Source organism: Trematosphaeria pertusa, assembly GCF_010094035.1.
Source record: "Trematosphaeria pertusa strain CBS 122368 unplaced genomic scaffold BU26scaffold_23, whole genome shotgun sequence".
In the NCBI taxonomy this organism is placed as follows: Eukaryota; Fungi; Ascomycota; class Dothideomycetes; order Pleosporales; family Trematosphaeriaceae; genus Trematosphaeria; species Trematosphaeria pertusa.
In genome coordinates this window covers 46833-114130 of record NW_022987234.1, presented here as the reverse complement: position 1 = coordinate 114130, position 67298 = coordinate 46833, and the positions used below count along the sequence as shown (strand labels likewise).

Here is a 67298-nt window from a genome sequence, read left to right as displayed (position 1 = left end):
CGCCTGTCGTGCGCTAAGGTCTTTACTAAGTTAGACGTAAGGTAAGCTTTCTACTAGATCTAGCTTAATAAGTTAGTAGAGAACCTAACGTCTTTCTATACGCAGTATAGTAACTATAAGTATTAAGTTCTACTCTTTAGCCTCTATAATAGCTCTACTACCTTTTAGTAATATATTAACAAGGTATTATATAGCTTACTAGATAATTTCTATATAGTATATATTAATAATATTCTTATTTACTTAGAGAATCTACTTAAGTATAAAGCCTATATTACCTAGGTACTTAATTAATTATATAAAGCTAGGTTATAAGTAGATATTAAGAAATCTAAATTTACTATTAAAAGCACTAAGTTTCTAGAATTAATTATAAGTACTAATAGAATCTAGAAGAACTCTAAGAAGGTTACTACTATCTAGAATTAGCCTATACCTACAACTCTTAAGAGCCTTTAATTGTTTCTAGGTTTCTACAATTTCTACTAAGCCTTCTTAAAGAATTATAGCTAGATTGTTCGCTCTCTTACTAAGCTACTAAAACAGAAAGTATAGTATGTCTTTAGAGAAATTAAGCTTATAGCATTTTAGTAGGTTAAGAATCTTATACTATCTAATACTATACTAGCTTACTACTCTCTCTATTACTATACAAGAGTAGAAACAAACGCCTTAAATAGCGTAGTTGCTAGAGTTCTTTTACAGCTTTAAGAAGACAGTATCTAGAGACTAGTAGCTTTCTTTAGCAAGACGATAAACACTATCTAGATAAACTATAGTATTTATAATAAAGAAATACTAGCAGTTATCCTTAGCGTATAGAAGTAGAGAAGCTAGTTAATTAGCTTGTAAGATCTAGAGCCTTTTACAGTATTAACTAACTACTAAGCCTTAGAGTACTTTACTACTAAGCGGGAACTTACCGCTAGGTAGGTCTACTAGGCGAACAATATTACTAACTATAACCTTAAGCTTACCTATTAACTAGGTTTAGCTAATATAGCAGCAAACGCGTTATTATAAAAGTAGAAAAAGCTTAAGACCTAAAAGAAGAAGAATTACGCCGCCTATACAAGGGCTTTCCTAAGCAAGAAGTAAATTAGCCTCTTAGCTATTAAGCGATTATTAGGTAAGTTATTAGTTCTAGCTACCTAGAAATTAGCTAGCAGTACTACGGAAATCGCCGCCGCTAATACGTTTATAGAGGTACTCTTTACTAAGAATCTATATACTATAATTAATTAGGTTATTATAGCTAACTAATTAGATAACTCTCTATAGCTAGCTTAAGAAAAAGCTACTATATTAGGCTCCGCCTAGAAAATAGAAGACAGTTTATTAACCTATTAGAATTAATTAATAGTTCTTGCTATTAACTACCTATAAACGTATTTAATACGCGCCGTGTATACTACTTAGGTAACTACCTACCTAGAATAAAGAAAAACTACCTAGTTACTATAAGATTAATATTACTAGCTAGGTATATAAGAGAACGTTAATACGTACGTAGTAGTGTACAAGGCTTACTACTAGAGCTATACTTTATAGAATAAGACGCTAGGTCTTCTAAAGCCTCTACCTATCTCTAAGAGAGTATAGCAGGACGTCTCTATAGATTTTAAGAGCTTTCTCTTTAATAAGAAAGAATTTAACTACGTGTACGTTATTATAGACTAGCTAAGTAAGTAGAGCTTCTCTCTACTCTACTATAAGAAAATTATAGCTTAGCGTATAGCAGAGCTATATTACTAATATATCTAGCGTATATATAGTTCTTCTAGGTCTATTATGTTAGATTGCGGTCTATAGTTTATCTCTACCTTTATAGATAAGCTCTATTAGCTTATAGAAATTAAGTAGAAGCTCTCTACTACGTACTACTCGCAAACTAATAGAAATATAGAGATTATTAATTAATATCTTAATTAGCGTCTACGTCTATTTGTTAACTACTACTAGAATAATTAGTTAGACCTTCTACCTTATATAGATTAGGTATAAGCTACGTTACTATATAAAACTATAGAACTAATAGCGTATAAAGTTAAATTTAGATATTAGCTAGTATACTACTAGAATTAGAAGAAGTGTATAATAAAAGTCTCTACTTTACATAAGCGTCTCTTACGCTAGAAAGCTTAGAATTTCGCTAAGAAGTAGTATAACGCCGTAAAAAAAGCTACTAAAATCGCACAAGGTAATATTACAAAAGCGTAAGCTAGGCAGACGCTCTAAGTAAACAAAAAACGCTAAGAATCTAATTTTATAGTAGGCAACCTTGTCTACGTTAAACCTTATAGCTTTTTAACAAATTAGCCTAGTGTAAAGCTTAATTAATAGATGTATAGCTCTTACCTAATTATTACTATAAAGAGTTACTTCTTCTAACTCTAGCTACCTGCGTATATACGTATATATAACGTCTTTTACGCTAATTAGCTATAGAAAGTCTTAGAGCTATTACTAGAGTAGGTAGAGCCTAAGTAGCTACCTATTAAAGTAGATAGTAATCTAGAATAGCCTGTATATAAAATTCTAGATAGCTATCTTTATTAAAATTGCCTTTAATACCGCGCTATATAGGTTACTTATAACTCTAACTCTACCTAGTATAATGCTATAGGCTTTATTAACGCTCTCTATAAAGTAAGAGACTTTTACGTAGTATACCTAGATAAGCTAGAGCTACTATTATAATTAGATGCTTAAATTAAGGCGTACAAAAAAGAGAAGACTCTAGAGAAGATAGTAGAGAATTTAAAACCTATAAGAGTAGAAGACGCAACAGTAACGCAAAGGCGCCGCTAAGCGATTTAGGACCCTGCTAAGCTTAGAGCGTTGTTTAAGAAGAGAGCCTACGATAAAGCCGCCCTACAGACGTAAAAATAAGCCTTCTAGCTTAAATCTCTATAAAGAATAAAGCGACTAGAAGGAAGGTAGTAGCTATAAAAGCGCTTCTAGTTCGAAACTAACACGAATAAGCTTACTACAAGCTAAAAGAGACGGTTAAGAGCATAACGCGAGAGTTTTAGAAGAAGAGGGACCTAGAAGGCGTATTTTAGAGCTTAGAGACGAGCTCTCTCTATAAGAGAGAGTAATATAATAGTCTAGTTTAGAATTTACCTTAGGTTACATAACCTTAGGTTATATAACCTTAGGTTACGTAATTCTATTACGTAACCTAGCCTAGCGCCTTAGCGCTTAGCACCTCTATATATAGAGTCTCTTAGAGCCTTTCTTCTACTTCTTACCTTTAGATAGCTAAATTTAATCTAACCTACTCTGCTAGCACCTCTTATTCTTATAGCTTGTAGAGACAGTGCTGCCTATAGCTAACTTACCTAGCTAGGTGTTTAGGGACGCTTATAGTAGTAGAGACCGCGAACCTAGCCCTTATAATATAGCTAGATTATTAATATATATATATAATTAGAGAATAAAACTCTAGAATAACTTTTTCTAACTTCTATCTCTTATTACGCTATACCTAGAAGAGCTAGCGCTATAGAAGTTTTCTAGAACTCTTTATTAAGTTATATACACTATATACTATAAGTTTTATAGATTATTATAAAGATATAATACTACTAACTAGAAGTAAACTAGATTTTTTCTTAAAAGTTAGTTAAATACGTATAGCTTTTTAATTACGTAATATATCTTAGTGCAACTTTAGTGTAAGGTGTAATATACTATAAAGAATATATATATAAATTTTTATAGAATAATATTAAGGTTTCGCTTAGTTATTTAAGAAAAACGGGTTAATTTTCGTTGATTTTCCTTGCCAAGAAATCGTGGGGCGTTCGGTGGTGTAAGGCGTTTGGTGGTAAAGTACGTTAGTTATTTAAGAAAAACCTTTTAATTTTTCTAGCTTAGCATTTTTAGAGCGTTTATTTGTATAGAGTATTTGTTTATAAAGTACGTTATTATATTATATTTATAAAAGTAGAGCTCTTAAGAGAGTTTTCTTCTTAGTTGGTAGTTAATAACCTTGGCTGTCCTGTTAGGGAATAGCGTCGGGCTAGCGTCGGGCCGTTGTTGTGCCAACACACGGACCCAGCCTCAATGTCAACGTCGACGCATCCGCACCATTTCCAAATCATCACCACCAACCTCCACCGACCACGTCCACGCCAGCCTCCAACGCACCATGGCTGATATTCTGCAGCCGCGTTCGCCCTATCCAGCGCCTTCGCATCCCGACGGTGGAAAGCACATCTCATCGCAACAGCCCGGTGTCCGGCTTCGCCATCCGGGCTACCCAACAACGTCGAACCTCCTGCTGCTCCTTGCAGCCCTCGATAGCCCCGACGGCGGCATTCATCACGAGACAGTGCGCATTTCATGCGCCATCGTCGCCGGCAATCGATGGGACGGCTTCCTCAGCGAGTCGCGCGATGGGCAAGCTGTCCAAGTGCCTGCTGACGGCATCCTGCACGGCGACGACTACTTCTTCCGGGTGCCGGGCGACGGTGAGGTGACCGAGAACCTGCGGCAATGGAGACGCTAACGCAATCGTGCGCAGACAAGTATCCCGTCGTTCCCTCGTTCAGCCACTGGTCCTTCCCCCATGGCAAACTACCCCCTTCGTGGGTCCGCTGCGCGCCTCCCTTGACGGCCTCCGACCGAGCGCTGCCACGCACCGCATCCCTCACCGATGCCACACTTGTTCGCGACGTTTCTTGTCGCATCACGAATCATATTGAGGGCACTGAACATGCCCATTTGGTCCCTCGCGGCGAGGCCGCCTGGTTCCGTCAGAACAGCATGTTCCAATACGCGAGCCCGCCGCGCCCCGGCACAGATCCGCTCGACGATTCCCGCAACGCCCTTCTCCTCCGCTCCGACGTCCATACTCTCTTCGATCAGAGACGATTCGTCTTCGTGCCGAAGTCCTCAGTCTTCGTCGTCCACATACTGCCGCCGGGCTCCTCGTCGGAGCTAGCCGCCATGTACCACAACGTGCAGTTACAGCCGCTGGCTGCCGTGGCTGTGGAGTTTCTCTTGGCGCGGTTTGCATGGGCGATATTCACTCAGCTCGAGAGCTTCGTCTCCCAGGGTGTTTCTCGCCAAGTGGTCGTTGACGCCGGGGATGGGTCTATACAGGCGAAGGAGTGGTCTGGTCAGAGATGCATGAACGCCCTTTCGACGCCTAAGTCGCGTAGCCAGAGCCCAAAGAAGCGGCCTCGAGACGAAGCCCCGCCGCAAGAGGAAAATGACAAGCTTGATGACGAGGAGGCAGCTCGTGGGCGCAAGAGGCATCGTAGCTTCAATCTTAAACTAGCCCAGAAGGCGGAACGGCGATCGCGGTCTGTCTCCGATTCGTCGCTCACCGACTTTGGCAGCAACAGCAGCAACAATGGCAACAATTTGGAAGCTAGCTTAATTCATGGGCTCTAGTAGCACGTCTCTGGCACATATTAGCTAGCGGGGGTTGAGCCTGGAGGCATTGGGGACTTTTACATTTCAGACCTGGAGACACCCCTCTTGCACCATTCCAACCTCATCGTCGTCAAGGGGAGCGCCCAGGGCATTTGGCTGAACGGAGCCTGGATACGGATTGCGAGGTTGAAGAGCAGGATAGTTTGCGTATAGGAGGAGCTGGAGGATGTGTTCCAGGGCGCAAGCGGTCTTAAAAATAGTCTGGTAAGTCGCCTTGCCTCGCACCCGCTGTTCCCACCAACGTTGGCTGAGATAAACGCAATAACATCAGACAGCTCTCGGCGCCTACCGCCACCACTGCTCATCACCTTCTTTCCCGCAGACGGTGATAGGGGCCGCTCCGTCACGCCACGATCGCATACAATGTCAATACATAGGCATGCGCAATCCTAATCCAACGCCAGCATCGTGGCTTCTCCTACGTCGGCCCCAACGCTCTACCCCCCTTTGGCGCAACTCGCAGCGCTTGAGCACTATCACGGAGGACAATACCAGGGCAGAGGAGGACAGGAATGAGAGGATGATACCCGGCCAGAGGAACGGGAATAAGAGGATAATACTAGGTAGAGGATTATGGGAATGGGAGGACGAACGAGAAGACAGGCTGAGTAGGCATATCCTTCAAGACTCTGTCGCGATTGCTTGGGAACGCGGTTGTTCGTTTCTCAATCGCTGTTCTTACACCTCGTAATCTCTGGGTGATCCCAGGCAGTTTCATAGTGACCCGTAGCAATTCTTAGGCAATAGTACATTGGACAACCTTTTCTCTTTTAGGTCTATTAGTTTTAGGATGATGCCATAGGCTAATGTCATGTATCTAGTCTATTCCCATGTCAATAATACACGTCCATCTCTCTCATATTCAATCTGGCAATGTGTTCAGCCATTCCTGAGTTGCCAAAGAGAAGGCTGGAGATTCGGAAAGGCAAGAAGCTAGCGAGGGAAGATGATGAAGATGGCAACTCATTGTCCATCACATCAGACTAACGAACACAGAGCATCTACAAGAGATGGCCATGTTTGAGACTGGCCTTCCAGGGCCATAGAGTCTCACGATTCGCCCATGCGTGGAAGATGGCACTGCTCCTCATCTGCCGCCTAACACAGTTACGCTTCCACGAAACTCAGTTATAGAGTTAGGGAGAGGAGAGAGGAGGTACTCAGTGCAGGGGTGTACGACTTACCCCAGGATTTAGATAGTGGAGCAGATGCAGGCTGTCCAATTCCAGTCTCAGCTCCACAATACCACGTCAGGACTTTTTCATTCTCAGTCGAAGTGCTAACTTCTCTCTCTCCAAGACTGCCCTCGTCGTTCCGTACGTGAACGCCATTGGGGTCTTCCCTTATATCAAGGTTAGCCAGGGTCGTCTGTCCCGTACGTCTTAACAAGGTTGTCCCCATCGCCCCCCACGCGAGCGATGTCCTCGTGATTAAATATGCTACCTTCTTCCGAGAGAAGGGCGTTGTCTCCAGTGTAAGACATGCGTTCAGCCGTGAGGAGCGCCATGTGCCTCACGCGTGCTCGAACGACGTTCTGAGTTGCTTGGGGATCGCGATCAGGGTAGAGGACGCGCTTGCGGACGGGGGCCGGTGTTTGCGTTTACCCTCGGGGGTCTAAGGCTCGAGTGACTGAGACTGGCCTGGCTCAGGGTAGCGAGAGTCGAAGAAGACCCAAAGGTCACGCATCTGGACCTTGCGCGTGCTAAGCTGTTGTAATGCGAGGTTGAGCTTCGAGCATCGCCGGGCAGTCAGAGACTCGGGGAGGAAGGCCTTGGGCCGCAAGGCAAGCCGCCGGCAAGAGGTCGAAGAAGTGGTGAATGTCCAAGTATCCTGGCAGATGTTTAGGATCTCTCGACGAGCTTGGTTGTGGCTGGCGCCAGCGAGCGTCGTTCACGATGCTGTCAAAGGCCGACTAGATCGAGTCCATCGCGCCATCGTGGCGGGCAAATTCGGCAATGCCAGCGTCGATGCCAGCACTTGTGAGAATCATGCATGGTGGGGTTATGGTTGGTGAGTGAGGAGAGGAGAGGAGTTCTCTGCGGCCGGTGGATTGCGCTGTGATGAGCAAATATTACGTCACCACCGAACATCATGACCACTTTGAAATACTGCCCTTAGTCTCACCAGTCACCCCCTAACCCTTGTCTCCTATAGTCTAATCATCTACATCCGCGATCACATGAAACGGACGCCGCCGTTTGAGATTCGCGACTATGCGGAAGCGCTCTTCGCCCGCCTCGTACGTATTCAGCGCCACGTGCTCGTGCAGCTGCTCAGCGTCGATGAGGGGCGCACTCGCGAGAGCATAGCATGCATCAGCTGAAGGACTGGAATACGATGGAGTTGCAGTCGCAGAATTGGAATGTGCAGTGGAAGAGGGCTTCTCAGAGGTGTTATGGGATGTTGAGGAGGCTACTGCGCGCTTCGGAATGCGTCGACGCCATGTTTCCTGCATCGCTAGCCAGCACCCACAACCACGAATAGAAATTCTATACGGCATCTCTATTGATTACATCGCAAATCTATCAGTGAAATGTTGGCACATGCCTGTGAGGAAGGATGAAGAGATGCCGGCTCTGTGCTGGAGAACCATCCATAAAACTTTGACTAGAAAAAACTGGGTACATGCATATCACGACAACCGGGCCTAGCGTTCCACCTCGCCATCCGCTTTCTCTACCTCACTCTACACCCATCCACGCCTCCTCCACTGTATCTAGCAGCCGTCGTTGGCATCTCCATCATCACGCTGCCATCTGTACGCATACTCTGCGAAGAGTGTCCATTTACAGTGCGTGCAACCCCAAGACGAGGGCGGAGCAAGAGCAAAGAATTTCGATGCAGAGGGCTACGATTAGCTGATTGAGGGATTGCGCCGCCGCGCTACGAGGTCCTCGTTGGGCGGATCTTTGTTGGAGGAAGGTGTCTCTTTATCAGAGGGTGAGTCAAGACAGGGTTTCTTGTAGGAAATGAGGAGCCAGGGGGAGTTGGGGGTTCCTGCCACTGCCGTGACCACGGCTGCTCGAACCCACGCTGGAGGTGGTCACGTCGATATGAAAGGGGGCGCGAAGATTCGAGTGCTGGAGCAAGCTTGGAATCAAGTGAAGAGTTGATAGAGTATAGGGAAACGCTGGCCTGGTGAGCAATACTTAAGCGGGGGAACTTTTAGAAAGAGTTTGGATTGTTCAGCATGACAGGTTTCGTTCAACGAGAGTGAAACCAGATATCAAGTCAAAGAAAGCTTAGAGGCTAAGCCCAATGTAATCAAATGCCCTGCAGCCTGGAGCAGACGCATGGCAAACCCTAATCAAATTTGGTTGCTTGGATGGAGGTCCAACTGCAAATAACGAACGTCGGCGCTTCTGCGGAGATGATCATGAAGGCACGCCAGCACCTGAACCTCATTACGCAGTCAGACTATCATGGCATGGCTACCATCTCCCAGGCATACGAGGTGCACCTGAGCAATTCCAGATGGATCCTATAACCGCAACCTGCAGCAACGAGGACAACGAGAACGGCATTTCAAGAGTGCCTCGTACTCTAGGAAAGGTCGCCACGTTCTTCTCATTGTTTACCACCCATTCATCCCTGCATCCTCGCGAAAATCATCCTCTAGAAAAGGTCGCCACATCCTTCTCATTATTTGTCGCTTCATTCATCTCCACATCCCCACCAGCATCATTATCATCCACAACCGCTCCGCGGCGGCAACCTATGCTGCAGCTTCTCCACGCCCGCGCTCAGATATTGGGCAGTAGCCTGAGCCAGCAGATCCGCGCCAATTTGCACTAGCACGTTCTTAGATGAGCGATCTCATGGGCACAGTGAGCCGCGCTCTGGTTTGCAGAATGCCTAGGTTGGTGAGTTGGGTCGATTATCCGCCGGGGACGCCTGCGTTCCGTCTGGATGCGTGACATCTCAGTCTCCACGACGGCGATGCGGATGTTGGTGCTGCAAATCGGGCCTCATGCTTGGAGTGGTACGCCAGAATCAATTCCGCGCTTCTAGTGATTTGTTGTGCACCTGGAGTGAATGTTGGGCTTGCTGGTGCTCATCTTCATTAATTTGGATGACCTGTTGGTGCTCACTCTTCAGCAGGCTTGACGGTAGATACATATCTATGTGTTAGTGGCTTCCTGGACGTATCACTAGGTCTCGGCGCCTTGAGTGCACCGTTGTTGGGCACGCGTCTCCACTTCTCGAGCATACCATTGCTTCTCCTCTCGAGCGTGTAATTCTGCACTTGGGCTTCCTGCAGGCGTCGCTGGGCCTCTGCGATTCTGGCTCTCGGCTTCGTGTAGACGTCGGTTTGCCTCGCACTGCTCCTGTAGCTATACCGTACATCCAATCAGGCTGCCAAGGCCCTATGTTTCGTTGCGAAGGTGTTGCAGCTCGCCGGCCTGGCAGTCGAATAGGTGTGCTGCACCCATGCCTATGTGGGGGAATGTGTTCGTAGAAGCTATCAGCGGCGCTCCTTTACCTCCTCCTCAAGCAGCCCCATCTCCTCGGTTTCCCTACGCAGCCCAGTCTCCTCAACTCCCTCAACTCCCTTAACTTCTGGAACTTCCCCAGCTTCTGCAAGCACCTCACCCCCCTGAAGTACCTGCCCCCTCAACTAACGCTGCCACAACGGGAGCAGTACGAGCTCCCCGCTGGGATTCAATACCATTTCCGCCAGCGTAAACTCATCTGTAATCAGTTCGACGAGGATTCGGATGGTTTGCACAAAGTGGACGTGCTGATTTCTCAATTTGCGAATGAATGACGGCAGCTCTGGAAAGCCATAGCTCAGTCGGGACGCTTCTCCTCTGACCTGAGCGCCGACCCCATCCTCTCTACCCAAACGCACACAACCTCCGCCACCAAGGATGAAGTTAAGGATGGAGCCGCAGCTGCCAGGAGGCGCGGTTGAGATTGTTATTCTGATTCTCACTTGGACGGCAATCGTTGTCCTGATCCTAATCTAGATACTGGTTCTACTTCTAATTCGGAATCAGACCCCACTGAGCTGGAGGGGGCGGAGTGAGCGGTTCTAGTGGTGGTGGAGGAGGTGTGTGTGGGGAGTGTTGGTGCGTGTAGTTCGTAACGGCGACTCTCAATCCTATATAGCACGCGGCCGTATATCGACGTCACTTTACCAATAGCCAGTCCACATAGAGCTCTTTGCGCTCCAGCAACGTCCTGCCCTTGTTTCGCCTAAAGACTAGTCAAGACTAGTCAGTACTCGCGCGCACCCTGTATTGGCGGAAATGAAGCCGGATCAGAACGACTGCTGCTTGTCGCAGCAGAAGAAGGGTCGTGACTGGGACTGCGGCTGAGGCTGGGCCTCCTTGAGCGAGAAGAAGTGACCGAACGTGACGGAGGCTTGTACAAAGAGCCAGAGCTTGATAAGGAAGAGACTGAGCTTGCGGTGGATGAGGATAGTCCAGATGGAGCTGGAGGCGGCATGGACGCTCACGTCGGGCACTGCGACGCAGCTGCATCGAATGGTTCCCTCGCTGCCGCTACATAACTGCTGCATGCACGAAACTGTCTGCAAGCCTGCGATGACCAAGATAAAGATGATGGGGGTGCAGCTTTGTACATAGTGCGCCGGACTATGCCTCTTTTAGCATCGAACATCGAGCGAACGCTTAGTTGATGCTTAACCACCTCTTTCTTACTCCAATCTTCTTCATTTCCCCTTTCCTTTAATCGCTCGTTGCCTGCTATTCTTTTGGACCAAGTGCTCTTCCTTCTATCGCTCGTTGTTCGTCGTTTCCGTTGATTGTTCTTCGTCCCTCCTGTGTTTACGCAGCCATCCGAAGTCAAACGGACTGGTATGAGAGGTGTGGGCTTCAGTGGACAACATCGGTATCAGTGTCGAAGTATCGGAGAAGGACCTGGCGTTGAGATCTCCAACAGAGGGAGAGGGGGCCAAGAGAGTTTCGTGAAAAGGGGAAAGGAATGGGGGACAGAAGGAGGCGTTGAGAGGATCTCATGTGGCATCAGCGAGGGCTGCGGTCCAGACTAACTGGGAAAGTAGTCGAACGATGTGATGTGGTTGACATTAAAAGACTGTGGAAGGCTGAGATTGCGGTGGACAATTCCCGCTGCTGGATGTCGTGAGTGGTAGGGTTAGCAGAAGGCTCCTGAGGTTCAAGCTGTAGTGCTGAAGTATCAGGTTGGCGATATTGTCAGCGACGTGTTGCTTAATATCTTTAAGCATGGCCGAACAGAGAAAGTCAGGAGCAGATGTAGCGGGTAAGGCTAGAGTTGAAAGCTGTGGACGAGATGCTGTTATCAAGGGCAGTAATATACTGGAGAATTCGAGGTGCGAGCTGTCAGGCAAGCTGGTGCTGAAGTTAGAGTCGCGACCACCATAGACTACTCTAGCGAATCCGCTAGGGCAAGGTACTTGCTCTTGGATGGGCTGGATGAGCTTGCATTAACCCGTTTTGGCTTGGCAACCCCGAGGCCAAGATCCAGCCCAGAGGGATTGGTACCATAGATCGCATGCAGCGGGCCATCAGCCCAGCATTTACCGGTGTGACGGGTTCCACCACGTCCCACTGGATAGGAGCTCCGTCACTCTAGCTTGTCTGCCACTAATGCGCTGCCACCTGCCCTGCTGTCTTCGGCACAACCGCCATCCAGAATACCTTTGCAACCACTTGCGTTCCTACAGGACCCGCTAATAAGTATACACCCTGGATTCAACTCTGGGTAAGATACCAACGAGGTAGATGCAGCCGCGATGTTCAATGTTTGGCCCCAGCCTTGTCCATCGCTGCCCCAGATCCATGGCAATGGGGCCAAACGGATGGGCAGACCCAAGACCCCACCGGAACCAGCCAACGAAACGCTTCTCAGAGCCTCTCATTCTGGAAACAGGCATGGCCAGGGAGACGCTCGAACTCATCCATGATGTGGTACTAACTTCCATCAGCTCACAGTCGCTCTGGAGTAACAACACTAATTCAGGCTGCAACAATTCCCCCCTTATTGCTCCAATGAACCCCCAGCCAACAATGGCCATCAGACCCCTCCGACCCTGTGTTACCGATTTCTACCTTCGCCGACGTCGAGCCCTACAACGCGCCGCAACCGTAGGAGGTTCTTAACATCTGCTCCTCCCCTTTCTTAAGCCATCAAAATAGTTAATGAAACGGTTCGACGGGTTTTGGATTGGACCCCTGCCGTAGTCTTTCTTGAGAGATCACTACTCACCTCTATCATCATCATCATCACCGCCACCATGCGCGTAACTCCTGCTGGCTTTCGCTCATGCTAATTCCCATGCCTCAGCATGAAACTTTGCAGATAAGAATGGCAAATAGAACCTCTGTAGTCTGAATTAATTATTTACTACGACGTTACAAAGACCCTACGGATTACTACTCTCGACCTCGGTGCAGGCCCGCGAATCTTACCAGATACCTCCTAGCCTCTCGAATCCCAACGCCAACTTATTCTCCTTCCTGGATGTCTTCAACATGATGGCCTTTCTTTCGAAATCCTTTCAAAGAGGAGAAGGACGAAGAGAAGAGCTAGCTCAGCGATCGCCACTCTACCTTTTTGCATTGCTCTACCACAACCTATCCTCCTGTTACAAGCACAACCATCTCTAATATCTTGACCTTCGAAGACTCCAGCTCTCGCTTTTTACTCTGCGGCTTTCCACCGCGTTTGTGTCCGAACCTCGATTACGTAGACGCATGGGGAGGGTTCAGAACACAATCACGCTGAGGGGTATTAGGGCAGTGATAGAGCGGAATAGGGTAGCGAGAAACTGAGAGCAGAGTAGGCATAGAAAAAAGTAGAAAGGATTTTCTTACAGAAGGGGAACTAAGGGACGAGCTCGCGGTATTTACACAGGCGGAAGAAATTGCGCGCCATCTCAGATTTTCGACGTTTGTGGTGGGCGATACCAGACATGAGATGGCGGGGAAGAGGGCTATCTATTTATTCGACAAATCCGCAGTTTTTCGTGGCTGGCAGACAACGCCGATGCCTTGCTCCGCGATCGCCATTCAGTATCAAAGAACTGCAACCAAGCGCTAAGATCCACTGCCGCCTATTCGCTTCAAGTTATTACCTCGGCGCCATAATCTTACCTGATCAGACATGGCCCACGCCACCAACGCATCTATGGATCTTGCACCCCTTGAGCTTGGGCGGATGCAGTAGAGCAATACAGAACACGATCAAGGAACTGGGTTTGACCATACGAGCCATGCGGTCGCTAATTCCTTCAATCTCGTCAGGAAGAAGATGCTGCCTTCCTATGTCTTCCACCTCTGCCGCTGCATGACGCGCAACACATCGACCGTGGGATATCCAGTGGCGTCTCTGTGCGCTCCCTTTTTCGTCTATGCCCTCCTAGGTTTTGTCCTCATCCAAATGTTGAGCATCAGCCTTCCACCTGACTTCAGCCTCAATTCTCAGATGAGACGAATCAATGCGGCTACAAAGGAGACGGCGTATACCGTATCGCAACCATCTCCGTTGAGAGTGAGAAACAGAAGAGGGCCTTGGGATCCCAGATCGCGGTGGGCAACTACGAGCTGCGAAGCCTAATTAAAATAGCCTGGTCTTTCGAGCTCCATCGGCCAATCCACAGAGTATCCATCTGACCAGACTATATTGTCTATCCTGAAGCCTTTCGTACCGTGCTTCGGCCTTCAAGCCGCAGTGCCAATACCTAAGCCCGAAAGAGCAGTCTGCTGCGCGCTACCTGCTAGCTAATTCAGGGTCCATAATCAGCTGGTTACGGGCTCCTCGATTTCAAGGTTCAAGTAAGCGTAATGTGGATTAGACGAGGTATTTCCGCCTCCAACACACAGCCAAGTACTCCAAAAGATATTACGACACTCATCAGGACTTCCTACCAACGCTGTACGAGAGAACGGCTGTAAGAGAGCCGTCTGCTGCCGCACGCGGCGGAGGTCTTTAAGACCTTCTCTTCTCCCACTGACTATATATTACAGATGTGACGTCCGCGTCCTCAGCCACCCGTCCTTCGCTTCTCGCCATGACTAATGTCTGGAAACTCTCCTTATCACCTTCCGCATGGTATCCTCGAGAGCTAGCGCTGGCTGTCCATCGTTTCCAACAACAATGGATACAGTGAGCCTTTGAAGCGGCATGATCGAGGGTCGGGCCGTCTCAGTGAATAGCATGACATGATGCAATTGCGCTGGGGGGGACCCAGATTCAGGTGAGAAAGAAAATCCGGAAGCTATGAATAGATTTCGTGCTCAAGGTAGAGGTTCAGGTTGTTTACTACTCCTGAGTTACCATTCTAAGCTGTACGTCGACGCTGATGTTAACCTGTTTCAACACCGATGTTAATGCATTCCCACGGCGAATGTAGACAGGGCATAGAGTTGAGAGCCATTGGTACTCCGACAATACCGGTGGGTTTCTCCATCATGCTCAACCCTGCAGCAAAATTCCGAGAAGTTACTTTGGACCATTCTGGTGCCTCTAGCAGCATTTGAGTCGCGTTCTCCCATAATCTGATAACAACTATGAGCAAAGAGATCACGCAACATTTTTCCATTCCAACAGTGACCTCCTTCTCAGAACCAACGTTGGAAACCAACCTCAATAGCCACACACTGCTACTCGCCTTTCTGCTGAGGGGGTGCGCGAAGAGAAGCGCCTGGAGGAGATCTGAGGTATAGATGGAGCTCTGCGTCACGTTCCGCACCGGTTCTTTGAGAAGGGTTGCAGATAGGGACAAAGCTGATGTGCTTGGAACGACAACCTTGCCATCTTACCCTCTGTCGGCTCCCCTGTCCCTGCACTCTTCAGCACCCACATCTACGCCATGCCGTTGTACCCTAGCGGCCCATATGCAAAACTGAGCGAATGTCGGCGTAGCTGCTGGCAGGGACAGGAGTGGAGGCGGTGGAGATGGAGGTGCTATAGTATTCTAGGTCTGCTGGATCTACGCTGGTGTACGGTCCACGAAATCCTCGGGAATGGCATTTGGACCGCGAGATACGTACAGGGCTGAGCTCACAGCACCCCCCGCAGTCTTCCGAAGGGCACGCTCTGCCGCCGACGCCTCCCCACCTAGCGTCCTCGTTCTATCATCCTTTTCCGCATGATACTATAAGTGCTTGGATTATCGAGAGGGGGCCAGAGAACGACCAAAAAAGGTTGATATGATGAAGCATCCAGGATACACGTTTCTGGGCGATATCAACGAGTTCTCTATTTTCGACGGGAGACTTTATTCGAAGCTGCGAGAATTGACGAAGCGGACGCCGTTTGGCGGTAGCTCCATGACCAAAAGCACACGACATCGTTGCATGGTTATCGATGAAATCGCTTGGAAGATGCGGGCTTTGGTGGAGGGAGCAAGCTTCCGCGGCTATTCCAGGATTGAAAGGCCAATGAACTGGAGTCCATGGGATAGACTTGTACGCTCGGCTGGATCCGAAATCTCTCTGGGTCGATGGAATAACCTCGAGACCCAGCATCGCCGTATCACGTCACTGAAACAGGGACGAGGAGCACTTTATTATCCAGCACCTGCAGCAGTTTCGTCGGGATATGCAGTGGACGACGTCGTTTGCGCGTCCCCGCAGAGTCGCAGACAAACGTAGGTTCAGGCACTTAGGATGATGAGGCTGTGGTGCGAGAAGATATTCATCGTTGAGGTTGACGGAAGAACAGTTGCAATGGCCCCTGAGGTATCCCGTTTGCGAACTGCTTGAAACGAAGAGAGAAGGGTTAGAAGCAAAGGTACATGGGAACTGGAAGGCAAGAGGGTGATGTTACGTTGGAGCGGAGATGAGTTACCAAGTATCTGGGGTTCAATACATATACTGGATATACCTCTGTCAGCGCGGCACGTCACGGGCAATCAGAATCGAAGGCAACGAACTCCATCATCCTCTCCTTTAAACCGAGTCAAGCGCAGAGGACTCCAGGATCAATGCCACAATGGAATGATGACTAGTCATGGGATTAGCTAAAAAGCCCTCAAGTAGCTCCTTCATAAATACACCCAAAGCTTGTTCCTGCTCCACCACCAACCTATTCCGTTATCCTTGTCGCCCTCAGACATGGCCCCATAGAAAAGAAAGAGCTTGCTCAAGTACGCTTGCCACCCTCAAGACTAATAACCTCGACAACCTCAACCTCGTCACGCAACTCCCATTCCCGCGCTGCACACTCTGCAAGGTTTATCCCAAGATAATATACACCCCGCTTGTTAGGTTCCCAGGCCTCGAGACATAGATAGTCGTCAACAAGAGTATGCCCCCTCGGACCATCCACTGGAATAGCAAAGATACCCTCCACTCTCCCAGCGCTTATTATTGAAACGGCGGCATATGGCGTCTCCGTAGAAATAGTGGCTTGAGTGATAGGGTCCGCTCCAGGATCCGCAACGAAGGCTTCAATCTTTCCAATGTGGATCATTTTCGTTGTGAATCGTTTGCGTAAGGCAGCGAGAAGCTCTGGGCTCAAGTCCATGGCGGGTGCCGCTGCTGGTATTACCTCCGGGGCCGTCGCGCTGGGGCAGTGCGTAGTACTCGGGTTCGAGTCCTCTGCGGGAGCTGCCGAATCCCCAGCCTCATCCTCGGCCTCGAAGATGGGAGAACTGTTCTTGGTGGATTCTGATGCGGGCTTTGAGGGTGCTGCTACAGTTACTGCGGGCGCCGAAACACGTATTTGGTAAGAGCTGTACAGAACAGGACCGTAGGCTTGTGCTAGGTTGAATCTCGGCTCAAATCCCTCGAGTATAATCTGCGGAACATAATAAGGGGTGCACATAACTGGAGTGACGACGAGTCGGGTCTTCGTTCCGCTTGAACTTCCTAGTCCCCAGGTGCGGGGATACGTAATGGCCTTGAGCGCACATCTCATGTCCTTTTCCTTCTCAGGACTCCAATCTCCCTCGAGCAGCTGGTCAACGTTAACGTTAGAGCCATACCAGTCGAGCCATTTGTAGTATCCAAAAAGGACTTCTTCGGTGGCCTCTGATGATTGGGGCTGGAAGTAATTGCGTAGTTGTTGCTCGACTGGAGTACCTGGGGATGCTGGGGCCCGTTGCTGCTCGAAAGCGGCATAGTCGTACTGGTTAGACATGGCGGTTGTGCGAAATATTGGTGGTGGACTGGGTATGGGTTATTCATTGTGAAGAGTTGCGATTGGGCTTTTAATTGTTGGAGTACAATCGCCAAGCTTCCTAATCGGGCACTAGCACCACTGGCGCCACAGAGATTTCTTCCATTTCTCGGAGCTATATACACTCAATACAATACACTCACCACCCAATATGTTGTATTCCTCAATTTCCTACTTCAACATTGATTTCGAGAACTCTTGGCGATCTGCCTCGGTTCCGAGGCGCACGGCCCTCAGAGCTTCTGCTTATCCAAACTTAGAGATAGATATAGCTCTTATACCTCTCACGCACGCTAATTGGGGACAACCAGGAGGGCAGGATGTGGTTGAGCAACTTGACTGTATTTATCAGCAACCTATATCGATTCCTCGACCAAAGCCTAACCATCACAACGACCTCGAGAAAGTTCCATTAGTTACCACCTGCACACCTCCACAGAATCGGCGAGAGCCCCCATGGCAAACCCAGTCCTAGGCATCCAAGATTCGCTCTTATACACTTCCAGAGTTTACCTTCTGGAATTCCTCCCACATAGAACTGGCCAGGAAATAGCCGATGGTAGCCATGGCCGCTTCCGCACATGCCCAGGCTCGTCGGCTGCTCAAATATCCGTTCCAGCTGTCTTTGTCGTTGTTCCGCTTATGGCCCTTAGGGAAGTCGTACGTATCTGAGCAATACCCGCATGGATTCCAATAGTTGAACCAGCCTCTCCATGCTATTCCGATCCCATCGAATCCCCCAAAGATAGGCGCCTGTTGGTATCCATCCACATCGCGAAGCGCTTCCGACCGTTTCTTTTTAGGCTTAGATTGTCTAGTCTGGTTTGCCTTGTCAAAGAAGGGTTTAAGGTGATCCTCATAGAAGGGGGCCAATTTGATAAAGTCGTCCCGGCGCTCAGCAAGACGCTTGACTTGCTCATCCATTATTGCTTTGACCTCGTCGTCTATAAGGGGTGGTTTCCAGTGTGGAGCTATTCCGCGAACGAACCACATGCTATTGCAGGAAGGGTTGGGCGCAGGTCGGTATGCAAAGAGTGTGAGGCGCTCTATGCGAATATCCTGTTCGTTGGTGACTTCGTAGGCCTGCTGGAGTTTGATGACTGCAGTACTAATGATTAGCGAGACGGACCCCGCGCAAGAGGGGACTTAGACTTACGGAGGTCGCGCATTTGTTCTTCGTTCTTGGGTACCTCTACATCATGATGGTATTTTTCTAGGAGGTATTGGGGTACGAGTTCGGGCGGCATTAACCTGGAGACTTCCGCGACAGGGGTAAACTTCCAGCCTTCAGGAAGCTTTGCCGCAAGCTTCTCGTGAGTTTCCCGGAAGCTAGCCCTCATGCGATCTACCTTCACCGAGTGGAAGCGCTCCTTCTGGGGAAGTAGACAAGTCTCCAGCTGGTCCGTCACCTCCAAAATATCGAGCATATAGGGCGCCGCCTCCAGTGGGAGCTTTCCGTCGTCTAGCAGCATCTCCTCTGCGAACACCAACCAGTTGCGCAATAGCTCAAGCAGTTGCTCTATGCACAAGACTTTCGAGTCGGTCTCACGCCCCCAATCCGTTGGAATTCCGATTGGCGCCGAGAACCGAAGCGGCCGAAATCCCTCTGGTAGACGGAACTGCCGTTTGCACTTGAAACACCGAGATTGCGCATGAATCTGATCCAATCGTTCGCGATGGACCGTTCCGCATTGGCCGCAGGTTGGGCGGCCAGTTGGATGTAGGGAGACTGCTATTTCTGCCATTTTCGTGGGCACGGGTTGATTTCGCGGCGAGGGAGTGCGGGAGTACTAGGTTGTGGGCTTGCAGGAGCGTGGGAGCGCGGGAGCTTAGCTACGCCTAATGGTCCGGGAGCGCGAAGTTGCGCCAAGCTGAAGCCCGTGTGCTAAGAGTCACAGCAGATGGATGTATATAAATGGTGCGTGAAAGAACTCATGGTACGCGTTGGGCTGGAAACGGAACGCGAGACTATAGAGCGGGGCATTAAGGGGTCTACAGCTACGAATAACACATGCTCAGTCAGCCGCTCGAAGTTTCACTGTCAAGAATAAGCAGGATAGCGAAGTCGTGCTCTACTTCAACCGTCTGATCTCCAGCCTCACTCCATCCACTCAACGAACGTCACCTCCACTCCCCGCACCATCTCTTCACCACAGGCCTACTCAAAGTTCTAGACTATTCTTCCAAACCTCCTGTAGACAAAGGGGGTGTTCCCTAGGGCAGCTAAGAACCTTGTTAGCGATGAAGTGGTTACCGAAGCTCATGGCCTTCTAGTACATCATGGATTGCTCCACAGTTCCAAAGAAGAGTCCGTTTCACGTGAAGGGCAAGTTGTACTACTGACTAAGCTTCTCCTATACATCCCCAGTCCTCTGGAATAGCACGAAGTCATTTCTGCTCGCGGCGTAGGGCTCCTTCAGGTGGCCGACAGTGCCCCTGAACGTGGTCATTAACGTGCACATGTACGCGAATTTGAAGTATTGCGACGACACAGAGTGGTTGGAGATTGCCAAATATGAGAACGGGAACGAGACTATGAAGATGGTGGATAGTACCTTAATCACCATCGCCACTTACCAAAGGCGGAGAAAACCTCATCCACGAACCAAATCAGGGCAAAAGTTTAATCTGATCTAAACACGTCTCCTCCTTCCCGCACTCTGAGTTGTTTATCATTGCGAAGAACCGCACGTGGACTAATAGAAGCTAGATCTTGAAGGAGGTTGAAATCAGAGGCACGGCCGCAACTGGCTTGGCAACTAGAGCTACGGCGTCCTCCGCGAGGACGGTAGTAGGCGGATTGCTGTGCGTCAGCCTACCCAGGGACGCCTTCTCGAACATCTTCAACACTCTCTCCAGGAACTTTATTGGAGCCACCTCCAAGATTAGTGAGGCGGACATTCACTTCTTGGCTACCGCGCACGTGAGTTCTTGCTCAAGCCTATTCAAGTCTAGCTACCATGATGGGGACCTGAGGTTTACCGGGATCAACTCTGTCAACTACTTTAAGGCCCTCGCCGGGCGCACCTCTATGTACATGGCTCTGATCAGAATGCTCACTGTGGAAAGTATCCTGTCCATGAACTGCCTTCGAAGCCATAGGCGCGTGCATGGTTCGCAGGACTATAACCACGAGCGGATACGGAAGGGTTAGAGCTATTACTCTGCGGCTATCCCACTCCTCTTCTCATGCTTTCTGGTTCCGAGGATACTACTCCATCTTCGTCGAACCACCAGATGTGTACGTTGGAGCCCCTCCCCCCCAGAGAACAGTTGCAGCGCAGGTGCTGTTCTTGACCAGAATATCACCTGCACGCCTTGACTTCGCTGTCGTCACTGCATAGCACGCTTTCTGTGGAGCTGCAACACCGCTCACCTGCATTATTGCATATCTACGATCTAACCCACCAAACGAAATTATCATATCCTCCTCTTTCCTGTTCCGCCCTTCCAGCCACCCCCTGGCCTACGATCTCCGCACCGCCACTTCGGCATTGTTCTAGCGTAACGCAAACATCAGCTGCCCCTGGGCGGAGCTTTCAGAATGACCTTCCGGAGATCCGGGAAAGGGCCATGCACCTCTGTATCCGCATTTCGCTCCCCCATCCATTCGTTCTCTAACCTGGCACCTCGGCGACTACGGAATTGAGCCCTACGCGTATACCGAGCAGCGTCGGAGCTTCAAGGATGGCCGAAAGGGAAATCCGTAGGCTGGTAATCGAGGAGTGGATGGCAAAGTAAAAGGTGCAGGCACAGGCCGTAATGCGCGAAGAAACTGGCAGAGTCTTTACCCAGCAGAGACTTTATCAGGGGAGGAAAGAAATGTACCACTACGGCAGTTATTTTTGCGATACTTGCGCTGGGTCAAGCGAGTGAGGTGGTGCAGAGGGTGCGCAGCCCTATACCCAAGAGGATGTCGATGCCGTCCCCGCTGCCCTGATTCTCCATTCTTCGGAGCACGTCGTCTGAATTTGGCCAAGGGAGAGTTGCAGTCAGCTTGAGGAGGCGCAACACCTAGAAGACTAGATTCAAAGCGCCGACAGGGTTCCACGAATTCCTTCCTGAGAGAGCCTTTGGCGCAGCAGGGTAGTGGGTTCAGCCCGTAATGCCGCTGCGTATGAAGCAGAGGCGTATTACTGCGTGGGAATAGTCCTCCCTTGCCAGAGAAATTCTACGAACGTCGCGCTTCAAGTCAACTTACGCGGATGGATCCCTGTATAGACGCGCGTGGAGTGCTGTTGCGACCGCGACGACCATAGAGGACACTGTATTCCTATCATCCCCGCCTCGCGCAAGCCTATCATCCCCTTCCTTTACCGAAACCTCGAAGCTGGCAACCATAAGCAGCTCCGACGCCGTAAAAGGTGGTAGGCTTGACAAACTCTGGTGCGAGAGCCCGCTTCTCACGTGCCACAGCCGCTCGTTTGTTCACGCTGTGGTACTTGAGGGTGTGGTTGGCGACGCGGTCCGGAAGAGTAACGCGTAGGCGCTGGTGAAGTCACCGACGAGGGTGATTCTATCAGGCAAGATTTTCCAGTCGCGCCGATTGAGCGTCGTCTTGATAGGGTCACATTCCGGCCCTGTCAAAGTGGAGCGCCGAGGTAAGAGTCAATTGTCAATGGCTCTCGTGCCAGTTCCCTGTTTCAAAATTGGAAATAATACGCGGTAGAGCTCGCTTCAGAGCTCGACGGTGGCAGGCACGGAGTCACCCGTTGGGATGAGATATGGCGAGGCGGGCCAGGTGGAAATGCCGACCAAATTGCGCTGCCTGAGCTTGAGTGGCTTTGGGGTTGTCTGCAAATTATTCGGCCCATCCATGACGACCACCGCTACCATTCGCAACACTGCCAAGGGAGTGTGTCTGACATTATGTTCGCTGTGCCAAGTAGAGAGTTCGCTCGATGCGCATCCGTGAGGACAGCACGAATAGCCAGAGCAGCAAGTGTGATGATTTTATCCGAGAGAAGAAGGCTACTAACAATATAGCAGACAAGAAGAATCGGTGACCATGGCACACGCATTATTCCCACAACCCAATTTTTTTTTTCTTCCTCAAACGCCGCCACTGGCCCCACTAGCTCGCCTTTTTCCAACTCCAAGCCCTCTTCCTTAGCCTCTAACCTAACAATGCACCGTAGCAGCCAGTGTATATCCTCGCGTCTAAACTACCTATCCCGAACATTGCCTCATTGCACAATGTGACGAGCTGAGTGTATCTAGCCAGGCCCAGCAGGATAGCAATTAGTCAACCCTGCACAGAACGTTGTACCTCGACGCCCTAAATGGGAGTATGCCAGCGCCGATCAAAGACCTTTCCAGATGGGCCACCTATCGCCGGGTCGCTTCCAAGCCTCGTTATCTGCCTTGGTGCCCACAGGTGTCGCGTCCAGTCCGTGTGTGGCAAAGGGCACCGCATTCCTTCCCTGCTCGGATGCACGCACACCGGCTAGTCGTGCATCCTTTGATACAATTGCATGCCAACGGATTAGCAGCACCTGCAGCGGTCTGTTTGTGTGCCGTAAGTGCATCTTCCGGCACAGGAAGTTTCGTACACCGCATGGCCGGGGCGCGAATGTCGTTGAGGTCTGGGTGGCACCACACTGTGCACCCAGCTCTCCTCGTCATGTTTTCCTTAGCACATGGGCACTTTGGTCCACATACAGATCCGCACTGGCAGGACAATTGCGGGAGTAGTTTTGCTTTCAAGGAATTGATGGCCTCCACGTCTGCTGGCGTGATTTGGAGTCCGTAGCCTCGCAGTTGCTGTATAGAGAGTTCCTTTGCGGCGGCGTCGAGAAATTCATCGTCTTTGCCAAATGGGGGCGATGGACTTGTGGGCGCTTTGTTGTCAACGGACATCTCGGCATCTTCTGCTTCCTGCTCCTTCGCCAGCGTGAGCAGGCACTCAATATACTCTGGCAGCTGTTTTGGCACTTGCTCATTCGTCGTATCCAGATGCGTCATGATGTATTCCATATTCTGCATGACATCGGCTAGCCCTTCTCGGGGCCATATCATCCCCCCAGCCATAATGGCGTCATCAAGAGTGATGACGGAGTGAATGACGCAATGGCCTGGACGCATGATCAATGTGTCACCTGGTCCAAGGAGGATAAGCTTCCAATGTTCGGTTGGCAAATGGCGCCTGTTTTCAAAGTCTTCCTTAGTCTTCTCATCCCATATGCCATCGTAAATGAACCAAAGCTTGTACCCAGACAGACATGTGACCCAAGTTCCGTTGAGGAGGTCGACATGTTGCACAGATGGAGCGCCCCTGTCCGCGAACAGACAGAAACGATGGCAAGCGGATAGGTCATGAATCCAGTTGAGCATACTATGCTCCTTGCCAGCTAGGTTGCCCTTATCGCTGTAGAATTCCCGTTTCTCAGAGTGAAGCCGTTGATAGAGCAAGTCAAGCAGATCCCATCTAAGACTTCGTATCGCCTGTGGCTCAGAGACGCTTCGAAGGATGTCTCCAGTAAGGTTGATGATGTTGCGAGGCAGATCATCTGCGCGAATTCGACGGTATTCATGGGCTTTCATTCGAAGATTGTAGCGCTGGAGGTATTCCTTCCGGTCGTAAAAGACATTATTTCCCTGTCCTTCTTGGTAATCCTGGCCTTCCAACTTCGTGTTAGGATATGACCGGTCCATTGCAGTGGCGAAGGCGCCAATGTCAAATGCAGGGTTTTTGTGTGCATTTCGCAGAAGAAGAGCGCCGACATTATCTGGAAGCTTCCACCCACTTTCATGGCAGGCATTGTCCAGTTCATCAGTGGTCGTCACAAGCACTCGCAGCTTGGAACTCGTGCTTGCAGAAGGATTCTGAGTCCGTAGACTCAGGAGCGAATCAACCTCTTTCCAGTAACCGTTTCTGTTCTCGTCCATGATGTCCTGGAGATCGTTGTACAATGCTACCAGGTGAGGTCCGGAACTCTTGCCATAGGCTGCCACAAACTCTTTGATCTCATCAAAGAGAGCATCAACCCGGCCAGTGTGGGTTTCCCGGATTCTCAATTCATTTTCAAGTAGATGATCTCGATTGTCTGGGCCCGCGTTTGTCGAATCCTCCATAACGGTAATTGGTCGCTCGAGAGTAGTCCCATATACCTGAGCCTCTAGCAAAGTGCTCTTATCTCCAGGTTGGGCTGGTTCCGCGTTGCATGAAGGCCCGTCAAGGGCTCGAAGATACTGCTTCCTTTCATTGATCTCCTTGGTTAGGGCGTCATCCTCGTCCTGGATTGCTTGCATAAGAGTTTCCCGCTTGGATGCAAGCTTGGTCGTGATCGCGGTAAAGATATCACCTAACTCTATTGCAGCATTGCGGAGTCTGGTGGCGTGCGAGAGGATGTCTTCCGCAGTACGCATCTGTTCCTGCACGCGAGTCGACTCAGACACCATGCCAGCCAAGGTAGATTCAACAGCTGCTGACTTGTATTTCCCTGCGTACTCTTGCATGGAGGCCTCCATTTCCTTGCAGCGAGTAAGGCGTTCCTTTACCTTGTTCAAAGACGTTACGGCATTGCCACGGAGGCTATTGGAAACTCGAACGGCATGGTCGGCGAAGCTGTCGGCGTAGCGCTCGACATACTTCTCGCGGGCGATGGTATCTTCCAGCTCCTCCATTAAACGACGAACCGCAGGGATGCTACAGGATATGGTCGTGGGTGCATCGCAAATTTTTGTCTCGATATATTCCATTAGTCGGGCCTTCAAAGCTTCGTCATCAGGTCGTAGGGCTTGCGCCAGAAGCGTCCGCCACAGGTTGGGCTCTATGTCCTGGGGTAGAATGTCTGGACAGCCATCCAAGATAAGTCTCCATGCGGCGAAAACAGTATATACACCGCAATTGTATCCATCTTGCTGTGTAGGCACATTTCCATGCCAGTTCTCATTCAACGTGAAAGTATGGTTGGGTGAAATTGCTTCGCCAATATGTAGCGCAATGTCTTCCAGATCCTGGAGGGGTGTTGACCTAGGAGCAGAATCAAACAGAGAGATCTTCTGCTCCTTATCGTAATAGACGAGGACCCAATGACCTCCCGGTACTGGGATGTTGAAGGGGACAATGACGCCCTTCTTGGAATCGTACCGGTTATTCATCCACAACGGTTTCCAGTGTCGAAGTAGAGACAATGAGGATAGGTTTCCAGCATCATGGAAGAGGACCTTTTCCGTTGGGGCAAGGCGGATCAAGCAATCTATGGTGTTTCCGGTAAGCCTCCCGGTTTCTCCTCTCGCCTCGAGCTGCTGGACAGGGTCGGCATAGGTGATTCCCAAAGACTCTTCTGGGCTCTCAAGCTCCTTCTCCTGGATGGCCTGGGGTATAGATGAGAGTTCTTTTGTTGACTGAACCCTGTGGACATGGCCAGTCTGGATAATAGCTGGGGAAGTTTCCACTAACGCCAGCTGCTCTACGGAGTCCGCCGGGACGCCAGCTGAGGATTCCACTCTCGATTGGACCTGTTGGACAAACACGGCTGGAACAGTTGCTGGCTCTGGGTGGTTTTCAACACTGTCGCTACGCTCTTGGCTCGGACCGGCGGGGACAGGCCCAGTGATAGAATCCCGAGGAGCTGGCGCGTTATGCTTACAACGCTTGTGACTTCTTCTACATGCGTCGCATGCTTCGGCGGCATATGAGCGTTTCGTTGGGGGATTCGCCGCATTCTTGCCCCATGGTAAGCTGCGAGTCGAAGTCAATGGTAGCTTTATTGATTTGGATTCCCATTTTTCTTGCGCTGCCACGACATGCTTGCATTGAAGATCCCCGTGGCTTTGATGTTCCGCTTGGATTAGCTGGAGCACAGCTTCACCATTGTCGGGACAGTCCATAGAGTCCTGCCAGTCGGCGAGCGCTAGCAGCAGTGTCCGCTTTCCGAGAACTTCTTTGCCGAATTTATTGACGATCCTGGTGAGAGTGAGTCTCCACGGTCCTGATTCGAAGCCGTGTAATCGTGTCTGGCGCTCCGCAAGGTTCTTTTGATATCGGCCACGGTCCTCAGGACTGCAAGGCGTCGGCAGCGCATCGAGAAAGGCTTCCAAGGAAGCGAATCCTTTGAGGGGACGGAACTCCGCGACAGGAGACATGCTGTCGCCGTTAGGTGAGAGGATTTGGAAGGAAAACGTCGTGGATCGTTGTTGTTTGCTAGAGGTTCAGGGTCCGTGCGCAACCCGACCCGACCGCGTTGCCCAATCTGGCCAAGCGCGCTTTTTGCCCATGCATCGCGAGTTCGAGGTCTTCGGAATTACTACATAATTCATGTACAGGGTGCAAAGAATATGGGAAGCTTTCGGCGGCGTAGCAAGGTATATTTTAGTAGGTTTGCACCTTAGGGACGCTCCCATTGTTAGGTCCGACTTTGCAGCACTGTTCTTGGTAGCCCTCCATCTCTGTGTGGCCGTGGTCGGAATTAACGGATTCTGCACTATGGTTAAGCAGAGTGCCAGGGACCTGGTTGATGAGTCTCTTTAAGATGTTCCCGACTAGTTTGCACGGCGCTGAGGCGGTATCTTTAGACTCCGACATGCGGGAACTCTCACGGCCCGAACGGGGTATCTACATGCTGGAAACAAAACATGACGTACGAAAATGGAGCAAACTATCTCGAGCCCCTTTTACATTCTTGGGAGAGACTCTGACAAAATTTGCACGCTGCGGAGGCCATGTTGTTAGATTCCGACATGCTAGGCTACGATGTCCCCCTTTGGGAAACATCGCATGCTGTAGGAAAATCATGCAAGCCTTGTCAGATCCGTTTAATGCTATGAGAAGAGCGGTTAAATAACTTCTGCACACTTCGGACTGCTTGGTGCATATTCCCGGCTTTCGTATGTTCGGCACTCTGGGATGGGCGATCTATACTTCGGAAAGAATGCACATTGCGTGAAAATGATGCACACCTTGTAGGATCCTTTCGGACTCATATTGAAAGCAGTTAAACAACTTTTGCACGCTACAGAATGCCTGTTGCGTGTTTCCGTCTGCACACTACGACTGGCGATTAATTCTTCGGAAAGAACGCACATTGTAGGAAAATAATGCAAAACCTGTGAGAGCCGCCCAAACCTATATGGAAAGCGGTCGAACTACTTCTGCACACCATGGAATGCCTGGTGCGCATTTCCGGCTTTGCGTGTTCGGCTTACTAGTACTATGACAGGCGATCTCTTCTTCGGAAAGAACGCAAATTGGGTAAAAATAATGCAAACCACAACAGATGTCTTCGCCCACGTTCTCCAAGCATGCTAGAAACGTTTGCACATTGCGGGACGTCTTGAGCCAGTTTCCGGGTCCCCAGAGCTGCTCACGCCGTAGTGAGTGCTCTATTCCTCGGAAAGCTCGCCAGCTGTATAAAAATGATGCAAAGTACATGAAACCCCTCCGGATCCGTTCAAGGAGCATGCAGAAGAAGTTTGCACATGGCGGAATGCCTTGGGCGAGTTTCCGGTCTCGCATAGTTGTTCATGCTAGCATCTGCGATGGGTAACCGATTGCCCATACCCTCAGGGAAGGAGCAATGGAATTCATGAGGTCCCTATATCCCCTAAGCCGCCCCATGCTACGCCCTCGGCCGTTCTCCCACACGCTCGCCGATATCAAGCATTACAATTGCCGTGAGATCGCGGGCATGCTGTGGTTCAGGTCGTCTGATGTGAGGTTTCTGCGCTAGCCCACGGCTTGATTCCTGATACGGCAAAGCTCTCCCGCTTAGCGTCTTGGCAAGGAACGTCACATCACCACCTTCGACACCACCTGTGCAGTCACGGATACAGATGAAACTTAATTGATTGATAGAACGTCGATCATATTTGCACGAAGCTTGTATAGTACTATGCGTCGGCAATTTCCTGAATAAACTCACATTTCAACCGTAAAATATCTTTAGCAGTTGCTGGAGCAGACTGTAACCATGGGTAAGATAGGCGGCAATGGAGGGCTTGCAGAGAAGGGGCTAAACTTGCGGTCCTCCAAGACCACAACCGTATAGTAGGTAACCACAGCATGGAGATTATAGGATATCGCCTCGTGCCGCCCTACTGGTAGGGAATAACTGAATGAGCAGCTATGTTCCAGCGCCTCAGGACACCAGTGCTAACAAAGAGCGGACAGGCGGGGTCTATTAGTAAGATGCTGATGTCGTGCACCGAGTTCGTAGCACCCAAAACGCTAATTTACGGACACTAGGGCCATAGACGCTCCGTGCATTGGCTAGGCAAAGACTAGAGAGGTGACGCTTCCCTTATAGTCCTGTTCCTTAATAAGTAAAGCTCGAACGGAAGGACACATCCTGATTAGTAAATTTCGTTTAGCATTCGTCATTGCTTCCGACGCCGAAGCCAAATCCCATCTGGATAGCTCTTGATGCATGTATGTGATGCGGATACCTTCTTCTTATATTGCCGGGTGCTGCTGATTAGCCAGCATTCTTTGTGGGTATCTGTATGCTTTCTTTGGCAGCAGACTGGTACGCAGCGGCCATGGGTGAGGCGGGGTATGGTGAGCCATGAGCAACGTATCGAAATCGGGCTCATTGTAGGCCGCGACAATGTAAAGGGTGCGAGTCGGTCGTTCGGAGACTCCGTAGTTTTGTCGTCGCCTGCTACGTTGGTAACGGAGGGAGTTTGGGCCTGAGAGAAACGTCAGGCATAAGGGGATTCTTATTGGTGGGGCTTAAAGGTGGGTGTCTTGCGAGCGCGTAGCGTCGAAAGATGCAGGAGGGTGACTGGAGTGTAGGATGTGATTCGCAAAAGAGAAGATCACCTTACGTACTTGGCTTGTGAAAACTGGAAATCTTTGACTAGTTGCAGCGACATATAGTAAATGGCTCGTTGGGCGTAGTTTCGGAGACATAGGAAGTTAAAGCTTCTAGAGTTGTCCTCCGCCCTTAGGTATCATGAACTTGCGTGTGCGGAGTCGCCGCAGCAGTTACAGTAGGGTGTACAACGACCTCGCCATCGCATCTCCAACTGGTCTGGATATGGAAACGGTACTCGGGCATCTGTTCCGTCCCCTCCGCCATTAGAAAGTTACCATTGGCCCCCTTACCTGCCCTAGATGCTCCGTATACCCTACAGCCTCAGATCGCTGGTTTGGGAAGCGCCTCGATGTCTACGAGAGAGGTCCAACGCTAGAATTCGCATCGATTGAGCAGAGCGCGACTCCGTCAGAAATCGGGAATACCTGGTACGGATGTCTAAGTATATGTTTCTACCCCGCATTGCGGTATCCACGAGTCTTCTCGCGCTATTATTCTCCAATGCTCTGGCTAAGTCGATACTTCGTAATCCCTTCACGCTGTCCTTTAACATCCCTACATCGACGACGATTAAGCCGGGCGCGATTACGAAGGCTGGGGCCTGCGATGGAGAGTTTGAGCAAGAAAGTAACCAAGTGTAAAGTACAAGCCTGCAAAAAGCCCTAATAGAGTTTGGAACAGCTAGGGAGATTAGACGCGGCTTGAATAGAGATGGGAAACTAGTGCACCTGTGGCAAAGCTGTGCTATTGAGAGCAATGACGGCCGCAGCAGTAGTAGTAGAACACTGCACAGGATGGTCGCAAGTCGTTAACACTTTTTTGCCATGATAATCTGAGATCAGTCCCGTATAGAAGGGATGCATCTGTCGGAGCATTATTCTCGTCCATCTGGTGGTGTGGGCCACTCGACATCTTTGAGAACTATACTAGTGCATACCTTAACGATTAGCCAGGCAGCGGCGCTTCGGGGTTTAGGGCCTGACAATGTTTACGCCATTGGCAGTCCGACATGGGCCTGTGCTGCACCTCGTAGTGTGTTTTGCCAACATGCGAGACACTAGAGGCTCTTAGGTCTCCAGATCTAGAGCAATCCTCCGTAGGCCCGGCTTAGGAATGAACGCGCCTTGGAGCGCTTCGATAGAGTTTATGCAGGCCACTTTAACGGAGAACTACCCCGTTCAAGGGCTAGGATACATGCTTGGCTGCAACATTCGAGCACAGAGGTGCCAGAGAACATGAAATCTTTCTCCAAGCTGCAAGACGGTTGGCCAAATAGGTCTGAAGCCATACAAGCGACCACGTACTCGTGATCGCGGGATAAGAGCTGTGGGGGAGGGAGTGGTAATCAGCACTGCCTGCATGGAGACGGTCGCGTTGCTGTAGCTCGGGATCTATCAGATTAATATTATCTATCAAGAGAGCGCAAAATGATGCGAGAAATGCCGGCATTTTGTCGACCTCGAGACCTGAGGCGTTATTAGGCAATGGGGTGTTGTTTTCGGTTCCACCAACCACACGTCTAGTTCCGCGCAAGAGACTCGTGTGGCGTAAGAAGCTAAACCTATCGCTGCGTACTATCCAGAGGCTCTGCGCCATTTCCTTGCTCTTACCCCACCTAATTAGGAGCTTCTTAATGTCCTCCGTCAGTGACTGCGGATCATGCTGGCTGTTGGCATCCTCCACCATATCCATGTAGCTACTGCGCTGCTTCTGTTCGCGGTGGGAGACGACGATCGAATCGTTTGCGTGATCGAGGAAGCGGTAGCGAAGCCAATAGAGTGGAAGTAGTAGTTCGCGGAGATGCGGTAGAGGTTCGAAACGTCGACGAGTATGTGTCTGCTCACATTTCTCCTAAGTGCCAACACTTCTGCCATCTACAATCTAGTCCCTTAACGTCTATCTCTTGTACACCGTGTGTAGTACCCCGCCAGCTGCCTTATGCTACATTAAATTAAAGAACTAGCACAATAGGACAGAGTGCGCTTAGAAGAGTACCAGGACGCCACTCGCGAAGTAGTACCAACCCTAATCTCATCGCGTTTGATTACCAAGAAAGCATATTAGGACGTTGATTCTGATGCGTTGCGCTAGGCGAGCCATGCCTTAGAACACGACAAACCTACGTATTACAGCCGTCGAATTTCGCCGGGCACGTAGGCTGAGTGTGGCGGGATCGTGTCTGAGATTCAGGGCCAGGAGGAGTGTTCCTACTTGAGAGGCGCAACTCATCATTACAGCCATGAGCCACTTATCATGGAATGCAAAGATGCTAAAGTCTCGCTAAATGGACGTGCCGTTGTCGAAAGAACAGGCAGACAGGGAATGCAATTCCTAGTCGTGGCCGGTTCTAGGCCAGCTGGTGTTGTCACGCGTGAGGTCAGGGACGATTTCACGTTAGGGTCTTTGCTATTAGAGCCGTTGCGATGGCAATCTTCTTGCTCTAGGCACTACAGACGTTATCGAAAGCGTCATAATGCTTAGCACGAGCGGCAATAACATCACGAGTTCGTGAGAAATGTTGATCCTAGATGATGATCCAGAAACTGAGAAATTCTTTTCCTAGTTCTAGTATTGTTGTTCAGCTCCCTCGCCGCATTAGAGGCCCTAAGGATGCCCTCTCGGATATCGACAATCGCATTGCCAAGCGCCGTTTCACCCTTCTTAACTACTACAGCTTCATGGCTAGCAATAACACGAAAGCTATAGTGTACGTTAGCATGCAGAAACTACATAAGACAAAGACGCACCTCTCCGCCGTAAATCCCTAGGATGAATCTGTCTTGATATGTTCGTTCGTGCCCTAGCAGCCGGAGGCTAGTCTACCGCAGCGGTGCGATGTATAGTTGGCAGCGAAGCGGAGAGTATTAAGACGAGAACAAGAGCGAAGACGGTAGGTTTTTTAGACTATTTAGGAGAGAGTACGAGATGTGGAACGTGGCTTAAACGTCCCCTACCAGTTATGTCTTTTCTAGCTACAGAACTTAGATGCTCCGCGTTCTGCCACATAAGTAGCGATCTGGGATTCGGTGGCCGTAATTTTGGGTCTTTTTGGTAAGCGGCATCGGCTTCAGGCAGGCTGACACCCCATAGCAATGCCTAAGCCGTTGGGCGGTAGAGGAACTAACGGGCTTCCTGTGCTTTCTGCAGTTTAAGCTCTCCCTGCTGGACGTCGGTCGTATTCGCCTTGATTACCTCGTTTAGCGTTACGATGGTATCCTGCAGGCTCATGTAGCAGTCACCGGCACCGTCATTAACCTCCTGATGCTCAAGACGACGTCCATGGATGACGAGCAGTTAGGGAGCAGCTCACATTCTTCTGGCAAAGGGCGGCGTCTGTTGAGCATTGCCTGCCCCAACTCCTCTTCTCTTGGTATAGTCGTTAGACCTCTACTTGAGTCTCAATGAGGGCATTCGAGGCTGCAACGCCTTCAGTGTGGGTAGAGCGTTTGGCGGCAATAGCAAGTTCGTGTTCGAGTTCTTAAATATAGGCTTAGAGGGTGCCGACTTAGAGCTGGGAGGAAGACTTGTCTTAAGGGACTAGCCTATATTGTCTTTAGTAGTTCTATTCCCCCTCTGCTTATCTGCTTCTTAGGAAGCGGCTTGGAATCGCCAGCCACGATCTAGTGCTAGATCTGCTAGAGTCCTCCCTGCTTCTGCTAAGATAGGATCCTGATATCCTCGCTTAGCAGTCGTCTATCTCATAGAGGGTGCGTGCTTCTATACGGCTCATTCTTCTCTCTACAGCGGTAACAGGGTCGATCTTATGCTTATAATCTAGAGTATTGTTGAGATGTTCACCACTGCGGGGTAGAAGTCGCTGCGAAGCATTCCCCAGAGCTTGAGGAGTTTTAGCTTCGTTCATGCGGAGCACCTTTAGCAACTTCCCCGCCATCTTCTGGCTACTCCGCACATGACGATGCGTGTTGGCGATGTCATCGTTCGTCGTTCTTTGCAGACAGCAGGTCACTGTGAAGGGCACTGCCGATTGCCCGAGCTAGCCAAGAAGGCGGACTATTTTAGGTGGTGGAGAAGCCCCAAAATGGTCATTCTGTAGGTCAGTCCTATTCAACGGTGGATCCACCATAAACAAGGCACGAGAGCGCTAATTAACATTCGTGACGTTCCGATAAGTATCCCAAGAGATTGATCGACGTCTTTGGTGCTCGTAATGCCTCTTTGAAGCATGCCTGGCTTAGATCTAGCTCTTCTTGCGTGATAGCGGCATGCCTGGAGACCGATGCTTGGAAACGCGCAATTCCATGCTCTGATTCTTCCTTTGTGATGGCTGGCAGGCGATTTAGGGAAGCTCTCGTCGAGCTGTTCGCGGGTAAGACTGCGCGCAGCCAGGGTGTTCTGTAAACGCGGAAGGCCGCTATTGAATTCGTCGTGAGTAAGGTTCAGGACGAATAGTGATAAAGAAGACGGCGAGGCAGGCTGAGCGACGCGAACAATAATGGTAGGCCAACTGCCGCCGGCTTAAGTGCTGAAAACATGGCAAGTGCGCAATTTGATGTGATGAATCTCGGTGTCGAGGGGTTTTCGACGGCGCCGTCGATGCTAGTCCCGTTCAGGTATAGCGTCTCAAATTCGAAAGTTGCCCCGCTGGCGGCTTTTTCGCAACTACCAACGATTACGATGCATGGTATATCTCTTGCTGCGCGATTGTACTCTCCGTCATTCTGACTACCTCGAGCTTTTGCGTTTTTGCCCATGTTCTTCGCTCCTAGCACCATCGATGTACGCCTGCTAAGGAAGCACCAGGGACACTGGATGCGAATTTAATCCTAAATACAAAGCGCACGGCCTGCAGACTACTTGCAACAGATGCACGGAGTCTCTATGCTCGTACGTTCTCCTGAGGGCTCTTAACTCCGGGCGCCTTTCGGGTTAACTCTGGGAGGCCCTAGCAGCGAAGACGCTTCTCGCCCGCGACGAACGCTTTTCCGTGGTTTTTATTGCGCGATTGGACTTTCAGCTATTTGGAATAGGTTGAGTGACTTAAAATGTTAAAGTTCTGCTTCGTCGTAGTGTTGCGCGAAGGATAGGTCTCGCAATCTTCGAAGGGCTGCTTAGCTAACTTGCGTGTTATTTCCACCAGTCTTGTCAAATCAGGGATGCAAGTTAGAGATCTACTGCCGACATCGCGGCGCGGCCCGCATTTGCAAAGGCGCTCGGTCCGGTATGGGGTGCGCATCTGGCAGGGCTGGCAGAAGCGACGCCGCGACATGTTGGCCAGCGGCGGGTGGCAGACGAAGCTCAATCAGCTGCCATATTCCCACGATGTGCCCTTCTTCTGTCTTACCCTGTTCACCCTGATCTTTCGGTTCGTAGCCGGCCTACACCGTTTTGGGTGGCCAAGAGGCAGAGGCCCCAAATGGCGCGGCGTGCCCCTCTGGTTTACCGCTGCAATTTTGGGTGGCCAAGAACCCCCAAAATGGCGCATGGCGTTCCAAGCCAGACCATTTCGGGTGTTCCCCAGCCTCCAAAATGGTGATTCAGAGCAAGAGCATATTTCGCACCCGCCATGCCTCATCAATGCCCATCCATGCTTTTAGTGTAAGGGTTGCCGCGATAGAAGGCTGCATAGTTAAGCGCGACCTGTAGAATGTGTAAACCTCCAGCTAGCTTTGTGCGCGCGCTTAGTCGCGAAGCCCTAGAACGAGACAGCGCGCCTCGCGCCATATCGCGTCGATGCCCACTTCAATAGCCCTGAGACAGTCCATCGGGGTGGCGCGGCGTCTTTATCGTGGATGCGCCGATGCGCCGATGCGCTAACATGTCGCGCATGGGAATTTGAGCTGTCGCTCGCGTAGGATTTTACTAGCGGTAGCCTTTGCAGCTCGTACCCTTTGCCAGCGCAAGCCCAAGGTTGGCTGCCGCCCACGTGACTAACTCTAAGATTTTAGCCTTCTGGGCTCTCCCACATTCGTTTCCAGCGAGAAGGGCACATCTTGCCGCGACCGAAGACGCCCCTCTCCTCTTATCTTATCCTTCAACGGCAGCGTCACCTCCTATTGTTAGCCCCTTAGCTTTCCTCTCCGCCGCCGATTTTAAGCCTGGGTACTGCCTTATCGCGTCTACCCTCGCCATCTTCTCGCGTCGCATCGCTTAATACAAGGCATAGGTGCTACTCTGCTACAATAACTACGCCCTAGGCTGCATTACTACCACCTTGCTCTATCGCTATAGTTATGCGCGTAGCATTAATTTTCTTACACTCCTTCTACTAAGCCTTAACTTTCTTAGCCACAAGCTCTGCTTCTTCGCTATCCAATGCACTCGTAACAACGTCTCCAAGCCACTGCGCTAACATTCTGCGCGCTTTTCTATAGCGGTGAGAGCTAATTTTAATCGCCGTAATAGTGGGCTGCCGCTAACGCCTACACCAACGGGAAGCTCGCCTAACATCAAGGCAACTACCTTGAATGCTAGCTGGTAAATGCCACGTTATCTAATCGAAGCTTTTGGATCTAAGAATGGCCACTAACGCTATCAATGCCACATAAACTGGAGAGACAGTAGAGCCGGCGAGATCGCGAGCGGATATGGCCTCGCTACGCACGATGATTACAGAGCAGTCCAGAGAGGCGCAGAAGCACTAGCCGACATTCGCACACACTTGCCCAACACAGAAGTAAAAGAGTTGGAAGGAAGGAAGACTATTAAGAACTAAGATGAAAAGGTGGCAGAGTTCGCAAGCGAGCTTTACCGCAACTGCTATCACCCTAGATGTAAGTACTCAAAGAACTCTATAGATAACGAAGACGCTATTTAGCAGACCTCAGAGCCTTTAGTGCCTTCTTAAGTTCCGCCACACTATTTTTACTCTTTGTGCTAGTGAAGCTGACCTTTGCAGACAAAAACGCACGAATAAGGGATCTCCTCTACCGCCTTAAGTATATCCTAAACCGCTACATGCAGGACATCAGCTTCGTATTAATAGCGAAGACATCTTATGTTAGATTTAAGGAGTTTGGGCGTGTAAGGCTTTACAGTTTCGACGCGAATAAGGCCCAGAAGCTCGTCAACAAATACCGCGCCAACATGACTCCACAGTCACTATGAACTTTCCCAACTCTCTATCTCTAAGAGGCGAACCTTTCGGAGCGCAATTAGGTTATAATTAACGAACTTATTTAGTCTCCAAATCGGCGTGTACTCCACGTTTCTCGCGCTTTCGGTATCCGCCACACAACCCGCGCAGCCACGACGACTTTCTAAGAAGAGACTATTAAAACTATTCTAAATAACTTGGATTGCAAATATTCGGCACCGCAGACTACTAGGTACGTCTCCTATTAGATGCTTGCTTCTATAACTTTGCTAATTATGTCGCAGTAGCACAGTTCTAAAAATAAATCGCACCTAGCCCTCGCAAAAGGCTGCTTAAACTATTATCTAAACTGTCTACGATAACATTCGCCGCACGAAGGGGCTCGGCGTTTTGCTCCATGTGTTTTAGGGACCAATAGACTCAGAGCGTGCGTTATCTGCGTTGTTTGACGTAATGCCTAATACTACTAGTGCAATGCTGGGAGAGCGTCTTTTAACATCCAACACAAACCTCACCAAGCTTGAGACGGGTCTAGGTGGCAGCGATCTGGATCTCGGCAAGGTGGTGTGGCTCGCAGCCACCAACATCGACAGCGCAAGTTCTACTATACGGGACACCTATAACACTGCCTGCGACGCGTTTAGTCTTTATACCACAACCTCTTGGGCGAGGTCTCAAACAAGCACTTTGCGCCACTGCATCGAACTTAACAACAATAATCTGGATTCAGCTCTACCACACTTCCGAGCTGCTAAGGCTTCCGTAGGTTCGCTGCTCATGCCGTACTAGCAACCGGCATTTGCGATCCGTGTCCAGGCTCTCTGATTTTACAACACCCACATCACCTAGATTATCTTTACTATCAAGCCAGTCCAATGCTCTTTCCATTAAACTGCGAGAATGCAGCAGTTGGGAACCTGCTACTTATAGGCGGAGGTGTATTCCCTTGCTCTTAGAGCAGAACGGCTATCTTTTAAAATGTCTCAACCCTACAGGTAGCTACAAAACTTCTGCCGCCGAACAGCACATGCACAATCTGTTCCTAAGGTCTATGATAAGCGATGCAAATCCATCAAGAACTCGCCTGAGGGTCTCTATTCCCTTTGTAATCTCTTGCCTCATGAGCACTAACTTGTTGCCACCTTCGTCGCTGGCATTTGTGTACCAGCTCCGCGCGAACACATCCGGTTATTGGCTCCAGGTCGAGATGCGCTAGGAGGTGCTTGACCAGTTGTACTTTAACGCGTGGTTTAAAGAAGTCGAGACGGACAAAGAGGACCAGCTTGAACGGTTTTAAGTGGAGCGCGATGAGGACTCCGACGCCGGTCAAGAGAGAATAACATGGGCGTGGTAATAAGACGCATTAGTAAGATAGCTTCGGTCAACCGTCTGAGGAAAGAAAGCATTTGTGCTGGCGGGGGCAGTGTCTAAGCAAGCTCTTCTTTATCCTTTTCGTCTTAGATCTTACTAACGGCTTCTAGAAACGCAGTGCTTCTTCGAAGGACTTAGAGTCCTATGAGTTATAGGTGTACTATTGTGGAGAGAGTAAGCCCCCTAACCCGTTGGTCAAATCCTTTCTGCTCGCATCTTTACTCCGACGAAGCCAAGCGGACAACAGCGTCTCCCGCAGAGGGAGCGAAAGGGCGCCCCCTATCCCACAACAAGAAGAGAAAACTCGGAAGCACGTGCAATTCCCAATTTAATCTATTTCTAGGTATCGTTGAATATAACTTCATCTTCTAAAACTAACGAGGTTTAGCGACGCAGCAGCGAGCGCAACTGGACAGTCTGAACAAAAGGCGGCCACCAACTATCAAGGTAACTTCTCTTCCTCTCCTACAACGCTCACTGTACCCAGTAGTGCTCAACTGCGACGAACTGGTGATCCAGTTCGCCATTGCAGGCAGCTTTCCTGCCATATCGGTGATTATGCAATACTTGACATACCGCAACACTTCTAATACGAAAGCGACATACCGCAAGCTCCGGGGCACCATTCAAAGCTTCAAGACTAGCTATCCATAGCCCGCACGGACTTGACCAGCCTTTACAAGCATCCCCACGAGGAGCAAGCGGCAGGAGGACAACTACGCCGCACCACTGTGCACCACATCAAGCCCTCACAGCAGCACGTCAAACAGCTTGAAGACAGCAGCTCGAAGGTGCTCCGCACCATACTCGAAAATTTAGAGCAGAGCCACAGATGCAAGCTGCATTGAGTAGAACTATCGACGATGGGCGACTAAGCCCCACAAGCGTTTTCCGGATGCGTGAGAGCGGGCCTTATTCGATAGCATCAGTCCAACCCCATGCGGGTTGAGCTTCCTCGTTCCACGGCGGAGGAAACGGAAGTGGCTACTTAAAGCAATGATATCAAGAAGCGCATCGTAGAGGGCCGAACGCGGTAGTGGCAACCTGGTAAGGATGACGCCGCTCGCGAGCAGCTGAGCTTTCGTAGTCAATGTGATAACGATCTGGGCCGATCTCTCTCTCGCCATGGAGAAGACCGTCGATGTGGCGAAGACAGCAGTAGACCGCACCCTTAGGATAAACGAATCCGGAGAAGTGACGATAAGTCAAGAACGGCGACAGAGCGAGCTCTCGTTACGAGCGGCGCCAAAGGTGTCGCAGCAGCCTTGGCCAATTGTACACTGATGATGAGCAGCGCGGTTAAAGTGGCGCAGAATCCATAGCCTGATTCACCTCCCACGAAATTCTTTTAGTGCCGACTGGCGCGTAATCCAAGCGGTTTCTTGAGGCGGGAGCGCGATGCGGACGAGGACATGCCTAGGGCCTGCTAGTTGGGTATTGGAGCAATTGGGATGGAGAGTTCATTACTATATCTGTCTGTTAAAATGTCTTGCTTTGCTAACGAGCGGCGGGAAGCGTTGAACTACAACTTGGATCTTTGATGCTGTATTTGGGAAGAAGATTCATCGATCCTAGCTAGAGCTCGCACCTATGGTGGGCGCACTAGTTGTGGAAGAGTAACCAGAGGAGGTGGACTTAGAATGCCTCCCAGGCCGCCGCCTATGGCAGATGGCGGAAGCGACTATATAATAAGAGTAGAAGTCCGCGGTCTACAAAGTCGCAGAAGTAGGGCAACCTTCCTCGCCAGGATTTTAATGGACCGTGAGCCCTGCTCCAAAAGCGTTATCGGCGAAGCGAGAAAGCTATAGCTCATGCCGACATCTATAATGGGTTATTTCGCAATTTAGGGCTATTGACGACGGATAAGGGCACTGATGCTAGTAGATTGGGGTCGGATAAGGCCCAAATGAGCTGAGCTGGTAGCGACGAATAGATTAATGAGGGTGTGGTGGTTCCGCGCGACTGCAGTTCGACTCCAGCGTGGTTCCGCCTCGTGATAGGCATTCAGATCTGGTGACATCTTCCCCCTTCTCTGTTTCCGCTCCTCGACGAATAATCCTTGTAACCTTGATATTAGACAAAGATTCCTGCAATGCCAACCGCTTTCAGACCAGCCGAACAAACGGAAGGGCGCGGCAGTATCCGGCGTCGAAGGGATCCCTATAGGAGAAAGGGAGAAGAGATTCCGATGGGATAAGGGTTCTGATTGAAGAAGGGATCGTAATTAAAGAAGTATTCCAATTGGAGAAGGCGAAAAGAACTATGATTGGGGAAGGATTCCAGTGAGAGGCAGAGGCCTCTAGGAGAAGAGTAGAAAGATTTCGATCAACAAAGATATGTAAATTTCAGACAGGGTTCCAATAGAAGGAGAACTTCCAATAAGAGAAGGAATCGGCTGGGGAGGGGGGAGATTCAATAGAGTAGATTTCCAACGCAAGAAGAGAAGAATATGTACAGAGGTAGTGGCACAATATAGCAGGCCCCTCATGATCGAAGGCCGTGTTCAGATAACGTGAAGTCAGGCAGAAACCGGCTCCGCCCCACCACCATGCTTCAACGAACCTTCAAACTCTCGGCATCTGGCTAACCAGTCGCAAACTACGCCAGTAGCAGGCGGCGCGCCCTACTGCTCTGCACTCCGCTATTACTGACGTAATTCGCAACCTGTTGATATACTACCTGCTAGACTGATGTATCTGCATTGCCATTGATATTGTCATGAAGAAGGCCGCTGGTGATCAGATCCGTTTCTTGCAATGCCTCTCCCTGGGCTTAGATAAACTCCGCCGTCAGTCTCGCCTACTCAATCTGCTCTCATATGTTCGACGCCTTTAGCGCGCGCGACTGGTAAACAGGCAACAACGAGGCTGAGTTGATGCGACTGGAACCACGAGCGAGTTCTGAGAAGTCTTTAGGTTAGAGAAACGCCGCCTTTGTGTCTACTATGTCTAACGCGCAGGTTAAGCTGTAGAAAACCTTCTAGAAGCATGGTAACCGCCCCAGTGGCATTTTGAGCTACTTGCCAGAGCGATCCCCTTCTTGTCCTTGGTCTCAACCTTCACCTCCTTAGTCGTCGTTCTCAGATTCGGTATTATAACCTGTTTCCTCGCGCGTTAATATCTGCTCTCAAATAGTTTTAATTCCCTTATCCGCAACGAAGAGCAACCTGGTATTGAGAAGCGGAGGGTATGGTTGCGCAGCAAATCGCCCGTGAAAGGGCCAGATTAAGAACGAGTGATAAGATGGTACTGGCCGAAGGACATAGGAGCAAAAGAAGCAAAATCTAGGGCGGAGAATACTATGAACTAATGTTAGATGCTGCGAACACAGGAATAATAGCGGATTAAACTTTTCGAGAAGTCGTTTACTATCACAGGGGTTAAGTTTAATCACGTCGCCAACGTTCTAAAAGAATACGCTGACAAGAGGGAGCTAAGGGAAAAGCTTAGCAGAGGTCAAATTGTACTTCGTTCAAACTCTATCCATGAAGCTATCATGAGGAAATAGGGCCTTAGCCCTGAATAGGTAGCTTGGATGGTACTCGCGGATAGCACTGGTATGACCCCGCATGATATTGAACCGGATTGTAGCGCCATTTCCTGGAAACGTCCAGCTCCAACTGTGCGACGAGGCGTGCTTCAACGATGCCCAGCGTCGAATAATTTCCCTCGAGACCGCTCGTACCCTACGCACCAAGCAGCTCAGTGCTGGTTCCCAATGGTGGAAGTTCCGACGTCGGCGATCTCCGCCCTGCTTGCAGCGTTACCACGCTATCTAAGATCATCCGACTTACAGACAACTATTCCCGCCTTTTCTGAGCCAGCCCTTTTAACAGATAACGCTACGGGCGGTTCATCTCCGCAGCGATCAAATCGCAACGGTACTGTACAACGAGAACCCTTAGCTCATGTACGAGGCATTTCAGTAGCTTTCTGCTAATTCATAATGAGATGTTACGTTGAGAGCTTGACATAGCAGGGCCTGGTGGTATTTGGAGTCGATGAATGGCTCGAATCGGCTCTGGGACGTAATGCGACGGCTCATTAGGGAAGTTGCCCATTATCGTAGGGACCACGGCTGAATTGAGATCCTTTCTGCTGCATGCGGAAGCCCCGCCGAGAACGAAGTTGGCTGGGTAGGTGCTGCAATCGATTTGGAGAACTGTCGGAAGCTATTAGGAGGGATATGATCGGAGGACTGCGCAAGAGTAAGCTACATGGGATTGAAGCCGTCTTGTGTAGCTTCCTTGTATAGCTTCAACTTAAAGAGCAGGCTGATGCTTCTGTTGGCGACAACGGTCTGTCGAGCTCGCCGTACACGCAGGAGCAGACATCCACCACCGGAGCCAGCGCACATGTTATAGCTGGACAGCCATCTAGGCTTCTGGTGTGTGAAGATACATTACGAAGGAGGTGTCGAAGCCAATGGGGATAGTTGAGGGGATGGCAATATCCGTTTCGGCTCCCAGAAACGGTGGCTTTTCTGCATATAAAAGGCTTCACTGCAGCAGCGACAGCGGAGAAACACTTGACATGCCCTAGTCTCGGTAGCCAACTAAAACCTGACGTTGAGATGGAGGAAGATAATAGCCATAACCTAGAAAGATAGCAGCGGCCGAATTTCCTCGGTTGCGAGAGTAGGGTCTAATGTCAGCACCTAGGAAGAAGCCAGTACTAAGAGTGGACGAAGGCGACATCTCATCGCAACGATCCAGGGGATTTGGGAGAAACAGAATAGTTAGAAAATGGCAAAGAGTTAATCGAAACACTTACCATTGCGTTGACGTCCACAGCCGAAGCAGGGGCGAGCAAAGAAACGGTAGGAATCGGCGCCAACGTGAAGAATGCCAGAGATGGGGCCTTCTAAAAGAATCACCAGATGAGATAGTGAGTGAAGCAAAGCTCCTGCGATATTTTGAAGGATCTGGTAAGCAATGCGAGGAGGAGAACTTGCCAGCAGGATTAGAGAAGACATCAAACTTCTATGGAAGGGTGTAGCACCTGTATAAGGACGAAGCAGCTAAAGTAGAGCGGAATGAGGAACCTAAAAGCTCTAATTCAGATAATAATGCATTCCTCAGAAGAGTGCTTGGGAGACAACGAGCAAGAATAAGAATGTCTTACCAAAGCAGCGGCGACAACTGGGGAACATTAGAATAGCACAAACGTAAATAATTGGCGAGCTGCGAACCAGGAGGTAAAGGCCAAGAGGAGGCGAAGGCTGAGTAAAGAATCCATCTGTAGCCGTATAAAGTACCCATGTATGCAAAGAAGGGGAGAAAGAAGTTGGGTTGTTGCGCTGAGAGGTAGGAATAGAAGAAGGTAGAAACTATAGGGACCGAAGCACCTTATGAACATATAAAGAAAGTGAAGGTGATTGAACTACTTACATCAGAGTCCCATCCAAGAACTTCGAAGTAGTAAAGTTAATGAAGAGATCTGTAGTTATGTGAAGTACGCCAGAATAATAGGAAGAGGAGGCCTACCCGTATTAATTGGAGTGTAGGACTCAGGTTGACTCGTTGGCGATTAAAGCGCCTAGCGATATGAGAAACTGCGAGGGCTGAGAGCGGAGAACGGGAACGACTCAGAGGACTGCGGCGACGTCGTTCGCCCCGAAACGAAAGAAAGAGAGCTAAACGGGTGCCTGTACCAATGTTAGCAGCCAGGCGAAAAAAAGCAAGTACCTACCAATAGAACCTGAAGGCGGCGGAGTTGCAGGATTAGTCCTACGTGGGCTTCGGCGCTCGCGTAAATAGATTATCAACGCAACGCCATCGTGAACTACTGCATTACTACTACAACTCTATAATTAAATTTATAGCGACCCAGAATCTGTATTTAAGGCCCAACGAAACTTTTCAGGGCATGTAGAATGGTTGTTAGGCATGTTGGGTAATGAGTATTGTGGTAGAGATGCCCTAAGCAGGCACAGGGAACATTTAAAATAGGAATTTTAGCTGCTGCCATGAGTTCACGGTTATTGCATGTATGTGGTAATGAATTTTGTAGTGTGGCGTTCCATTTGGATAGCCATCAGGGCCTCGCTCCCCAGTCGGCAACTTCCTTACTTCCTATTAAGCCACCTGTGAAGCCACACACAAGCCGCCGCTAACACCACACCACCAGGGACAGCGTGCAGGCTCCAATCAGCAGCCATCTAGCGTTGAGAAGTACCATATCCACCATCGTCGCCCCAGGATTCTTCCACTCCATGCAGACTCTAGCGATGAAGCGGGAGCGGAAGAGGTAGCGATGACGAGGATGGGTGAAGTAGGGGAGCGAGAGGTGCCGTGAGCCAGCAGTTGAGCCGAAAACGGAGATTACCATGTTTCCTATGGCTTTGCAATGCCTCATCCAGCCACCGAGATTCTGGCCCAGCATCCCTTATCATGCCTCTCTGGCCTTGCTCCAAATTCTCAACTATACGACTACTCTTAATATTCATCCTTAGCATTGTTCCTTGGTTCTCCTTCGATGTCGCGTTCGGGGGCTGCTTCGTTATCGGGTGCTGGCGGGTCTCATAGTTGGGGTTTACAATCTGTGGCTAGTATCGTAATTTGGCCACTCTTGTCCCACATCGAACGATACTTAAGATATTGGAAATTAGTAAGGCTCCAGTTCTAGTTAGTGGCCAAATTAGTTAGAGACCGGCGCTGTGTGTGGAGAAGATGGTTGAGAGAAAACAGGTGAAAGGTTGGAGGCGTGCGAGCATGCGGCGTGCAAATAAGCAAGCGAAGATCCCTAGCTTTTGTGTTCGCGATAAGTTGCTACTGGTATCTACAGCTAGGCATCGAAACTAGCTCATTGATACATGCGCCGCTCGTTCTCGATATCGGCGTTGTTTGCGCGTTTCTGAAGTTTCGTCCAAACAATAAGGGCGAATGCAACTACATCCCGACCAACACGAAACCAAACCCGAAAACGAGACCAAAAGCCGAAACGGTGCCTCTGCCTCATTTCCAGGGCACCACGCTCAACTGGCTGCACCGCAAGGACACTCGCACGCTGCCACAGCTACAGGGCCCCAAGCCGAAAAGGATGCTGCTTCCTGTACTGCCACTAAGCTGCTAACTACTAGAAGCCCACCATGGCAAGTACAGCAGCACCGTCTATGACGACTACTACTACTGCTACTAGCTCAACTTCGTTTATGTTATCGCCATCATTCTGTCGTCCTCTAAGTCTAGTAATACTGAAAACACCAACTTGCTCATGCGCGCACTACCCACCTCCACACCCTTAATAATTTTATCACGGCGCTCGCCGCGAGCCACGCGGCCGCAGCAGTATTATCCAGATAGGCACGAGAGGCGCATTACACACCTCGAGAGGAGTCAGGATAGGGAGCTCGATCAGTCAAGCGGGATAGAGGTAGGGATAATCCAGGCAGAGTTCAGGAACCCTCCAAATGGCCTCTAATAGCTTCCTTCGCGGATATGCTGTTCATGGGGAACAAAAAGTCTTGCTGACGAAGCCTAATCCCCTTCGAGATTGTTACTGATAATGTTCCGCAATGGAATGAAATCCATAACTCAACCATGGCCGTTAGTTTCGAACGCGTGATCGGCATGCATTAATATAGTAGCGAGATCCTCCTTGCTTGCAATCTTTTTCCAGAGTAGTTGTTGCTCATTCCGAAGGATGCTCCGAGTCCAGCAGCCTCGAGCGAAACCGGAGCAACCGAAGCGCTAAGTCGTTTCCAATGACCGACTAGAGGGTGCACGTTAGGAGGGCATCCATGCGAGTGACAGAAGTGGACCTGGCGCCCTTACCCGCGGGAGCGGCTCCTCGTCGATTTCCTCCAAGATTGACAGCAGCTTGAAGACGCCCTCACTGACCCATCCAAGCGCACACCAACAACACTAGCTTCCTCGCACTCCCTGACCCCGTGGCTGAGAACATCTGTAAGCTCAGCTGAGTGGTTGAAGCACTAATGGTGGACAACGAAAGGCGAGAGAGCAAAACTGCACCACCGGGAACACCACCAACCACCTGCAGACTGGAATGACGTCCTAGATACATCAGAAGTGCAACACGAGCTCTGATGGCGCGATGTAACGATCGCCCGCCTTCAGGATCGGCTCGGGAGTGAACGCCTGCTGCATCTTAATGCTGTCTTCGCAGTCGTACATGGCCGCGCAGGAGAACCCCATTGAGCCTCCCATGTGCATGAACGCGGACGGGCTGACATTTGAGGTAAAGTACCTAGACAACAGCCCAATTATGAAGCCTTCCCCTGCAACACTCTCTTGCGAATAGTCGTATATCTCGACAACGAGATCCTTAACAAGATCCTGCTCCCACTCACGGCCTTGCGATTAACTTCCTATGGAGGATTCGGAAGACGCTAATGGACGGAAGCAACGTCCCTTGCGTAATCATCTTCTACGGCATTATTAGGAAGGAGGGCAAGATCATTCTCGCCTTGAATGTAACCAGAGTCCTAGGTACCATCGTGAAGTGAACAGTGACTGGCCTTGTGGGCAAGAACGCGAAGTATCCTAAAGCCGAGTCCATAATAGAGCTCGCGGAGAAGCGCCCGATCGTGTGCGACGAGTGCGGCATTGGCAAGCACATGAACTACAACGTCATTAAGAGGTAGGCCTCGAACGCGCCCTTGCAGTCAAGGGGTGTCTCAGCCTTCATCTCACATATGATCATCAGCGTCGGCGGCGAGCTTCGGCGGGCTCCCGATGGACAACAGGTTAGGGAAGATCAAGCCATTCCTAATGGACTACGTGAAGATGCAGATGACCTGGAGAAGGCAAGCATGACCTAAGAGCGGAGGGCGAAGATGTTCGACTCCACGGAGACCAACACCATGCCCCTGGCCAAGGCCCTGGTCCAGTTCAAGGGCAGCTACATGGTCTCTAGCGGAAATGTCGGGGAGAGCCCGAGTGGAACCCCGAGCGGATGCGGGAGATCAAGAGAGTCTACACTACCAAGTTAGAGGTTACGCCCATCAGGGACACTAGAAGGAGTGTTATGGAATCGAACAGAGAGGGATAAGGAGGGCTCACTCATTCCTATGGAGAAGGTGTACGTCTCGTCCCTGGACACGTCCATGTACTGTCTCGGCATCGGGCATAAGAAATTTGATGTGACCAGGAGCCCACGCTTCTACTCAGACATGGCTATAGCCGCGATAGGCTGTACGTGGCTGACCAACTAGTGAACCTTGGAGTTCGCCGTGATTGAGGGTGTAGCCACAAACGCTCTCATGTCCTAGAACAATCTTGGGAATACCAGCGGGAGGAGGATTAGCCACCACTTCGCGCGCATCGCCTTGCCCAAGTTCGCGTTGGGGCCTCTAGTCTACACTTTGAATACGAACTTCTCCACAGTCATGTCCCGCGATGAAGGGTTACGACTGGATGAACGCCTCCCAGGGCGTGTCCTCATTCCAGGGCACCTTCATGTACATGGCTGACAACATAATGTCGAAGACGAGCGAACTGGTGGACGTGATGACGTAGCTGAACGGGCAGTCATTCTTGTGCCTGGGCACCGGAGGGCGAATGGGAGAGTACAAGGCGTGGCTCCGTGATTCGAAGGGACGCGTGCAGGTTCCCCACTCCCTAGGTGCATCCATGTGCAGATCAGTTCTATACCTGACCCTCGCCATTGCTCCGTTTCTTTAGAGGGTTGGATCCGCGAAACTTCCACTGGTGCGCTTTTTCGAAAGGAGTCTTCTAATCGCGTCTGAATTGTTTCCGCCTGAAGACGTGCTTCTAAGATGGTGGGGGTGGGGTGAAGGAGCTAATAATATAATAATGTCATACTCCTCTGAAGGTCGTGAATGTTGGTTCGCAGATTCTCGTGATGTCAATGCTGACCCCGCAGCCCTCGCCGCCAAAGCTGACCATCCGTGTGTGCTCGAGCAGGATTGCGACGCTTGGGAAAGCAGCCACCCCAAGCTGTATATCGAGGGAGATGCATTCTCCGAGACGATCGAACGACTAGATTGTGCGCTCGATGATGGCTAGTTGGGCCATTCCGATATCTACAGGATCATGGACCTTGCACTTCCGTCGACCTGCCATTTTCTAGATGTTCCAAACTACAAGAGCTTGGATAACTGTAAGCGCTGGTCTAGGGAGCCATTCCGAAGACCCGTCGATCCCCAATGCAACTACCTCGCCATCGTCCACCACGGTCCGCGCAGGCACTGCATCCTCCTCTGGATCTCTATCTCGAAGAAGCTCGTAATCGAGTACGACTCGATGCAGACCATGAGCAAGGATATGGAAGGTCCAGCTCAATACCTTGTCGCCCGAATGGGCTATGATTGGGCTCGGGACAACTTCATGCATATCTAGATAAGTTGCTTTTTATTCTATTATACTCAAAGCTGATTCCACGTACGCCATAGCGCGGCAGCAGAAAGACGAGAACTCATGCGGGGTCATTGCTCTGGCCTGCGCGCTCTGCCTCGCGACGAATGTTGACTTCAAGAAGACGCTCGATGCGAAACTGTTGCGCCTCGCATTCAAGAGCATGCTTGTAGAAGGCCTAGTAGCCAATTCCGCCTCCAGCAACTCGGACAGCAAAGCCGCAGCTTTAATCGAGCAGGCTAAGGCTCTAATCCACGATGGCCTCAGCGCTCGTAATCGCCTCAAGCAAGCTGCAATTATTCACGCCATATTTAAGAAGTTGCGCGGCGACGTGACCACCCGCCATGACAATACGATGTCCGAGATTGCCGAAACGGCGGGTAAAGTATCGAGCTTGCGAGACATGCTGCCCTCGGCGAAACTTCTCTGCGAGAAGTACAAGGGCACTTGCCATTGCGCAGACTCCTAGGATGCGGATCCGAACGCTGGGTCTGCTGCCGGCAAGATTGGCATCATGCATGGGGACATTTGCTGAGTACTTTCTGAGGAAGACGAGAAGCTGAGGACACTGCAAGAGCACGAGAGTAGCCTGTCCCGGAGGATCGCCGGGATTAGTTAGGCTGTTAAGGCTGCGAAATCTGTTGTAGGGGAGGCGATGCGCGCTAGAGACGCGGCTGACAAGAGCACCGCGCAATAGCTGAAGGATGTCGATTCCGTGATGAAGGAGGGAAAGCGGTTCCGCGAGCGGTGGGCGGGCGTAGCTCAGTGAGCTACGAGATGGGAAGTAGTTTGCTGAGCGGTGGGCGAATGTAGCTAGGTAAGGAACAGAATTAGATGTTTCTTTCTAGTACTTCCAAGGCTCCTTGCACAAATGCCACATTCCTTAAATACCTAACTAGTTATTTACGTGGCCTGCGTCGTATTCGCGGTTTCCAAAAATTCATCACCGTGATTCTATAGATCTGGCCCCTATCCTATGCGCCAGAACACGAAGCCAAACGAGAAAAAATCAATCAATCAATCAATCAAACCAGAAATCCACTCTCCAAATACCCGAACTTTCTGCGAACGCCCGGTTTATCCCCGGAACCCCGATATACCCTTCAAACCGATATATCGCCGACAAACCGATTATTCCCCGAATATCCGACCTTTCCCCGAAGGAACCTGGCGACACGATTCCCGAGGCTGTCCCATTCCCATCTACCTTCGCTGTCTACCAAGACACACCTTCCCTAACACGAAAGACCTTTCCCTGTATGTGTTGGGTGGAATTATGTTGCTTGGCGCCCTAGAGGCGCTTCGGATTTTGATCTCTAGGCTCTCAGTGCCTGCGTCGCCAGGCTGGAACTTCAGGCTGGTGGGATTCCGCGTTGGCGATGTGGACTTATTGGCGGCGATACAAATCCTACTTATTGTACGGCTGCAGGATTCTGAGTCCTCCTTTACCATCTCCGCACATCTGTTCTTTCCTTAGTGGCTGGCTTCAGCTCTATCGACTCAATCGTCATGGACTTCTCTGCACCATTGTCTCCCACATCTGTTCTATTAATAATCGCTCGTTTCAACTCCATCGGTTTACCCATTACAGCCTTCCCTCCCAGAATCCGCATGGCCAGCCTTGATGCGGCTAAGGACATTCGACTCTCTGGATGTGGTACGCGCCGACGCCGCACCCCTCAGCAACGCTCGAATCGCCGGGAATCCGCAAGACTATTGAAACACGGCCTTCCTTTCACCGACGCCCTGGCGCGGAGGTCCTCTTTAGCCAACGGAGCACCTCCTCTATATTTAGTGGAGGAGACTCGCCCAAACTCCAGCGTTGAGAAGTTCGATCTGCGCTTCGGCGGCTACAATCCTCCCGAAACCCGTGGCGTGAGCTGGATCCGAGAAACTGGTGCCTGGCTACCCCGAAGCTCCTGACAAACGCGAAGGACGGCGTTATAGATGTTGACGATTCGTTTTCTTACACACTTTCCCGCATGCGTCGCTTGTCCAAGCAGCCGCACTTCTAACTGCTAGGTATGCGTATCCCGATTAAAGAGCCCGTCTCCGTCCCGAGGGCCGGGATTGACCGATTCGAGCATCGTGACATCCGCCTGCGGATTGGATACGCGGATATCGTCCTCACTGAACTTAAGCAGCTCTCTCGACCTCGTAGGTGTCCTCTCCTGTATCGGAATCGGTAATCAACATGGGAGTCTGCGGGGTCGACGATTCGGGCTTAGCATGTCGAAATGCCGGAAATGTCCAGCATCAGGGAACCTCCTGCCTTTGGGTTGTTATTTAGTATGCCTTATAGATAAGCGGAGTTACAGGACGCACTAGAGCTGCTAGCTTTGCAAATCCCTGCAATGATAGGTACTCCGTAGTAGTATGGCGCGACATCGAGCAATTACGAAATGCATCCAGGACGGGTTTGCGTACCTTCTGTTCGGATCCGCGAAGTCTTCAATTTCTATACTAAGTAGGGGCCATGATGTACGAAAATTTCTAGTCTTATTTACGTACTGGATTCTTCTGATGTTCCATCACATCGTGCCATAGTAGACCTTGCGGGATGTGCTAGCAGGGCAGATCCACGGGTCATCCGTGCCATTGAGATGGACTTGGGGCTTTTCGCGTTGCGAAAGCAACCTCCCATATCAATTTCCTAATCTGGGCGGAGTTAAGATAGGAAGCGTCACTGCTAGAGAACATCAAGAACTTACCAGTCAGAGAGCTCTGCGCCTATCTCCCAGAGCATCGTCCAAGCCCTGATGACACCTTTATCCAAAGCTTATGAGCCTGCGAAGGCGCCTTCGAAGAAACGGCCACACTGTAGTAGTAAGGGGGCGGGGACGATCGCGAGTGCCAAGTATCGGAAATTGGCGCGGGACGCCCGACTGTTGGTGGACCGGCAGTTGCACCCATCCAAGCCCATGGTTGTGGAGCAATCGGTGAAGGCTGCTGCTTAGGAGGAGCGCTAATACAGCTCAGCCAGCGCGTTCATCTCTGGATCTTCGCATCACTGCGACGTCAGCATTCTTTCAGCTTTAGTCACATGGTTATGCATTGATTTTCCGTACGGAGCGGTGTTGCCATGTGGCATAAATAGTGCTAGCGACGTTAGAATTTGCAGACTCTTCGACCCTTTGACCCTTCGCACCAACCCACAACTGAACGTCATGAAGCGGCCGCGAACTTGCATCTTGCATCCTTAAAGACTCTCTTTTGCCTGACGTAGCCATAGAATGGCCCAACTGCATGTGTTATTCTAGTAGAGTCCAAATCCTCGAAAGTCGATGCGGCTTTCACGTCTTCACCCTTAGCTCGGGCATCCCACATTTCTTCCCCACCGTAGAGATGGCGAGTTTCCCGCGAAACGATCGACACTCGACGATCAACGCTTCGCCGCTGGGTAATACCCTCGAGCCTTGAGTGTTCAATGCTGAATCGTATTTTGAAGGGCTTTGCTGATGCTAATCTTAATGGCGGAACCGTTACGTTCGCGCCGACCCTCTGCAGATGAACTAGGGTTTGTTCTTTCTGGCAAAATGCCTGAGAATCCATCCATCTCATTACTTAAAACATGGCGCCTCCGCACCCGCCGCTCAGTTCTACGAACCGATACTGATCGTTCCATCGTCGCTTATTTGTGTGGCAGAACTTATTCAGTTCATTTGTATCATAAGCATACAAGCACTTTCAAGAAGGATGCATAAATGTGGCTCGTTGGCAACCTGGGTAGCGGCTCGTCTGTGGTCAGATCCGTGGTTATGATGGGGGTGTTCATAGCGGACATATACGACGTCGGAAACGTATGAGTGACTACGGATCCAGGAACAGCGCCGCACTCATAGTTGAACGCCCAGGTTCAAACAATCGCCGTGACTTCAGGATATCTGGGGATCCCGGGATCAGGTGTATTTCTTATTGCACAATCCGTTATTCATTATATATGGCCCCGAAGAGTCTCTCGTATAATACAACGGCATAGAAGTCTTCCGCCCTACGACGCTAATAGGGGCTCTGCCTCTTACTTGGGTATGAGGACAAGGTACACCGAGATTACGGATGGATGCCTCTTTATGAAGGATACGTTTCTTCTCTATTACCACATTGCCAGCTAAACTACGCTCGTATCCTAAAGAGTCTCCAACTCCACGTTCACAGATTCGAAGTCGATGGTCCTCTTTGTTATGCACTGGACTACGCTCTTGTCTGGAGCCATGCCCACGGTAATAGTTATCACTAAGAAGGGTCTCCCTACTCAATCAAGCTAACGAGAAGGCTCCCGGCCACGAATTCAGTCACGAACATCCCTACCGCAATGGCAACCACGTATATAAACGGCAACAGCAGCTGCTTGAAAGTCGCGGCTCCAAGAGAGAATGTGACCCCGAATGACATTGAGAAGGAGAAGGTTGGAGGTAAGAATATACGTCGGAGCGAGCTGGTATCCTGGGCAGCTCGTGCTCTTCATGGCAGTGTCTCGCATCAGCACCGTAAAGTCAGTTGGCGACATTTCCTTCAACTCCATGAGGATGGTTATGTTGGCAGATCACATCGAAATCGAGATTCCGAATATAGGGATGGTGATGGCGACATCTACGGCACTGATTGTCTAGGTTGATAACATCCTAGTAACTCTCGCGTTGCTCTACCTGCACTCCAGCAGCATCATGGCCATCTCCAAGTCGAAGAATGAGACGAAGGCCCTGATCACTGCCAGCCTCTCAGAGCTCGGCATATCCCCGCTTCCTAGGAGGAACAACTTCGCGACTATGCACCTGTTTTCGTTCCTCGCCATCTTCATGGGGTCATCATCACTGGGCGCGTAATCAACTCCTATATGATTCACGACGAAGCAGAAGATGTGTGAACTGAACCTTTGGTTGATATATCAGAACCCTTGACCGCAGCAAGCGTGACCGCATCAAATCCGTGTAACATCCCTTGTAGCTCCAGTTCTCTGGCAGTGGCCAGGGTATCGGTCACCATTTGCACTTACCCTATGGTAAAGCTTACGCCACATGGGTACAACGCTATCTAGTAATTTTCGCAACCAGGGCCGTCATCATCCTTATATTCCAACACCCATTCCTAGTGCTCATAGGGCAGAAGAAGCTCGTCAAGGTGGAGGAGCTGATTAGTGGCGACAGCCCCAGAATGCGTGCTACCTGAGGCCAACGATGTGCCCTCTGGCGCCTCGACACCCAGGCCAAAGCGCAGGTTGGCTCAGTATCCCTGCACCGTCGACTGGCACATGATAGGCGCAGGATCAGAGAACTCTGAGGAGCAAGGACGGCGGAAGACCGCAACGCCCATTATCGAGGGAGGCGAAGAGAAGGGCGCGAACGTAGGCGCCGACTTCCCCCTCTCCCGCTCCAACTGCTCCTTTTCCTCCGCCTCTCTCCACTTTTCCCCCTGCGGTCGAGGGCGGCAGGCAGAATTCGTGGCTTCGCAGTAGAAGAGCTCGACCAACAGATCGGCGAGGTCTCTATTTGGCAGCTCTTCAGCCGCATCGTTGCTTACTAGGGGGTAGAACCCAGCGTTCCAACAAGAGGATCGGTAGCCGACTGCGCAGGCATTGATAGCATCTTTAAGCAATTACATGGACAAGAGAGCTTCTTCTCTCTTGTCTCCCATATTGTCTACATATCCTCCCACACCTTCTCCGCAACTTCCCTACACCTCCTCCATATATTTATATCTTCTCAAGGATATTCTCGGCTACTCTGTCGATCGCGATGATGGACGTGGTTAGTTGGTCAAAAGCTGGTTATTGTCCTTTGCCATTATGACGATTACGATGTAGACGCCCAGTCTCGCAGTAGCGAACCTGTCTCATCATCATTATCCGCATATTCACACCCGTCACCAATAATGTGATTTTGCCCATATTCATTGTCATGCTACTCTAAGCTCCCTTAACCGTCCAGGTTATGACGTTCGGTCAGGGCATTAATCACTGCAAGATATTGGGATAACCAACCCGAGAGTTGCGCCCTGGGGACTCGCCGAAACCGAGCATTCATTTACCTGCAACATCCGTCTCTTAGATTTCCATCTAATACGCTAAACGAAGAATTCCGAACGCGTCAAACTGACTGATACTATGACCATGTGTAACCCTACTCAAGAGCTGCAGCCAGACGAAGAAGCTCTAAGCAGTCAGCAACTATGGTGTGTCTTTCGATGACTACAGTTTGTTTGCTCATGTCGAAGGAGGCATTCGAACATCCGCAGACTCAACCCCCTTTCGAAAAATGCGGAATCATTCCCAAAACACGCAAAAACGAGAAGGGCATCAATATCACCATAACGCCGTATCTAAGGAAGCCGGTTAGGCTCTTAAAAAGCGAGTTGTTGAGAATGTATTGGCTTCTTCCATACCCGATTGTGTGTAGAAACGAATGACGACTAGAACCGCTGAACAGTTCAATTCCTATTGCGGAGCCAGGAGAGGGTTGCGCGAGGTTCCTCACAAAACTGCCAGGAAATGACGTATGGTGGCTAACGGTGAACTACTCCAGCTTTGGTTGGATGGCTGGGATACCAGAAGGCGGAAGAGGAGACATTCATTCTTATCAAAACCCGGGGTTTTCTGGCATGCCAGCTCTAAGTGATGAAACTTCCGAGACACGAAATCAACTCCGAGGCCACCCCGGTGTCGAAGAGTGAGACGCGGCGCGGACAGGAGGCGTAGTCTGAAGCGTCGTATGATGTGAAACCTGCGCAACGCTAGTCTTCAGCGTTTTAAGCTAGTGGGAGATGTCACCTTCATGGAAGAGACCGAAACTGCGGGGTGCTCGCCAAAGCGAGCACCGGCGCGGCTCATAGACCGGGCCATCCCCGTTTAATGTTGTGATACGGGTGGGTATCCCGCCCCCAAAAACGAATTGAATGGAGGGAAAGATCATGGAGAATCCTAGGAGGGAGAGGAGATTGTTTGGGCTGGAGATCCGCCGCTCCAGATAGGGCGGAGATAGGGACGCCGTTTTGGAAACGATGTTAGTGCAATGAAACTGGACTAAACATCCTACTAGAGTCGCTGGGATCCCGATGCTCGTATGCTCCGTTTAGCGAGCGCCTATCAGTTGGGGCCAAATGCGGAATGCTCAATCGTCGTCCCAATCCTGGAGCTTGAGTAAGCACCGCTTTCCTGCATATATTTCCCATTAGCAGCATTGCATCTCCACTTCCTGCCCCTAGCGTTATCCCTAAAACGTATGCATTTAGACTGCAAACTAGGCATTTCCGAATTCTAAGCGCCCTTCGCAGGCCGGGAAACGCTAAGTTGTTGAACTGTGGCCTATGGTAGTCCTAGATGTTATCATAGCAGAGCGCTCGTAGTCTCCACCATGAGATGCTCCTGGGGATGCTCCTCGGAATGCTCTTTAGGAGTTCCTGTAGAACTGTACCCTCTGCAACACTATTGGCAGCATAATTGTGGAGCTTTATGAGCAAGCTCGCGAGAGATCGAAGACAGTAAGGCTGTGTAGTCTTGGGATTGTGAAGTCTAGAGAGGGAGTTAAAGAAGAAGGCTCTTAGTCTATATCACAGGCACAACCGTCGCGTAGAACCGGCGCAAACTGAGGTGTCCAACATCCCCGCTCCAAATCCCCCCCCTAAACAGTCTCTGCAGTCAAGGCGTCGTTCTGGTCTAAGTTCAAAGCGATACCTTCTGCAACCCGCTTATAGGTAGGTGCCTCAATTCCTCCTCCCTGGAGACAATTACCATAGATTTTAGCCCATCGTGTGCTCATGCCTCATCCAGTATTTGCTCGTGTTGTTACATTTCTTTACTTGAATGCACGGAAGTCTGCGACTGGCGCGATGCAGAACGCGGCGCCCCTTGACACGCAGGTAGTTAGGTTGAGGTGCCCAAACCCATCAACAGTTCTCCAGCTCACTCCCCCAATGCCGCCGCCAATGTCGACGAACAGGAACAGAGCTCCCCCAACTTCTCAATGGAGCACACTTCGCTCGTCAGGAGAGCTTGTACAAGAGCTGGATGGTAAGCATCGACGTTGGCGACCTGGTGATGAGGCAGTGCACTATCACCCCAGCCAAGCACCTAACCGCGAGCGTACAAGGACGAAGGCCTCTGAGGTGAGAGGCTAGTGAGCCTGCTGAAAATGTCATCAGGGCAAGTGCTTGTGCTTCCCCCTGATGGGCGTATCACAGAGGGTTAATTCCCAGTGGGAATACGGCGGGGTGATGAGAGTTCCGACTCCCAATGAGCGTGGTAGAAGATAGAGAGCAATGGACTGGGCGAAGCGCGATGTGGAAAGTGTAAGATACGGTACGAGACGCTAGGAGAAATTTCGTAATTAAGTGCTTGAAACAGTGACCATATTGGCGGATATAATGTAGAGCTGAACGGCTAGAACTCTCAAACTATACAACGACCAACTGTCTGGCCCTAGCTTTTAACAAGGCGGAACCTCTTCGAAGTAGGAATGGAAACGGCCCCTTCCTTCTTACTGGCGGTCTCGAGGTCTGTCTCCAAAGGGGCTTTAAAATGACTAGTTGTAACCTCATCCACCTCTGTCTCTCAGACAAGATTAAATCCTATGCTCCATCCGTTCGTAAGCTTCAATGCCCTCTCCTTCCCGTTGAGAGGGAACCCGAAAGCGCCAGTACAGTAGGTAGCTAGCGCTGGAAGCTCAAAGAGCACGGGTGTCGTTTTATCCTTGCGGGCTGTAGTCTCTCGCTACTTCCCCCGTTGCGCGGAGTCTGCCCTGTACACAGCTCCAGTGTCACTGTTCCATTCGATTAGGCGCTCATGCTATTGTCCCACCACCAAAGCAGGCCTAAAAATCAACTGAGAGGTTTACCACTTCAAACGCCGCTCTGACCCCACACAGAGCCTTACGGACGGTTCAATCCACCGTATCTCCGTTCCGCGCCGTACAAGTGCTCAGGCCCCATCCACACTCCTCCGGCGCCGAAATATCTCATTCAGAGCAGCTTTACCAAGGAGCCAGACCGCAGGGACCCGGTACAGAGTAAAACGCAGTTCAATTCCGACGAGGGCAATTGTGGGGATATTATGGCAAACACGGCCGTCGGAAATCTCGCGATAGAGGAAGCACTGAGACAATCTAGACGAGAAACAGTTCATTAGGTCAGCAAACGTCTAAGCGAAGAAGATCTAAGCTTCGCCAACCAAGGCAAAAGGTGACTACCGAAAGCTTTCGCACTCCCGTCGCTACACAGTACGAGTCATTGTCCATCTCCTTTCTACCTTGGTCATGACACTACGCTCAGCATCTTGCATCTTCCCAAGTACTCGAGCCAGACCCCACCGGCTGCCATCCTCCTCACCCACCCGAATCCCTCGCTACCCATAATCATGGACTCGCATGAGCACACTTAGCAAAGCAGTAATGTCCAACCTATAGGCGCGAGCCAAGGCTCGGCCCGCCTGCTTGAAGGCGGATGACAACGCTGCAAGTTACTAGCAGCTCCTGCGCGTTCCTTGTCGCCCACTCTACCGTATACATCATCTCTATAACACCTAGCTTAGCAGGAGCGTTCCAAAAGCATCGGTAGAGGCGGACAGTGCGCAACAGACTAAGGGTCGCAGACGAGAAGGGGAACGGGATTAGAAAATAGGGTGAGGATAGGGGCGCGCGACAAGCGAACGCGGACGGTGGAATGGAGGGAGGAGCGGCTAGGAGCAAGCCTAGGTCAGGGCTCAGACTCTTGGACGGTGTGGATGACTAAGACAGGGTCGAGATACATCAAATGGACGCGCTAAGCCAGGGACTATGGCACGAAGTCATAGCAGACGGGAAGGAGGTGGCGCAGGAGGAAGATACCCTCAGGGATGACGAGACACCATAGGTCAAAACACCACCAGGGTAACATCCCCATCATCTCACCCAACTTTGTATCTGCTCCTTCACAGCCGCACTCCCCTAAATAAAACTGTCCCTTAACAAAGACTTGCTCCTCTAGCACGCATCGCACCTCTTTCACTACCACTCCTACTGCGCATATACCGAATCCGCCCAGGCCGCATTAAGTTGTGCCGACCTCAAGCCTCAGCAGTAGGTATCTGCCATTCGAGGATGAGAATCGGAGGGCCCAATGCTCTCAACGCTGATTTTGCTATCGCGAGCATCGAGGGCAACCAAAAGCCGCCAGAACATCCTGCATGTTTCTCGCGAAACGCAGACGAATCCTGAAGAGTGTTAGTGATGAGTACTGAGGGCATCTTGGAAGACCTCGAAAGTGGACTATTCACTGCAGACTGGCAGTGCTAGGTCTTTCCGACTGCACTGAAGCCAATCAGCCGCATCTCCGTCTCTCAGGCTTCACCAATGCGTGATTGCAGAGAACCGACGCTCAGTATTAGGGAACTGGGCGCCGAACTCAAGCTCAAGGGGAGCGCCACCTCTACAGTTCATTTTTGATAGAGTCCGCGTTCGCAGAGTCTATAAGGCACTAAATGTTTAAACCACACCAGAAAGAGTCTCGTAGAAGCTGTCCATGGCTCGTACGGCAGGATAGACCGTCTTCTATGTTACAGGGAACCTAGTTGTTATGCCCGAATAGAATTAATCGCAACAGCATCGGCTAGAGGACGATGTCCAGCGGATCTCTAGGCAGGGCACTCCTGGCAGCTTTTCTACAAAGGGTTCCTTGTCCTCGCATTAGAGACGCACTAGGAGGAGCGGACACCTCCGTGCTACCCCAGCAACGAGGGCCCAAGGTGGATAAGCAAGTAATTGCGGGTACATCCAAGGGTTAGACTTGGGATAAGTACGACGCACCGCCGCGTACTTCGCGCTATTGGGCATAACCTAGGCCAACCTTTCCAAGGGTCAGTCAGCTATTGTAGGGGAGCGGAGACTGCGGCATATTCTCCAAAGGCTGGGGCGGAAGAAGTCGCCGTTGGGTGGTTGGTAATGACATCCGAACGAACCTGATAGTGCAGGATGCCAGCACCGACACTGCACAGCAAACTTAATGGATAATGATCCAGTGATGATGGGACTGCGGAGAGAGAAGAAGGAGCTGCAAGGCGAAGTGACCATGTTCAAGGAAAAGGCTGACATTTCCCTCTTCTTGTAGGTCTATGATACTTCACTTTAAAAGATTCTCCACAGTAATGGCGGTTTGTCTCATTTCCCGCCTACTAATGCCTGATTGACCATTGATGTGCTCATGACTACTATCCAACTACACCATCTGTCAGCCAAGCTCTCGTCTATAGAGTCTATAGAGTGCCTTTGTCTAGAACAGCTGCCGCCGTTTCCCGTTGGCCTGACCTGCGTTGGCCACTGAAGAGACACAGTTGAGACGAGCCGACAGAAGAGGCTTCCGTGAATCACGGGCGCAAGATCTAAATCGCAGCCACGGACGCTAATCACTTCGCGCCAGAAGAGAGCAAGGCGGATTGCTTGCTGCATGGATATGCGCAGGTCTTCAAGAATCTCAATTCGCCAGGAGATGCGTACAACAGACCGCAGCCTAAAGTTGTCGTAGCGATGAGCTTTCCCATTCTACCCTTTTAAGCGAGCTAACTATCCTTTTCCCAAACCAATTTTCTGCTCTATCACCGGCTGCCATGAACCCACATTCGACGGCGCGGCATCACATAACTAGTTCAGGCGCTCAAAACTAGCCACAATCCCTCTGTGTTGGGCTGTGGCCGCTTTCAGTTCCATAGGATTGCTTGGATCGCCGGGGCCTTCGAAGTCAATAATGTGTGTCAAGCCATAATCGGCATGTAGCGGGCAACGTTACGAAGGTGATCGAGTGTACGTCCAGCCCAAGTTAACCAGGAGTTGGGAAGGACGGGGCCAACTTACCGATACAGAATACCCTCGCTCCTCACCTCTGTTGCAACGAGCAGGGGATATTCCGCCCGTAAATGCAAAGGTAACCGCCCCAAGTATGCGCGCACAACTCCTTCCTCGATTAATACTATTGCTGCAGCTCTTTGCATCGTAGCTTTGCTCGCTCCTTGCGTCTGCCAGCGACTCCATCTCTATCCTCGGCGAGGGCCATGCGTATGGAGGGGAGGAGAATTGTCGAGGTCAGCGGACTCGTGGGTCATATACTCTCACATCACCAACCACGATACTCGGGCCAGATTTGAGTGAAGAGAGAAGAGAGTACGAGCGGTCATCCAACAGGAGCAAAACTGCTGCTGCATCGAGACGAGAATGTCTGAGCGTCCTTAGGCTAATCCGCATGTAGATAGGAGCACGTTAGCACAGACTGAGTAACAGCCCGACTTCTCCAACCCGTCAATCTGCATGGGAACAATTGGCGACCTCTCGCCATTTGGCCCCTATAAACGACATCCCCACCAGCACAGACCGTACATTCAACACGCCGCTTCCTATCGCATACAGATAGGCAGGGTCGTTATACCCGCTTGTCAGCTGTCCTTGCCTGGTAGATCCAGAATCCATCTCTTTCCTCCAGTATATGGTTCTTGCTCTTCTCCCTTACTTTCGAGGATGCAGATCGCAATAGGTTTTGTCAGCGCGACAATCCCTCTTGCGGGAGAAGTATAGGGTGGCATTGACCGATACTGTAAATCAACACATTCAACACTACTCGTTAACGATCTTGCCCGTCGCATTCCCTATCAATTCCACGCCGTACATGTTGGCACGAATAGAGACCTCCGTTACGCAATATTAGCACGTCAAAGGCTCTAGAATTTGAGATCCTTATCAAGTATCTCTCTCAGTTGTTGGAGTATCAACAAGTAAAGCGGCCGACGGAAGTGAAGCAGAACCTCCTCCACCTGCTCTTGGTTTTGAATATCGCGTTTTGTGCGGCGCTGTAGTTGCTTGGACCGACTTAAAATTCTGTCTCGGATACCTCCCCATGAGCAGCGGGATTCGTACAGCGCAGCCTTGTACGCGCGCGAGATGGCGCAGACGGTCGGTAGCGCGACCCCATTGCGAGTGGCGGTGCGGGCATGCTCGGGGGAGTTGCCATTCACCAATTGTCCTCACTGGCCGCAATGAGATCTCCCTTTACCTGGCTTAACCAGTTCGTCGTGTGGTTGTGGAGGCAACATGATATCTGCACCTGGCACCCTTCTTAAAACCTAGGCCCACTCCCGTAGGCGGATACCCCAGTTCGCCGACGGCAGTAACGCGCTAAGGGTGCTCGAGGCAAAGGGATGCCTCTCAATCTTCTTCTTGTGCCCGAGGACGAACAAATTCGGGGGCTCTGGGAAATAAAGATCTAGATTGCAGGGTCCACCTCTTCCTCATCCGACGAGCTCAAATCGCTGTCTATGTCGTGACCTAATGGGGGTAACACGCTGCTGAACTGGCTCAAGGCCACTATTGCTAGCGCGGGATTCTTACGCCGGCGTTGTTGATGGGGAGGTCTTTCTCCTTGCGATCAATCAGCACACCGGCCACCTCTATAAAATGCAAGGCTCTTCCATTGGTCAAGTCCAACGCAGAACACCGTTCTTTGAGTGGGGAATAAGCATGTTACGGATTTTAAAGAAGCCTCTTGGTTGTTAACTCCAGCCCTTAATCCCTATCTCCTCAGCGCTAACCTGCTTGATCAGGCTTTAAAAGCAGCGCCGAGACCCTCTAGAAGAAGGAGACACTCTCCGATCGCGACAACATTGCCTGCGGAGGAGGCGGGAGGATGAGATGTAAGGAGGTGTTGGCCTGCGTTAAGCCTAATGCACACAACAATATCGTAGTCCAACGCATGTTCGCGAAGGAGTAGGATATAGGGCGGGAGTGCGCGTAGAGTACTCAATCTAATAGGCCTCAGTACCAGAAATAAGATTATCGGGCAGCCGCTCCATCTTCCTTTTCTGTCGCCCATAAAGGTACTTGGGCCATCCATCGTTATTCGTGACTCCCAGGGAGGACGGTGGAGCCGACGCCGCCGTTGAAGAGAAAGAGAGGACATCCTCTTTGAAGTCGAAGACTCGGATGCTGTGGCCTGGCTGTCCTAGCTGGGTGCACTGCCGCAGCGTAAGACCCTCGCCCTCCACCATCTGCAAGGAAAGGGCTTCGAATCTACGTCTTCGGAATGCGTAGTTGTGCTCTCTTGTGCTCCTCATACTTATCTAACCGAGGGCAGTGAAGCTGAATATGGGGCTTGCATGTATATACTCCTAAAATGGTCCTATTCGACGTCCTGACGAGGACACAGGATGGCAGCCTGCTGTTCAGAGTCCCGAGCTCAGCGGTCGTTGGAGGGCCCGCGTCGCGACGAGGTACTTCTCCTGGTGCTCCTGTAGCGATATAAGCGACGGTTCCATTGCGCGTGCCATTCGCATACCCGATGTGACCATCGTCATGTTTCTTCGCCTAATTCCGCCCGGTCCGTCGCAATACTTAGTCGCCTCGGCCGCTCGGTCAACTCCGTGCGCAATTTCTCCATGGAAACAGAAGAGAGTGACTGTTAGTTATGGATGCCGCACCAGGCTATTGATGTAGATTGTGGCTCAGAAATGGTATCCTCGGATTCGGCTGGCATCTACTACCCCTTCTTCCGTGGTGAGTGCGGACCCTATATTCACAGAGCATGGACCGTAACGGCGTCTTAATGTTGCGATTGAACGCTTCATAGAGTCAGTAAGGGATCGCTGAGAGGATTCCCGCATGCTCATCTGATGCTTGCAACCCACCGTTCCGCAGCAGCCGGCATACCAGTCTGATCCCAAAACCCCCTCCAATCAATCGGAAGGACAACAGACTTACTGAACCCATTTCCAGGCCAGGAAGACAAGGAAAATGATGGCTGGCTAACCAGCGGCTGTCAGGGCTAGATGGCGCCATGGACGACCCAGTATATGTTGTCATCCTGATGGTCTTCCGGATCTGGGGCGTTCGGTTGATGCGTCTCCCGAGTATTCCAACTTTGCGTCGAGTCGCGAAAGGTTCTCAGCAACATCTTAGGATACCTAACTGGCTCCGTTCCGCTACCCTTTCTAGTGAGCAATGTACTCACGGGGGCGTGACGTCCGCAGGGATTGCTGCACTAGATACGCCTAGCAGTTGTAGGCATTGGGGTTGTCGCTTGATGGGGTGAGGCAAGGATATGTAGTGGTACAAGGCTCGTATAAGCAAATGGGGCGTATATAAGATACGACGTGGAGCAGAAGCTCCTCCGCAAGAGCCAGGAAAGCGACCTCCAAGTTCTGTGTGAGAGTGATGAGGAAGAGGCGACTTTAAGGGCGGGTGACTTAGGGGCGGAAGTGGATCAACCAGCTCATGAACAAGATGATGACTGGGTTCACTATGCGGCACAACTCGATGCTGGAGCGTGGAGTTGAGAGCCTGGAAGAAGTAGGAGGAGATCAACATGATGCTCAGCCCGACACTCTTTAGCCTTTACCTGACTTCTCTCTGGCACAGGTGTTATCAGACGGGACTTAGTCGGGTACATTGCGAGCGAGGAATGGGAGATTAGGTGGTGGGCAAGGTAGCAGTAAAAGTGCGTGGAGAAGCGTCGACATGCGTCCTCCGTGGCTCCGCCCAAGAACGATCCCCAGGGTACGGGTATCCCTTCTATGGCCCGAAGGACCCTAGGCTCAGCAAAATAGGATACTGGCATTCTCTTCACCTCTAGATCCTCATAGCCCAGCCTGCAGCATTACAGCAGCGACATAATCAACAACCCAAACAACAAAGGAGCCTTCGCTGCCCTGGCGCTTCGCGGGAAACAGAGGTTAAACGAGGGAAGCGGGCGCACAAGCTGCACCTTCCGGAAGCCAGAGGCAGCCCAGCATCCAAGCCCCTCCAGATCATCGACTGTCTTCCCTAGCTTTGGTTGGGTCTACACAGATAATCTCGACATCATCCCCAAGGCCTAGGTATTCTACCCACACATACTCCCACCCCTTTCAGTTCCTTGATACCCAACTCAAATACATCCCCCAGTCGCTGCCGTTCACGCCCCGTGGCTTGATGAGCCACTGTCATCATGGATACTGACTTCGCCTTCACCCAAGAAGCGCCGTCTCTCACCTGTAGACCTCAGCCATCTCATCTCTATTTGATGCAGATCGACCTGAGGGGGCTGCGAGCTTGCTCGACCCTGGGGAGAAGTGCGGTGCCAGTAACAGGCTGAGCTTGTGGTTAAACATTACAAGACTGGTCACTCCGTATCTGGTCCTGAGTGTGACTATCCCAGATCTGGCCCTCCGGATCACGAAGCCGTACGTTCACGCGAATCGCATCCATCTTCTAGCTGCGCATTGTTCGTCCGTAGCGCCAAAATTTCAGCCTCGCACTCCTGCTCCCCCCAGGGGCGCACATCCAGCCGATGATATTGTTCATGGGAAATGGGCGTGGATAGTCCTCAGCGCCTTCGGTGATACTGATCACGCTAGTGCAAGGAGTGAATAGTAAACACGAGATGTTTCTGTTATATCCACGTCTTACTGGTACTTTCTTCGCCCGCTCATGGGTATGGGACGACTCTCATGAGAGGATGCCGATGGTGACACATCCATCCCATTCCTGATACCTGTTGAGCCACATCCCAATCCCAGCACGCAGGTGAGGCGCCCTGGCATGAGTCTCATGACAGCCCCCCACCCAGAAGATTTCATCCCAGTGCCCCGCGGTCGTTTTCCGCCCCTGGAGCCGGGCACGCAGCCCGTGACAGTGCGGTATAGGATCGTGTGGAGGTTGTGGAGGCTCGGAAAATAGTAATGGGAACCTGTCTTGCCCATACAGAGCTTCAAGGAAATTACGTTCCAGGTAAAGAATCCCAAACAGCATTTTCCATGGCACTCCCAGCTCTTTAATTGCGGCAGTGCCTGAGAAATAAACAATGAACTAATAGAGGCGTTTGCGTTTGTTGCTACAGACATCGAGAATTCGATACAGGTTGCGAGGCCAAAGAGGCAAAGAGTTGCACTAGCGCAGTTTGTCACGAGTGCTGTAGGCGCGAACCAATGGCGCAATATACTTAAAGTTTAGGCCAGAAGGCGAGAGTGCCCAGCTTGATGCACAACAAAGGCAGCCAGCAGATGCCCAGGGGCCTCGTGCTCTATCCCACGGCAGAGAGCAAGGTTAAATTAGGATCGAAGTCGCCGATGTTGAATACCCAGCGACAACGCCGTCATCCGGCGCTGGGTTCTAGATGCGGTTATGGTACTTTGCCCTCCCTTGCCTTCTTGGTGGGGGAAGCCCCATCTGCCCTAACCACAGTATTCCCCACAGTTCGGCTCGACGTCGGCAAGGAGCGGAAACCAGAGCTCCGCTTGTCCCCTTCTGCTCCCGATCGAGCCCTCTTTTTCCCCTGTCCCCCCGCCTCCATAACTGGGCGCGAACGGGAGATGGCATGTATTCGCAAATGTTTTAAACTCCGCCTTATCACGGTGTTGGGGTTAGACCTGTGTTCGCCGACATGGAATAATCCAGATAGTGTTACCTTCATCATATTCGACAGGCCTGGGCTTTCAAGCGCCCGAACTCTATAATCACCGTTATGGCCCGGTACTGGAGTCATGTGGGTTAGCGATCCTGCCTCCAGGCGTGCCGCGATGGATCCAGAGTAGCGGAGAGAATCTTAGACTACAATGTCCCTGCAACGCAATCCAATGGCCGTCGGAGACTGGAGCAGAGGTGAAAGACCCCCTCTCTATCCGCGACTCAATCCAACCCCCTAAGCGGTACGTAGTCCGTTACCTAGACTGTACCTGGCCCCAAGCCGCATTACGCGTTGCTTTCGGGTTTATATAGCCTGCCCCAGCGCAATCCGATCAACAAGCCAGCAGCTTGTCTCCGTGACCAACACCTAGAAGGAAGAGGGTCTACTTTCACTCTCTCTTTGTAACATTCAAGGCACGAGGCAGGAATCACGTCGCGCGTCTTCCTTTCTGACGGCTTCCTTGTTGAGCGTTCTCCCATGAATGCCGACACTTTCAACGCTGGACATTGATTGATACTTTAAGAAGGGCAGAGGGCGGATCTGAGGCGAGAACAGTGCCAAGGTTCCAATTGAGGTACTCAGGCCAATGAACGGGGCAAAGGAGCATTCGCCAAACTCGAACGGTGAAGCCTCCGTAATGCTATCATAGACAAAGAGATAGGGCGAGCTCAACAGAACCGATGTGGACATGTGATAACGAACCTGTCACGCTCAGAAACTGGAGTTGTACCCAGCTCTTATAGTGGACTGTTTTCCAGAAATTACTTGCCACGAAAAAGACGCCAGGCCAGTGTCGGCGTTTCCACGGAGTGGCGCAATAGCGGCCAACGTTTCTTAGTAATTACGGCTCTAAGAGCGATGGGAGACAACATCCACTCCATGTAATGATAAAGGACTATCCTTGAACATAGATCCTGCCATCCCAGTTCAAATCTCGAGTGATAATCCAGAGGATTGTGGGAAACGGAAACATCCTACAGTCTAGCTCCTCTGCCATGCAGGACCTTATGTACGCCCTTATGGCCCAAAGGAGCCTGCTGGAGCAGTAATGCCAAACTTCGTAACAGAGCCCGGATTTCCGTTGTGCTATTAGGTGAGGAATAGCGTAACACACGGAAGATTACATGTCTGTGATCGAGAACGGAGCTCCTTTCTGGGAATTTCGAGATATAGTTAGCGCTTGTGCCAGTGCAATAAAGAAAAGGGAATTAGGAGCTACATCCTAACCCTCTATAATGGAAAGTCTCGGTATTACTCACTGTCTCCTCCAACGTCTGAACTAAAGATCTCTTTTACGTGCTGCCTCGAGACTTTCTTCGTTCTCCAAGACGCCATGCAAAATCTTAACTAGAGCCTGGCTTGGGACGGAGCTATACGCTCTCGTCGTCGTTTACGTGCTCTCTTCCTTCTCTTCGTCGGAGCCCGCCATTCCCAGGGTCCGCATTTCCTTGTGCCGCCTCTCTAACTCAGTTTCTGACGAAGACGCAATGGATTGACTATAGGCACGCGGCTGTGTAGTAGAGAGTCTCCGTACCGCCCCTTCTCGTCTCGTCGTGCGTCCTCTTGCCCCGCACTGCGACGTAATGGACTATCCCCCAAGGGGAGGAAATACACGACCAAGGGCCGCGATTCCAATTCGTATATAATAGACTTGAAGTATTAGACTAAAGATTCTGCAGAGTTTCTCCTTCGAATTGCCGATGAACGGGGCGAAGAAGATAAAAGGTGGCATAGCCAGGATCTTTCAGTGCATGGATACTAACCAAAACACATACCACGAACTTCTCACATAAACCTACGTCGATAGCCCAGATAAGGT

General features: G+C 50.7%; 7 protein-coding genes across 7 annotated transcripts; 3 read left to right on the top strand and 4 right to left on the bottom strand.

The window, feature by feature from the left end:
- Positions 1 to 4099: 4099 nt before the first annotated feature.
- BU26DRAFT_525029 (uncharacterized protein) lies at positions 4100 to 5860 on the top strand. Its single transcript, XM_033830411.1, has 3 exons — positions 4100 to 4478; positions 4532 to 5652; positions 5724 to 5860. Exons 1-2 carry the CDS (start codon positions 4157 to 4159, stop codon positions 5404 to 5406), a joined length of 1197 nt encoding a protein of 398 aa, XP_033676509.1. The 5' UTR covers positions 4100 to 4156; the 3' UTR covers positions 5407 to 5652; positions 5724 to 5860.
- Positions 5861 to 6683: 823 nt separating this feature from the next.
- BU26DRAFT_556028 (uncharacterized protein) lies at positions 6684 to 7932 on the top strand (the record flags this gene model as incomplete). The annotated part of the gene is made up of 4 exons (XM_033832355.1): positions 6684 to 6922; positions 7171 to 7458; positions 7603 to 7687; positions 7798 to 7932. Exons 1-4 carry the CDS (start codon positions 6885 to 6887, stop codon positions 7930 to 7932), a joined length of 546 nt encoding a protein of 181 aa, XP_033676508.1. The 5' UTR covers positions 6684 to 6884.
- Positions 7933 to 9599: 1667 nt separating this feature from the next.
- On the bottom strand, positions 9600 to 11037 carry BU26DRAFT_511295 (uncharacterized protein; the record flags this gene model as incomplete). Its single annotated transcript, XM_033827287.1, has 5 exons — positions 9600 to 9782; positions 9932 to 10054; positions 10118 to 10414; positions 10590 to 10647; positions 10910 to 11037. 5 exons carry the CDS (start codon positions 11035 to 11037, stop codon positions 9600 to 9602), a joined length of 789 nt encoding a protein of 262 aa, XP_033676507.1.
- Positions 11038 to 16539: 5502 nt separating this feature from the next.
- Positions 16540 to 17538, bottom strand: BU26DRAFT_511293 (uncharacterized protein; the record flags this gene model as incomplete). The annotated part of the gene is made up of 1 exon (XM_033827286.1): positions 16540 to 17538. One exon carries the CDS (start codon positions 17536 to 17538, stop codon positions 16540 to 16542), a length of 999 nt encoding a protein of 332 aa, XP_033676506.1.
- Positions 17539 to 18069: 531 nt separating this feature from the next.
- Positions 18070 to 19322, bottom strand: BU26DRAFT_571658 (uncharacterized protein; the record flags this gene model as incomplete). Its single annotated transcript, XM_033834167.1, has 2 exons — positions 18070 to 18677; positions 18734 to 19322. 2 exons carry the CDS (start codon positions 19320 to 19322, stop codon positions 18070 to 18072), a joined length of 1197 nt encoding a protein of 398 aa, XP_033676505.1.
- Positions 19323 to 22880: 3558 nt separating this feature from the next.
- BU26DRAFT_571657 (uncharacterized protein) lies at positions 22881 to 26667 on the bottom strand (the record flags this gene model as incomplete). Its single annotated transcript, XM_033834166.1, has 2 exons — positions 22881 to 23036; positions 23239 to 26667. 2 exons carry the CDS (start codon positions 26665 to 26667, stop codon positions 22881 to 22883), a joined length of 3585 nt encoding a protein of 1194 aa, XP_033676504.1.
- A 7160-nt stretch (positions 26668 to 33827) lies between these two features.
- On the top strand, positions 33828 to 36401 carry BU26DRAFT_571656 (uncharacterized protein; the record flags this gene model as incomplete). The annotated part of the gene is made up of 4 exons (XM_033834165.1): positions 33828 to 33978; positions 34030 to 34073; positions 36019 to 36067; positions 36193 to 36401. 4 exons carry the CDS (start codon positions 33828 to 33830, stop codon positions 36399 to 36401), a joined length of 453 nt encoding a protein of 150 aa, XP_033676503.1.
- Between the last annotated feature and the right edge of the window lie 30897 nt (positions 36402 to 67298).

Coding starts and splice junctions, on each gene's coding strand:
- BU26DRAFT_525029 (XM_033830411.1), top strand. CDS start 4,157: ATGGCTGATATTCTGCAGCCGCGTTCGCCCTATCCAGCGCCTTCGCAT. Junction 4,479..4,531: donor CTTCCGGGTGCCGGGCGACG/GTGAGGTGACCG, acceptor AATCGTGCGCAG/ACAAGTATCCCGTCGTTCCC.